At 47.7% G+C, this 70,542-nt stretch overlaps 2 protein-coding genes across 3 annotated transcripts in view; one reads left to right on the plus strand and one right to left on the minus strand.

Annotated features, from left to right (window-relative positions):
• Positions 1-25,206: 25,206 nt before the first annotated feature.
• On the minus strand, positions 25,207-34,224 carry MARCO (macrophage receptor with collagenous structure). Its single transcript, XM_030952639.1, has 15 exons — positions 34,110-34,224; positions 33,025-33,126; positions 32,411-32,647; positions 32,004-32,039; positions 31,067-31,102; positions 30,592-30,699; positions 29,192-29,299; positions 29,060-29,104; positions 28,417-28,515; positions 28,269-28,322; positions 27,727-27,771; positions 27,467-27,574; positions 26,131-26,172; positions 25,636-25,812; positions 25,207-25,337 (listed from the first exon to the last, which is right to left on the minus strand). Exons 1-15 carry the CDS (start codon positions 34,222-34,224, stop codon positions 25,207-25,209), a joined length of 1,443 nt encoding a protein of 480 aa, XP_030808499.1.
• Positions 34,225-68,515: 34,291 nt separating this feature from the next.
• The window catches only part of EN1 (engrailed homeobox 1), a 4,400-nt gene continuing 2,373 nt past the window's right edge, over positions 68,516-70,542 (plus strand). For both annotated transcript variants that reach the window (XR_004060880.1, XM_030952401.1), the window contains exon 1: positions 68,516-69,477. Coding sequence is in view for 1 of the 2 variants with exons in the window: in XM_030952401.1 (XP_030808261.1) it covers positions 68,799-69,477 (679 nt within the window). In the remaining variant the exon portion in view is untranslated. The remainder of the gene's footprint in view (positions 69,478-70,542) is intronic.

Below are 70,542 nucleotides of genomic sequence, written 5' to 3' on the forward strand. Positions count from 1 at the left end.
CAAAGCCTTCCCTAAAGAGCAGGACTAAGCATCCACATTATTTTTTGATTTGGTCATTGAGTTATGAAAATCAATTTAAAAGAAGATTAAGATGAAGACTTCTAGAAAGCATGTTGAACTGGGGTCTGGAAATGGCACTAATACTTACTGTGCTCCTGAGAGTGTGCTGCTGTTAAAAAAAACCCACTAGTGGTATGGCAGAGGTTGTTCACATGCTAGTTTCAGCCAAAATTCAGCTCAGTGGCGTGATCACTAATGTCCTGCTTCAGCCTCCACAGGCTACTGCCATCAGCCTCTTCCCTGAAGCATCCTCTGGCATTACACAGATGGTCAGGGACTAAGTGAGGGCTGGAGGTGATCTTCATATCTCTTTTCCCTGCGTGAGAAAATTGCTGTTTGCAGAATGATTTGAGACCCTGGGGTACAGGAGAGCCCCGTCTCCATTTCCCTGTGTGGAATCATCGATGGAAGTGCAGCTTTCCCCACTGTACCCTGCCATTTAAACAGGCTGGAAACAATGGGCTGCTGTACTAAGTGCTATTTGCCACACTGGCAAATGGCAGCTATGGGTGGCTTCTAAACTGTTTCTACCTTTATTGCAACCCCCCGCACAAATCAAACTGCCCAGCCTTGCGAACAAACCCAGACCTATCCCCCTCCAGCACGTGGCAGGCTGAGGTGTTGCTCGCCTCCAGCCTTCCTGCAGATCATAGTTTTTTTTTGCCCCCTCATCTCTTATAATTCTGGTGTGCAACTGAGAAAATTATACCTCATTTCTTCCTTGGTGTAAATTGATGCAGCTGCCTGGGAGTCGGAGGGGCTGTGCCAGATTGTACCAGCCGCGAGCTTGGCCGGGAGCCAGCGCTTGGCACAAACTTGCTGAAAGCTGTGTACAAACAAGGCTTGTCACTATGTATGTTATTGCCCTTTTGTTTAGGATATAAATATGTCCCATATATGCCAGCAAGCCTCTCATTTGCTATTTCAATGGAGAATCCTGTAAAACAGCTGTCATGCTGTCTCCTGTCAAATCAGTTACAGATGCCTGTGTCCTTCCCCATAATAAACAGGTATGAAATTGTCTTTATGCACTGCGCCAGCCCTTGTCACCAGGAATGCAAACGAGGGAAGCTTGGAAAAAAGAATAGCCCTGAAACCTGGTGCTCTGATGGAGCACCATGAAAGTTACTTAGACCTCTTCAAAGAGAGTTACAAGCAGAAAATTTTGGGGCGTGAAGTAATGAACTAATGCTGATGAGTGTAGAAAAATGGGGTGAAGTCCTTGCTAGTCCACAAGGTTGCCTTTCTGCACTAGTTGTAGGTGCACAGTGACAAAGCAGCCTTTGTCCTGGCCCAGGCTGCAGTGGAGCACTGGGAATGCTCCTTCCTGCATCCATCAAGATGCAGCATGCTTTGAGAATGACTGCCTGTGCAAGAATGTTCCACTCTATAGAGGAAGAAAAGGACATGGGCAGGATTTCAGCAGTGTTATGTCTATTATGACTCCTGGACTCATAACATAAGTTGTTATTGTGAGGAGTAGCTGCTAATTTTTGACTGGTTTTGTCACTGGATGACTTTGTGTGAGAACCACCAGACCGCCAGCTCTGTGGAACATCAACTGTGTTGGTATTCAAGGACCCAAAACATGCTGGGGTCCTTGACAGAAAATTGTGGCCCATAGGCCAGCATCAGTTTGGGAAGATCTGAGCAAGCCTGGGTCGTGTGTCTGAGTGCCCAGCTTTTCCCTCACCAGAGTTTAATAAAAAACCCCAACATGACACATGTCAAAAGCCACTCAAGCACTCCCTTGCTCTTACACTCAGTGCTACCCATGGGAGAGTTGGTCTTCAACATGAATGGGAAATTAAGCTCAGTTTACAATTTCTGAACCCTTTTGCCTCTCCACTTAAATCCTCCCTGGTACACCAAGTGTTTTGTGGCAAACCTTCTGTTTTTGATGAAGTGCTTCTTTCCCAGTGGCTGACATTGGTCCTTCACATGAATTAAGTGTCAGACTGTGAAAATCTTCCGTGCACAAATAGAGCTAATGAGGCAGATTTGCAGAGATGAGGATCTGGCCATACATTTTATTCACGTTTTCTTAGGCCATGTCTCTGAGGTGGATAATCATGAAGCTGACAGCACCAAATAAATTGCCTATTAGCTATTAGTATCTTGTTTCATGCAATAACAGTCAAATCTGCTTACATCTGACAGCAGTGTCTGAAGGTTTGGGAAGTTTGGGGTATCCATCAGGGATAATTTTTTGCAAAGACTCAGTAGGTCAAAAACAAGTAGTTGGGGTCACACACTGACAGCTGGGGTGAGAAGCCTCTCAAGACAAGGCTGGAATGCTGACATTGTTCTTCACACTGAGTATGAGGAGAGCAATGTCTTACAGCTTGGAGATTCTGCAGCTGATGAATTACCCCTCTCCTCCCCACTGCAGCAATGTGCTGTTAAAATCAAAAGACTCTTATGAAATTGTGTTTGCACCTGAGCCAAGGATGTTGAAACTGTGATCTACTACCAGGACCATTGGTCATGCAGCAATTAATGAGGTGCTCCTGGGCATGGCTTACCACATGCAAGTCAGACCTCTGAGACAGGATTTTAAACAGGGATGCTGAAAACACAAGTCCAAGGAGAAGCCAGGGCAAGAATGACTGTTCTGGAGAGTATTTCTAGGATTTGTTACAGGAAAAAATAGGTTTGAAGACATTTTATTGAGGACTGAAGTGTCATTGGGAATCATAGAGTCACAGAATGGTTTGGGTTGGAAGGGACCTTAAGGATCATCCAGTTCCAACTCCCTGCCGTGGGCAGGGACATTTTCCACTAGACCAGGTTGTTCAAAGACGCATCCAACCTTGCCTTGAACATTTTCAGGGACGGGGCATCCCCAGCTTCTCTGGGAAATGTGATCCAGTGCCTCATCACCATCATGGAGAAGAATTTCTCCCTGATATCTAACCTAAACCTGCCCCCTTTCAGTTTAAAGCCATGGCCTCCTGTCCTATCACTACAAGGCCTTATAAAGAGCCCCCTTATCAGTTTTCTTGTAGCCTATTTAAGTACTGAAAGTTGCTCTGAGTTCTCCCTTAAACCTTCTCTTCTGCAGCCTGAACAACCCCAACTCTCTCAGCCTGTCTCTCTAGCAGAGATGCTCCAGCTCTCTGAGCATCTTTGGGGTCTTCTCTGGACTCACTCCAGCAGGTCCACATCCCTTCTGTGCTGAACAAGAGGTGTTTTGTTTAGGACTCCAGTGAATGATGGTTTTAAAGGAGTTGTTACAAGTCTTTAGTGAGGTGTATGGTGGGTTAGATGTTGCCTCACAAAATCAGTGGGTGTTGATTTATTGGTGTGGCTGACCAGAAGGGCTGAACAGACCAGAGGCTTAAGCTGTACAGGGAGGAGAAACTACTGTGCGTGCATTTTTGACATTCCTAGTGGATGTCTGGTTGCCAGCTCAGGCCCTTTGCATCCAGGCTGTGCCTGTGCCCTACGTGCAGTTTCTGTGCAGCAGCTACAAGCAACCACCTCTCCATCACCCTCTGGTGTTACATTATTCCTCCAGCTTCCTCTGTACCCACCTTTCCTCCTCACCTGACAAACGCAGCTTGATGAGCCACCATGGAATTTCCTTTTTCAGTTGCTGGTGGCCATCTCTTGCCCTCTGTAAATCTCCCTGTGCCTTCATGTTCTTCAGTACCTCCTTCTTCAGATGGTCCCACTCCAAAATAATCACTTGATGGTGACCCAAGGTCGTGGAATCATTGAATCATTAAATTTGAAAAGGCCTCTAAATCCCCAAGTCCAGCCATTAACCTCACCCTGCCATCACTGAGTGCTTCAGCCCTTGCTCTCACCCTGCTTGTCTGTAGCTGTCTCTGCTCTTGTGCTGGAAATCTCTTTTTAGTCAGTGCTTGCTGAGAGCCTGGCATGGGAGGCTCCTCATTTCTGAGCTCAAACTAACACATCAAACTACAGCTTTGATTGCAAGTGTAAAAACACCCCTCCTCTGCCCCAAGAGCAAAGGGTTGGTCTGCACGTTTCCCAGCAGGTGAAAGGGGGTAAAATAATCCTTTTTTTGCGCAATTTGGGGTGTGTGAGTGCAGGAGAGGAGCTGCTGAGCACCAGGATGTCCCTCCTGACTGCTGCCAGGTTTGCTCTGAGGCTTGGGAAGCTCCAGCAGGGCAGGTCCACACCTGCACCTCACCCCCCGAGTGAACAGAGGGCATTTAATCCATCACTGGCTGGGCTGAGGAAAGAAGAGGAATTCAGGGAAGGAATCAGAAAGCAAAACAGCTCCTAAAACATGTTTTGGAAATTTTCAGGAGTTTGATGCTCCTTTAAGAGTATTTTCATTTTGTGCAGACTGCTAGGATAGGATAATTAGCTAATTAGCTAAACATAATGTCTAAGCCTTTTTTTCATCTTTATGCCAACTTTATTTTTAAACTACCTCCCCTCTAGCCAAAAATCCAGCTGTTTCTCAAAATCATGTTGTGATTAATCTTGGTCCTCATTGTAATCAAGAACAAAAATCCCCTTCATTACACTGTGGCCAAGGTTTCTGCTAAGAGGATTTTGGTCAATGTTTTTTCAAATTGCACATTTAAATAAACATGAGTTTTTATTTTAAAAAGCAATTTGGGCAAAAAGTAATCCTATTAAAGATATTATTTCTGTAGATGTACCATTTACAAAATCTTTTGTGGAAGGATCATTCTTGATTAAAAAAAAAAATCATTCTGATTTAAACAAAAGAGCCTGGAGAGAAACTGGAATTTTGCTGCAAATGTTTTATAAAAAAACAAAGACTTGCCCTCACCAAATGCTTCCAAAGTTAAACAAAGCAAGCTCAAAATTCAGCACAAAAATAGGTTTTTGCTCCTGTTTGGTTTGACTCTCTTTCTGGTTGATTTATTACCCTTGGCACCCCGCAGCACCATCTGAGCAGTCTTTCATTACTCTCCTCTTTTCTTTCGGACATGATGAAACTTTCTGGCTCCTTGCTGTCCTCCCAGCAGTGATGAACATGGAGCAGGCTCCCAGCTCTGCTGCCAAACACCCACCTTCAACGCTTCTGCTTGCTCTCATCCTGCCTCTGCCAGCAATTTGGGTTGCACTGGTGTGTGCCTGGGAGGATGGGAGATGGCCAGGAGGGAAAAAAAATAATGAAAGGCAATCAATTAAGTCAATTAAACAATTAAAAATTAGTCCATGCACCAGGCCTTTCCTTCTGCTTACACACCAGTTTATTTAAAAATAAAAAAGGAAAGGGCTTCTAGGTGCAGTGGCCACTGAAGCATGGAGTTGTTTGGGTCCTGCGTGAGCCCAGCCTGCTTTTAATCATGTATCTATGTTGTATTCACCCCAGCTGGTGATTTCCATCTTCATTTTTTGCCTCTTACCCAGGAGTTGCAGACTCAGAGCCCAAGGTGATCTATTATGTCATTCTGGAACACCAAACCTCATGGTTTTTCGTTTTCTGTCCCGCTTCATGGTGATTGTTTTGTCCCACCTTGTCAGTTCAAAGCTGCTGGGTCTGGCACCAGGGTGACCTGCTGCAGCACCAGAGGTGTGCCCACACAGGGCAGATATGTTTGCTGAGCCTTGGGGGTGAGCTCTGGGTGGGGGACAGCTGGGGGTGGCAGCACCTACTGCCAATTACCATGTGTGGAAAATGACAAATGCAGGTTCAGGGATATTTGTGTAAGCACACTCCTGATGTGTGGATGGGTCCATCATGAGAACTGCCACAGATGTTCCAGCCTGGAAGCGCCACAGGTCATGAAATCCAAGGCATTTCTCAGTTTTTCCTTTGTGGCAGCCTGGTTTTGCCAATGGCTCAGTACAGTCAGTTCTCCCATTAATGAGGCTGTAATTAGGCAGGGCTAGTTGGGAAATGCATCTTCCAGTCCATCAGACATACTGAGATGTTAAGCCTTGCCCCATCCAGCAGTGGCTTAGAACAGGGGAGGTTACAAATTTGGTTTAATTTGCATTTTTTGGGATGTTTTAAAAAGAAATTTATGGTGGCAGTTCTGCCTCAGACACCAGAAAATGCCCACAGCTTGATGTCTGCCAAAGGAGACCCTGGGCAAGGCAGAGGCAGACACGGAGGAGCAGCTGCAGAGAAGATTCTGCAGCAAAACCCTCATCATAGGCTGAGTCACCATGAGGTGCTGAGACACTGGCAAAGAGAGCAGCTAATCCAAAAAGCCTGGAAACGTGAGCTCAGCACAGGTTCAGAAACCACAGATTAAAAATCTCTCTCCCAGAACATTCCCCGCGTACGTGTTTTCTGGAGGCAGGATGACATCTAACCTGATTTTGGAATGCTTTGTTTTGGCAATATGAGGTCTCATTTCCACCATCAGCAGCCAACATTTGAATATGTAAATTACAGGGTATAAATTAAATTAGTATTGTGAAGTTCAAAGGCATGTATTGGCTATTGCATCATCTAATACTGAGATCCTGCAAGTGATCCAGAGTGATCCAGATAACAGAGTCCATGCAAAGGCTGTGTTTTTGTAGCCTGTAGTGACCCAACCAGCACTTTTTCTAATCCAGCCCAGTGTCACTGAAATTATGAGAGTGCATGTGGCTTGAAAAAATTAAAACCCAGACATGAAACCAGCAAACTTTTAACTGCAATCCCAACTTCACGCTTCTACTGATTCCAGTGAAGCCAACAGCGTGGTTTATCCATCAGGAGAGACACAGAGAAGGGTAAGGGATGACCAAGGGCATGCAAGAGTTTCCAAATGACAAACACTAAACAGACTGGGACTTTTCCTCTTGGGAAATAAATGACTCTGAGGAAGATGAGCTAGAAGCTGTGATATCTTGAAGGTGATGGATGGAGTGACCAGGGATTATTCACCATGTTGTTGAACACAAGTATTCACTGGTGAGCAGCAGGTTCAAAAGAAACACAAAAAATGCTTCCTAGTGCTTCCTCACCTGATACCCAATTACACCAAGCCCCCTGTCTGCCTCCATGGAAACTTTTGTGTCTCAAGTGGTCAGTCAAGTATTTTTTCTGTTGTTTTCAGAGTGAGTAGAGGGAGCTGCTCTGTAACAGGAGAGGTCGACAAGAACACGTTGCATAATGGGTACTAAAAAATATTTAAGGCACCAAAATCTTCATCTTCTGGCTGTGCCCCTCACTGATCTGTAAGCCCCAAAAGAAGGTGGGCAGCTCTAGCACACCAGAAAGCAGCAACACCTGGTACCTTTCACTGTCTCACTTGCCAGTCTGGAGCAATCAGTCAACTGCTTAATAAGCAAAACACTGGGAACCTTTGGAGGTATTTTTCTTTGCTGCTATGAAAAGGTGACACACACAGCTAAGCAGCACTGACTGGCTCCGTGCTGCTTTATATGAATGCACATAACCACCTGCGACCTGCCAGCCCCTCGTTTGTCAATGGGGAGCAATCATTCAGCCACTTAGCAATTGCCAGCAGAAAGGCTCTGAAGCTTTCCAACTGAAAATTAAAGAACAGCACTTTGGTGAGTGATTGCAATCCCCTGACAAAGCATCCTGGAATCTTAAAAAAAGCTGTGAATTTTTGTATATATCTGTAAATAATTGTCGGTTGGTTTCTTCCATTTCTCAGCAAGCCGGGTTAATTCTTTAATTAACGGTCATTAGGGATTTAGAAGACAAATGAGTCATTCATTAGCTCGGTGTCCAAACTAATGAGCAATAAATGCTTATGAAAGACATGATTTATTTAGCATTCAGAATCTGTGTCATTTTGTGGTACCTGATGAAGATGCTAAGAAGCAAGGCTGACCCGTGCCTCACAGCCTGCTCTGTGGGACCACACAGATGCCGAGTCTGGGGAGCTCCCAGGAAGGCTCTGCAGCCTTCCTATTACTAACAAGGTTTAGCTTAGACAGCTGGGGCTAGGTTTTCTCCTAATGTGGGGTGTTTTCCTGGAGGCTGAGTCCAGGAGGATGATTCCTGCCTATGTCAGGTCACATATCTGAGATCTTCAATGCACATATGGCACTACCATGGGCTGTGTGACCTTGTCCCAAAACCATTTTTGGACTTTTCTTTGGTACTGTCCAGACAAGCAGCCCAACATCTGAGGAGAGAGCCTGGCTGTGCTGCTGCCCCCATTGCCATTCTGTTTTGTCTGTGATCTTTCAAGAAGGCTTTCCACCCACCCAGCCTTTCTTTCCCACAGCTGAGAGGAGGAGTTGCAATAGCACAGAACAAAGCTAACACACTAAAATGTCAGAAGTAGCGAGGAAAAAGAATCACAGGAGTGCACAAGTTACAGCTGGTCCTGAGAAAAGTTTACTCTGCATCCTTTGTGGTGCAAACCAGGAGACACAAGCTGGGTGGCTGCTGCACACGCCACAGGGGCAGGAGTTGTAACACTAGCAGGTTGTGAAGGTAGGTAAAGCTGGATTGCAGATGGCCCTAGTCACCAGTCCAGGCTTATAAAACCAGTAGGAGAGGATTTGTGGTCAGGGAGCAGTACATGTCATGGGCGCTTATTTTGGAAAAGAAGCTCCTGCCTTGGTGTGTGTTGGTGCTTACTAATGAACTTGTGGAGTTGCTCTCAGGTGGCTCCTCTGGTCTCAAGAAGACATTTTGTGGACCAGACAGCTCAACTTTTTTTCTTAAAAAAGATCATCATCCCCCTTGGTGTCTGGTGGGCTAAGAGTCTGTGCATCTGCCCTGTGACACTTCCACTGCTATCCCTCAACGTTCTGAAAGCTGGGCTTTTAATTAAGGCATTTTTAAAATATAGACATCATTGAAGTGCTGGAGGAGACAATTAAAATATCTGAAAGTGAATTCAAAATAAAAGGAACTCTTCAGATATATGATTTTTGGCCCAGGGGTCATCTGGGGCACAACTAATTACTGCAGAGACCAGGGGCAAGACCAAGGTGAGTTCATTTTGCTCCCCAACAAGCTCCACTGTGTCCCTGATGAGAACAGGGAGTTCTCAGGCATGTGCTGCACATCGCTGGTGCTGCCCAGGGCTGGGAATGGAGATGGGAAACAGCCTCACCTCATCTTTGTAGCGCTACCACACCTGTGAGGGGTTTGGAGTTGTTGCCAGCAGAAACAAGGTTGGCAGGTGACATCTGTGTCACCTCTGTGAGGCAGATGTCTCACATCTCACAAGCAGGGTTTGGGGGATCTGGTGTGGACAGGAATTTGTGGCTGCCCATTTGCCTTCATTTGCTTGGGCACAGCAGGCACGCAGTGGCTTCTCTAAGCTCCAGTGTCTCAAGAAGGATCATTGGAGAGGCCAGAGGTCCTTCTGGCTTGGCCACATCAAATCTCAGCTTCTGGAGACTCACATCATTGGGTCATAAGTGGCAGAGTACTGTGTGTGTGGGATAGAGTGATGTGTCCCCCCAGACATGCTTTAACCACCCCATGAGCTGCGCTGGCCTCTCTGAGCTGGCCCTTCCCTCTTCAGAGATGTTGAGTTAATCTTGTCTGTCATGGTGGAGTGGCTCAGATCCCATCCAGGAGCAAACAGCCTGACATTTAAATAAGATAACCAATTTGTGCCATTGTGAAACATCAGCACAGCTCAATTTATGCCATTTAAGAAAGGCATTTATTGTTTCCTTGAATAAGCAGCAGCAGCAGCAGAGGTAATGCATTCTCCCTTGCTGTTTTTTGAAGGAGGTTGTAGCCCTCCTTAATGTGTGACCTTCAAGCTCCACAGAAAACTTACAAATGAAAAGTTCCTGTGAGTAATCCTGTTTGTAGTCAATATAGCTGCATTCTGCAGAGGTTGGGTATAAGTTTCTCAACTCAGAATAGCAGGTAATAAACTAAGGGTGGGTTTTTAAACTTTTAATTAATGGATTATTTGGCATTCAAAAATCCTCCCTTAAGCCTAGACTCTGAATTACACTATTGCAAGAAATGTTTTTAATTTAATTGGAGCATGGTTCTCAAAGACTTGGCTCTGGCCATGGTGGGTGCCTTTTGTCACAAAGCCAGACCTTGGTGATGCTGTTTACCTGTGAGGCTACGTGGGAGGGGGAAACCTGGTGTGCAGCGTGGGCAGCAATGCCTGTGTCCTTTGCAAATTCTTCTCATTAATTTACCAATGAATGAGAAAGTGGGGGGAGAATGAGCATTTTTCACGTCTTCCTGCTGCTTCAGTCAACTCTCCCTGTAAGAAAATCTCTTTCCTGGCAGCTTGTAGAAGTTCATAAAAAATAAGTGTCAGAAAAGCAAGTTTTATGGCAGAGAGAGGCTGCAGCTGCTCAGTCTTGGCAGGTGACCTCCAAGGGCTCAGCAGGACATTTGCCCCCCTCAGCCCTGGGTGAGCACCCAGACAAGGCCAGGCTGCTGGGGTGATCAGCACAGATAATTAAAGAGGTGTCCAGGTCTCTTGGTGATTAAAGATGACTTCTCTATTTGCCTGCCAGAGCATTGTTTCCAAACCTTGGCCTCTCTCTGGACAAAAGGGTTAGCAGATCTATCACTTTTCGTATGGTTTTTTTTTTAATATGAGTGGGGGAATTGTGGCCTCCTCACTCTGCAATATCAGAGTACAAAAAATGTCTTTATTTCCTCTAGCACACAGTCATTGCAACTTTATCTTTAGCATCTGCACAGTCAAAGGAGCTGGGGCCAGATAGATGAGTCCTGGCAGGGGAATGGGTCTCCTTGATGAGTGTATCTGAGTGCTCCACTGCAAACTGGGACTGATTTGGCTGAGTGATGAGCCTTGGAGAGCTACAGTTTATTCACGTGTTGAGTATGACTGCACAGCCACCCAGAGGAGAGGCTGGCTGTCCTATGCCCACGTAGGGGCTGAGGGAGATTCCTACAGGGACATGACTCATCACTCACAGGGCTTCCAAAATCTCTGTGTCAGTCAAGCAGTGACTGCAGCCTGGTGCACTGATCTGCCTGTAAAGGGATGAAACAAATTCAGCCTTCCTTTTGTTTTGGAGAGACCAGGCTTCAATTGCAAAGAAATAACTCTTTCCCATTAAACCACAGATCCAAATAATTTTCATCCTTCTATTTATGTTTATATATTGGGAATAGTCTTCATCTCTCACCTGATCGCTAGACCAGCTGTCCCTGGTGTACAGTCATAAAATAGGAGCAAACCCTGAGCCCTTGGCAGAAAACAGGAGTGCTGAAACAGCCCGAGCCATGAAGCAGCTCTTAAAGGCTGAGGTTGCCTCAGTTGTGTTCAGCATTTCAGGCTAAGCTGCAGAACATTTTGAAGAATGGTTTCCAGGATGCTTTCTTCAGGCTCTGGAGCACAAAGAACAAAATGTGCTTCTGCAATGTGGCCCAGAGTGAGATCTCTGTCTACTGCATATTTCTTGGGCCAGGAGTGATTTCAGAGTCCTTTAATGCTTGTTCTAGTTCAGTGGTGAGGAGGTAGGAGGACAGGACACAGGCAAGAACAGGTTGAGTTATTGATCTGTGATGGGCAAGATGTGATAGATCATTTTGATCTATCCTTAAAACCAACCCAACAATCAATGAAGCAAACAAAAGCAAACATGGAAAATGGTGCCCATCAGCAGTGGCTAAACCAGCAGTCTCTCCGCTCAGGGTGTGCTGTACCAGTTTTGCATCAGAAAAAAAGTGATTGGTATATTTTTGTTGTTTTCAGAATGTTTGGTTTGATTAAAATCACACTGCAGTTGGGATTGTTTCACCTGTCCTATAACAGTCAGGTCAATCTTGAAGTGAACAGCAGGGCTCCAGAGTGCAAAGTCATCCCCATTTTGAAAAGGGAGATGAGAACAGAAAATTACCAGACTGATTCTTGGCAGCATTGAAATCTTTTAATAGCTTAAATTTAAGCAAACACTTGCTTTAATATTTCTATAGTTGAATGTATAAACCCCTATGTAACAAATCTTTCGAATTGCTAGGACAAAAAAAAAACCCACCACATTGCCCAAAAATTAATTTTTCCTGGAGCTGCCATTTCTGTCAGCATTTTCCACCCTGACAACAAGAAAACAAGTATTCTCCCCTCTAGACAAGGACAGTAAGATGCCTCAAAGGTTTTTATTAAAACTTTGAATCAAAGTAGTTTTCAAAGTTCCAGAGGGTCTTTATTTATGGAAAAATCAAGTCAAGAGAAAACTCAAGTTTTTGGAGGATGAGAGGAAATATGGCAATTTGGAAAAAGATCATTCAAGTTTCAAAAGTGGTCTCTTTTTTATAAACACCAGTTAAAGAGCCACCAAAAAAAAAAATCAAAACCAAAAGAAAACAAAAGAAACCAGTACAAAGCAAGGGCTGCATTTCAAGGCCTGCCAAGGCAGATATAGCTTCAAGGCTTTGTCTTTGCTTCCTGAAGGATTTTCCCACCTGCTCTGCTTTTTGCGGAAGCTGCTTCAGTGGGCTTTGGCCAGCCCAAAAGACAGTTTGTGGAGGAAGATCAGACTTAGGTGCTTGTATTCCCACCATGGCTCCAGAATCACCTCCCTCCTTTAAATGGAGTCTCCTGGAACCTGGGAGGTCCCACCTGTGGGTGAGTTTTGAGCCTCATGCTGGCTTTTTTGGGGAAAGATTCCCCGGGAAGCAAATTTCCTGGAAAAGCCAGTTCCCCCTCTTTCAGTGTCTGTTAACTTCAGGAATCCAGGCTTCCTCCTGCCTCAGATAGGTGAATAGCTGGTTTTCATTTTGTTTGTATCTCATATTAACAAGTGTGCCATGGATGGGTGAGAAGTGATGAACCCAGCACTTTCAGAGGAGGAATCGGGACCATATTCCTGTGCCAAGAGGACCACCCCAGCAGTAAGGATATTTTAATTGTGTCACAGGCATCCAGGGCCAATCACAAAGCTTGGGGCAGGTCTTCTCTCTTATTTGGGGTGAAATAGCCCAGCTTCTGTCTGTGGGATCAACAGGGCTCTGGGGGTGCTGAGGTCATGTGAATACCCCACAGTGCATTGCAATCACTGCAATGGCACCAGGAGGATGCCAGTGCTAAATAAATACGACATATTTCAAAGACACAGAGGATTTGTGCCTTTATGCTGGGTATTTCTAACATGCCTGCAGTGAAATTGGTCATGGGTCCCAAGGCAAGGGGAGCATCTCACAAAATCCCAGCCTTGTGGGCAGAGGATTTGGCCCTGAGTTTGGAAGCAGTGTCAAGGCTCATTAATGTCAGTGGTACTGGATCAGTGTGTCCTGGGGCACTCTCCCACTGAGGGCAGGAATACCTCCCAGAGCAGCACTGCTTACAGCCATCAGTGGAGGTGAAAGTCTTCTCTGTGTTAAGATGTCAGGCCAGATGGAAGCTCACTGTTGGTCAAAGTTCAGCCAAAATATTCTTGGTACAGGTAAAACTTAAGTAAAAATAAATTTAGGCATTACCCGCTTAAAACTTGCACAAGGCAACAACCCGGTCAATACTAATCAATGGGTAGGTGTTAATTAGTGTCTTGTTTCTCAAGCCAAACACCATCAAGTTGGTAAACCACTTTTAACCTCACTTGCAGGTAAATGATGTTTGGTTGCCCTTTTACCCGCAGTGCTTTGGGTATAAATGAGCAGCAGCTCCCGGCAGACTCCAGCGAAAGGTTAGAGCTGCACACAGCATCCGGGATGAGCGCTCGGCAGCAAGGAACACTGCCTCTGATTAATTGGGACAAATCCTACTTTGATGGGAGCCCAAAAGGCACAGGGGCAAAAACAGTTGTTAATCACTGTGTCTGCAGCTCGGTGTTGTGGAGTCCGGCGTGGGAAATATTGTTATGACATCAATATGCATCTCTGGGATGGATGAGGCGGAATCCGTGTGATGCTTAAAGATACCCAGGAGAAAGTGGGAGAGTAACAAGGGGCCAGACCCTCATTTAAAATCTTTTCAGGCTGTGGATTGTCAAAATATCTCGGTAGGATTTTGGCAGTTTTGTCACTTCCCCTCCCCTGGTGCTCAGCTGTTATTTAATTATTAACGTGTGTGGCTCAGGGTTGTCTCGGCAGGTGGAAGAAAAGTCTCTGTTAAAAGTGATGGGAGTAGACTTGAAAATCTCAGCCTCATGGTTGTTGTGTAGGACCTTTTGGAATAGTATGAGAAGATAAAATGTCATGAAAAGCTGGATCCAAAGTCTGTCAAAGTTGGTGAAGTATTTCCATCACTTTGGTTAACTCCAGGCTGATCCCCAAGAGTAGTGATGAAAGAGGGGAGTGGAGAGACGTGGGAGCAATCCCAGCCAGCCTCCACTCCTGTGGATCATGTTCATTGCCCAACACTAATTGCAGATTTGCCTTCATGCTTTTTGCCCCACTCTGGGGGACTCGCTGGCCCCTGTATCTGCTTCAGCAATGCTACAGACCCTTCCCAAGCCACAGCCTCCAGCCAAAGGCTGCCCCTTGCCAGGGACTTCTCCTGCTGCAGTAATGCCTCTCAGGCTGTGGTTTTTAATGACGTTTTGATGCTAGCAGGAGCAGCAGTATATGGCTTCACACCAGCCAAGGAGTGTGTCTTCCTTCACCGAGGGAATGGGAAAGACTTTTTTCAGCAGAAGATACATCTGCCTTTAGAAGTGCCAGCAAATTCTTATTAGTGGAGACAAGATCTGGGGAGAGGTTCCCTCCCTGGATGACATTTTTGGCAGTTCTCTGAATGTTTTCCCCTTCTACAATGAACATGGCATTGGAGATGTCTCGGCCATCAGCATTTCAAACAGGAATCTCTCTCGTTGTGATTGGCGCACTTTAAAATCTTCTCATCTGTAAAACATTTTCCCCTCTAATTTTGGAAACAAAACTGCTGAGGCAATTAAGTCTCCCCATTTAGCTTTTCTTGGTGGTTTCTGTGCTCTTTCTGTTTTATCTTAGTCTCAGCAGAAGGTGCAATGTTCCAACAAACAAGGCAGAAGGAGCTCGTTAGGTGTGTTTGAGCACCGGGCAATGTATTTGTTAGAAAAAGCAGTTTGTGCTTCTAAGGATAACAGAGGTGCATCTGTGCATTCATTCAGCAGCAGCATAAGCATGCACCTCACGTGCAGTAATGGTGGCAATTGAGCAGTAAGGGAGGGATAGCAGAGTCCAGGGGAAACTCCCCAAAATTTTACATTTATGCCCTATTATTAGTCTTTTCACTTGCCAGCCTTTTTTTCACACTGATGTGGCAAGGGTAAAAAAAAAATCCCCAACAAACCAACTGAGGAGAACACTGCAAAATTTCCTGCTCTTCCTTTAATTTCAGAACAATATCCTCATTGTGTTTACATCTGTACTCAGTGAAATATCTTGCCAGTTTTCCAGTATTCCCTGCCAGTCTGTTACTAATCTCCCTTATAGTGTTTTCCCAATGACAGATGGTTACCAATGACAAAGTTTCTAGAAATTAGCTGGGATGCTCAGAAGTGCTTATTGGCAGGGTGGGTACGGGGACATTAGGATTAAATTGGTTTCAGTGTGGCACACAGAGCTGGGTAAGCTGAACTCCTTTTTTTGGCCACTTCTGCCTGGGATAGATAAGGCTGCTTTCCTCACTGTTGAGACCACCTCGAAATTACTGTGGATTGATTGTATGCAAACTTGGTAAAATCTTTAACACTCACTTTCCCTAGAAGTGGTAATATTTTTGCTTTTAGTTTTGGTAAGAAAACAGAAAAAAAAAGCGTTTTGGCTCAATCTCAAGTTTTTGGTTTTTCTTTTAAGCTTGTAAAAAGAGTCTCTTACTACTCCAGTTCTCATATCTGCTGTGCCAAGATTTTTTAGACTTGATATTGTTGGAAAAGATACCAAGTTTAAAATTTTTTATATAACTTTAGTCAGGGGTTTTGTTTGCCTTTGCCCTGGGGCAAAAGGAATTTTACATTTCTTTTCAAAGGACCGTTTCATCACTCAAGGTTGATGAGTGATGAACATCTCAACAGACTGAGCGTAGCACAGAAGATACACAAAGATAATGACCATCAGCTCCAAACTTCACCCCTGGCATGGTCAGAGACACCTGGGAAAGAGAGATGAGAGAACTAAGAATGAGAACCTAATTAACATCGAAGATCGATAACCAACAGGAAACCAAATACTAAGAGCTGTGTAACTTGGGACCAATGAACACGGAACCAATGAGTTTCTGGGGGTTTTGACTACAAGTATCTGAAAAATCTGGTCAAATTCGTGTGTCATTTAATGATTTTCTCTGCACAACCCAGGCTGTGTGTGGGTGAAATGATTTCTGTTGCACATCCTGGACAGAATAAAGTAATGCCTTGATTCTCTAACACTAAAAATGTTGTTGGACAGTTTTTGCTTTTCCTATAGTTTCAGTGACATTATGAACTTTCTTTTTTCCTCAAATTTGACTTGATTGTAATTACAAATACTTCTGAAGCCCAAACTCTAATTTCTAATCTCTAACTCCCTGAAAATACCACTGTTTTCATAATAATGTGGGATTTTGTTGTTCTGTTGGAGGTTCCCTGCATTTCTTCTCTTTCTTATGGGGACAGTTTAGACTTTCTTTTCCTCTGGCCATTTTGAAAGTTGGATGTTCCTCTCATCTCTGAACTTGTCTACTTTCCATCCAGGTACTGATCATATCACCTGCCAAGTAACTCTCTCAGCAACCCTCAAAGGACAGATGGGATGGCTCAGACCAGTATTTACATACTTGACTTATTCCAGTGTACCTGAAATGCTGCTGCCAGGACAAACACTCTTCTGCTGCATCAAGAACACGAAGGAAGAAAAGTGTCTGAGCTCCTTTCAGATATATCCACTTAATCTGTACTTTTAATGGAGAAGAACTTAATATTCTTTGATTTGCAGCCTTTTTTCCCTTGACAGCTACTGATAACCTGCAATAACTTGGGTGGTCCTCTTTCAGACTACTCATTGCTCCTGATTTTTGAGAGAATTGTAGTGCTCAAGCTTGCTGAAAGTTACTCAGTAAGGGATTTTACATGTTCACCTCATTCAGGAAAATAACTGTGGGTATAAATGGTTTTGACCTCACAGAGGTCAAACAGAGTTGAGTTTATTTACACCAGCTGAGCCTATCCAAACCTGACAGTGATCTCTTCCTTTCTCAGCTGTGATTAAAATATTTTCTGTCTTAACCAGCCTTAAAGGCCTTAGAGGCCTGCTCTCTGCTCCATGCCTCAATGTGTCAACATTGCATTAGTTGTTTGTCTTGCAAGACAAGTTTGGGTTTCTTCCAATTCAACAGGACTTCTGCTGATTAACAGCATCAGTGTTTTCAGATACTGCCAGCTACCGTGGTCTTGCTTGAAAAAGGTTGAGTATTTGGAAACTAAATGGCAGAAATATGAACAGAGCAATGCATACGGGTCTGAAAACAGATTAAGAGTTAAAGCCTTTGAAACAGTACATGATTTTTCCTCCTTAATGTGAAAATGATGGCTATCATCTGGTTTGTAAATTCATATCAGATGAACATCTTGGAACAGTTAGAGCTAAAGAACAGAAGATGTACAACTGAATAGAAGGGAAAAACTAAAACTACCCTCTAAAGATAAGGGAAGGGACTCACAAATACTTCATTAGATAAGGAAGGGATCCACAAAGACTTCATTAGATAGGCTGTGGTACTTGATGTTAGCTGGGGAGCAAGCCCTTCTACATTGGAGGAGTTTCTTCCCTCCAAATGGGGGCACCACAATATAAGAAAGATATTAAACTGTTAGAGAATATCCAAAGGAGGGCAACAAGGATGGTGAAGGGCCTTGAGGGGAAGCCATATGAGGAGCAGCTGAGGTCACTTGGTCTGTTCAGGCTGGAGAGGAGGAGGCTGAGGGGAGATCTCATCACAGTCTACAAGAGGGCATTGTGAGGGAAAGAGGAGGGGCAGACATTGATTTCTGCTTTGTGGTGACCAGTGACAGAACCCGAGGGAATGACATGAAACTGTGTCAGAGGGGCTTAGGCTGGATATTAGGAAAAGGCTCTTCTCCAGAGGGTGCTTGGGTTCTGGCAGCACCAAGCCTGTCAGAGCTCAAGAAGCACTTGGATGATGCTCTCAGGCACATGGTATGATCCCTGGGGTTGTCCTGTACAGGGCCAGCAGCTGCACTGTGATGAGCCCTGTGGGTCTCTTCCAACTTCAGGATATTCTATGATTCTATGAAATATGTCTCTTTAAAGTAATTTGGATGAAAGCTCTACACAACTCACTTCTGTGCTTATCCTTCAACAAAATTTTAGCTTTCTGACTTTGCATCTCTGTTGCCAGAACCCATTTCATCACTTCACATTAAGTGGAGGAATCAGGATACTTGAGAGCTTAATGGCACAGAGAAGAAGGATGGCTTGGGACTACATCCATCATAACAGGGCAAGCAGCAATAATTAGGGTTAAACTGCAGAAGTGTCAAGGTGGGAGAAAGCTGGAACCAGAGGCGTTGATGAAATGCTGTTGTTGGCAGTTTTATAATGCCTTTGTGGCATGTGATTGAAAATTACTGTGCTTTCTAATAATCAGTCCAGCTCAATTTAAAATGCCTTGTTTAAATAACCATTTTGGAAAGAGTCCCTACTGTTTTCTGCACTAGAAAACTTCAGGATTCCTAGCCTTAGGCATGCTTTTCCTGGCTGCCCAGGCATTTGAGGAAGGACTCACAATTGCTGCCAGGTCTCTCACCTCCCTCCCAGGCTGCTGGGCAGCACACACAACTCACCATCAAGCCCAAGAATACATTCACCAGGAGCTTAGCAGTGTTTTAGAGAGCTGGGCAAAAAAAAAAAAAAAAAAAAAAAAATAGGGCTGAATTATCAGCAGGAACAAATCCATGTATTTCCCCAGTTATCAACAGAGCAATGTTGATTTATACCAGCTGCAGATGTGACCTAGGTCACAACTCTCTGCTTCATCTCCCGTGCTGGGTGATGCTGGGAGGCCTTTTGCTGAAGTCTCATGGCTCAGGACCCCTCACTGAGCTGGGCCCCACATGTTCACTGAGGACTGTACATTTTACCCTCACATGCTCAGTGTGCTGAGCCTGTCCCACGGGGTCACAGCACGTCACAGCTGACATGCTGGCCAGTAATGGGAAGTGGCACTGTGCATCCGGGAGCAACAAAAGGAAAATGTTGAAAAAGTGAGTTTTTTCACATTTCCCAGTCTGTGATGTGTAAAGTCAGAGTGTGCCAGAATGCTGTGTCCAGAAAAGAGCTTCTTCTGCCCTCTTCATGCCAGCTTGCACTGGGGGAATCAAAAAGGCTTCTAAAGCAAATAAACTGGGAGCAGGGGACTTCCCCACTCTTAATCTTACTGTTTAGAAGTAAAAACAAAGGAGAAGCAAAGGGTGTTCTTCCTTCTCTCATCTACCCCTCAACCGCAGCCAGATCCATTTATAGTCTTGTGCAGCTCTTTCAGTCTGGTTGAAATAAGTGGATTTTCAGAGACAGGGTATTTCCCTTCCCTGCAGCATTGCTGGAGGAGTCTGTCCCTGCTTGTTACTGGAGAAATTTTATAGCCCTGCAAGTTGAGTCAACAGTCTTTACCCAAGTGTGGAAAAAAACACCCTTGTTCTTTTAGCCCTGGGATCCTCATCTCTCAGCCCTGGGTAATTTGGATTAGTTGTTACTCATGCAAACAGTGCCACTTTAGTTTAGTTTGATCTCATTTCCACCCAGAAAATAGTCTGGGGGCCTCAGAAGTGTGCTGAGAGCCTTCTACTCCCAACGAGCTCCTTCTATCACTACTCTGTAAAGTCAAACATCTCCTTTAAAATCAGAGCAAAAGCAGAGTCCCAGTGTTCCTGTGAGCCACAGTTATTGTGGCAAAAGCCTTCCAGAAATACGCTTTCAGATGCTGAGCAGAAGTAAAACTACCAAGGTCACCTCTGGCTTGATCTTGTCATGTGCTGCACATTCCTCATTTCTCTAAACTCTGGCAAGGGCATTAGCATCCCTTTAGGGGTGTGCTCTTGCTTGGAACAGTAAGCAGCTCTTCCAAAACCTGGTTGTGGGCTTGTCCCTGCCAGGTGAAGTTAATTGTGCTAAGGAAAACTTATTTTATCTCTTAAGCCTTGTCTGAACACACTTCAGGCAACAGCACTTGCTGGCTCCAGGACCTCAGGTGGCTCCTGGTGTCCCAGCACAGGCTGGGAGTGGAGTCACTGGGAGAGAGCTGGCACATTAATTAATAAGGCAAGGATGTGGTGCTTTATCAAGGAATACAGAGCTTTCTCTGCTTTCAGAAAACTTTCAACCAAGGTAAGGCACCTTCCTAGAAAACAAGCTGTGTTTTCCAAATGATGTAGAAATCCCTGGGGGAGTTTTTCCACCCTGCACCATGCAGAAGATCAGGTGGGATTATTACAGTGATCCCGCTGGCCTCAACATCTGTGAAAGTTTGCTGCAGCTCCTTTGAATAGTTACTCAGCTTAGTAAGGAGGTGACTTATTTTTTTTCCTGTTGGCATGTTATCAGAGGAGATCACATTAATTGTGTATTTATCTGGAATTATAGTTATGAATCTGCTCTAATAAGGCAGTAATTCATATCTTGAGTGATTTATGGCCTCAGCCTGCAAGCCCTCAGAATCCTTTGACTCCACTGGGATTTCCTAAGGCAAGGTCATTGCAGAATTGTGCTTCTTTTTGCTGCTGATACCCTGATGGTGTGGAACCAGCACCTTCATAGAGCCGCTTATTTGTTAGCATTTATACAAAACAAGCAGACCCAGAATAAATGCAATTTGTATACTATTTTCTTATTCACCTCATTTAACAGCTCCCAAAGTCCTCTACTACCATCCTCTGCTGGGGTACTTAGGTGGTTTGGGAGGAGTTTTAGGAGGCAATTCTTCTTCACTCTGGAACTTCTGCGGTTAAAATTCATTTAGCTCCAACAAAGGAGAGCAAAAAGGAGTGTTTATAGTCCCTGTGAAGTAATTTTAACCTAGGACTCAAAAGACAAAGACTGCTGTTGAATAGCAATGTTTATTTAGCATTTTAGCATTTAAATCTTTCTCTGTTTGGATGTGTCTTTCCTTTTGAACTGGAAGCATAAGTTTCACTGTTTGCCTGCAAAACTCTTTTTTTTTCATCTCACACCGAATCCCTAGAAAATCCTCAAATATTCTTGTAAATCTCAAAGATACTAAGGAGTTAGCCCCCCTTCCTCCCCATTTAGACCTTTGAAGGCTGGTGTGACTAGAATGATTTTGGAGTTATAGTTCAGAGTCGGAATAAAAAATGAAGGGAAGCGTTTTGCAATACCGTAGCTTGTACAATAACTAATTACTTATAGATTTTAGGTCACATTTGAAAAAGACAAATACTGAAATAAATGGATAATCACTTGGAGCTACCATTAACAGTTTGTTTAAGCACTTTGGGTTAAAATCAGCTCAGTGTCACAGCAGAGCAGCTGCTTGCATCAGTGCCTGGTTGTGCCAGTGCCTGTGAGAGCCAAACTGGATCCTCTGCAGGACCAGAAACACTTGGAGCTTGGGCTTGTGCACTGCACTGGGGGCTTGGTTGGGCCTTTGCTGGACCATGCTGGTGGGAAGAGTTAACCAAGCAAAACCTGACCAGTTCTGACATCAAGTGAGACAGAAAAAAGTCTTGGGGTTTTGAGGCCAGATGCTGCCCTCCACTGTGATGTTTAACAGAAAAAATGAGGAAATGTGCTGGCAGATTTGTGGTGATGTGATCTAAAACATCAGAAGACTTCAGAAGAGAGGGATGAAAATACAATTAGTGACCTATATATGATGGGATGAGTTTAAACTTTAGATGTAGCCTGCATGTGTATTAAAATTGTTACCTGTCTTTCATACGAATGTAATGCAGAAAACGAATTCCTTTATTGAATATTTTAATATGATGTCTTAAACTCATTAATTGCCTTTTTTACCTCTGCAGCTGGAATCATCAATAATTTTGCTAAGGAGGTGTGTTATGATGCATTCAGCATAAACTTCAGGCTTTGGAAACCTGGAGAGCTGGCTTTTAGCTGCTAAACATTTTGCTCCTCAGCTTCTCTCCCTTCCCATGGGGCTTGAGATGGGAAATCTCACTTCAGTTGCTTCTCTGTGAATTTTAGAAAATCCTTCTGGCCACACACATATCCCACAGTGTCTGGCTGTTCCCCATTCCTGCAGAGATGACATAAGGCTCAGTTTTCTTCCCAAAAGGAGAAAACTCTCAGCTTGGCACCAGATAGCCTCTCTGAAATGTTCATCTTCTTAGAAAGGTAGTGTCAGATACCTTGGAAGTGCTGGTTTAGGGCTCCAGAAAAGATTTGTGTCCTCAAGGGTCATTGCTAACTTACCTCATAAGTACCTGTGAGCCAGCAAGATGGGACAAAACTACCCAAAAGACCTCAATTCATCCCAAACATCTTCAGATCACGAGGAACAGTCAGGGACAGGGATGGGAGCATCTGGAAATAACATAATTCCTAAGGGAAAGTGTTCCATTTTAATTAATTGTATCCCTTTTATCCACGACAGCGTAATTGCATTTTGCTTAACTAAGTCTTTTTAATTGGTGCTGGGCATGAATGATAAGCAAAGCTGTGCCACTCCTTGTTAGCTGTCACAGGCAGCTCCTTTGGGGCAGGAAAGGATGGTTGGGGGACTTTGAAGCTTGGGTGGAACAGCTGGAGCTGGGCATTTGGGAGGGACAGGGTGTGGCCCCACAAACCAACCTACAAACCTCAGGGCCACCCTTTCTGTAGATGCAAAAGGATTTTTTGTTGCTCACCAACCATCCCGTGGTGACTTGTGGCACTCTTCCTGTCCCAGTGGACCTCCTCTTAGGCTGGAGAAGTGAACATGTGGGGCAGGAGTGCCCTCCAGACCTGCTGCACAGGGATCCCAGTGCTGAGCTTCAGGCTCCAAATGCCACTGCTGGCACTTGTGTCCTGTCCCCACAGGGGTGAGGCTGGGGATGAGCTGTGCAGCTGTCCCTCCTCTGCCCCTCCAAGGGGACACCTCTGCCATGCTGGCAAAATCTAATGGTTTGCCTTAAAAACTGTGTTTCTAGCTATTAAGGAGTGGGGAGCAAGACCTGTACAAGTGTCACAGCTGCCCAGCAGTCTCTAACAAACCATCAGGTATGAGGGGCTGCATCACAGAGACCTAAACCCACCAGCTCTTATTTTGCAAAATCTCTTTCTTGGATGACTGGTTGGCCCCTGTTGCAGTTACTGAGGACTGAAACCAGCTCAGCCTGCCTCATTCCCTCAAACCAAGCACCCCACTCTCAGGTTTTTGTCTCACTGTGTGTGCTGTCAGCTGTTCCACAGGATAAAACACGTTTTAATCCTTTCCTGTGACACAGGTGGGACATCACAGGCACCCTCTGGATGCATCTCCAGGCCTTTGTGGCCACCACTGCCCTCCCGCTCATGGGATCATAGAGTCATGGAATGTTCTGACTTGGAAAAGACCTTAAAGGTCATCTAATTTCAAATCCCTGGGCAGGGACAACTTTTACTTGACCAGGATGTTCAAAGCCCCATCCAATATGGCCTTGAACACTTCCAGGGATGGGGCATCCACGGCTGCTGTGGGCAGCCTGTGCCGGTGCCTCACCACCCTCACTATAAAGAAGTATATATATAAAGTAAAGAATATATATATATATATAATATATAAAAATATATATAATATATAAATATATAAAAAGTATATATATATATATAGATATATATAAGTATATATATATATAAAGTTAGGAATTATATATATACTATATATATAAAGTAAAGAATTTTCCCCTGACAGATTATCTACACCTAATCTCTTTCAGTTTAAGGCTATTTCCCCTTGTCCTATCACTACACGCCCTTGACAGAAATCGCTCTCCAGCTCTCCTGCAGGTATTCGGAAGGTGCTCTCAGAGCTTTCTCTTCTCCAGACTGAACAGCCCCGACTCTCTCAGCGTGTCTTAGGAGAGGTGCTCCAGCCCTCTGAGCACCTTCGCAGCCCCTCTGGCTCGCTCCAGCCGGTCGATGTCGCTCCTGTGCCGGGGTCTGAGGGCAGCGGAGCCGAGAGGGATGCGCAGGATCCCCGCTGTCCGCGGGGGAAGGCAGCGGGGGCGCGGGGCAGGGGCAGCCTCGGGGCCGATGCCGGGGCTCTCCGCGGCGGCCCTTGAGCTCCCCTTAGTGCCGGCAAGGAGCATTTGAGAGCGGCGGCTCCGCGGCGGGGACGGGCCGGGTGCCGGGAGGCGCCCGCGGCTCAGCCCGCAGGTCCCGCCGCATCCCGCCGGGATGGGCCCGGCGCTTGTCCTTGCAGGGACACCTTTATTTACCCAAATTGCATCAATCGCGTGGGATACAGGAAAGCCCAGTTCAATATTTTCTCCCTAATATCTACAGGTGTGTGTGTATAATTTTATTTCTTTATCTATTCAAGCATTTATTTATTTATTTATTTATTTATCCATTTATTTATCTATTTTTATTTATATTTAACACCAGCTGATAGCTTATTCATGCTTTGCTGTATTTTTTTATTTGTCATAATTTCGCTTTACTGGGCCATCTAACATCTAAAGGCATGGAAAGCTTAGCTTTATACACCAGGTAAGTAAGGGGTATTGCTACTGGAGCCAGGTTAGGAAATACTGACAGAGAAGGCAAGGGACTTAGCTAAGGTCAAAAACAAGTGCTAAAGCAGGGTAGTATGGCACCTAGATCCCAGGCACTTATTTTTGCTCTTTAATGTGTGACCAGCATAGTTTCTGAACAATGTTTGTATTTGCATGCCAGAGAGATCATCTGAGGATTTCTGAGCATCTGCTGTCTTGGGTGTATGCACTTCTCTGGGGGTTTTAAGCTCAGGTTTACAACTGTAGCATGATGAAGATGGACTATCCAGTTCAGCTGCAGTAAGTGCAGGCTTCTGCACACTGATCCTATTCTCTTACTGCACTAAGCTAACGTGGACCATCCCGTCCCCTGTGGACTTAGAGGTCACACACGTGTGAGCTCCTGCAGATGAGCTGATGTCAGGTAGCTGGAAAAGCTGTGAACTGGCTTACATGCCCGAGCTTCAATTGTTTTGTGACAGCTGGGATGTTTCAGGTTACCTGTGGGTCTTGCAACTGTTATTGATTTGTGAAAAATTCAACTTTCTTTGTCAATATTTCTGTGACCTGGTAAAGAGGCACAGAAGCACAGCCTGATGGAATTGGGTTTGCATCATGAAGAGGAGCTCCATGGAAAGCAGAGGCAGCAGCAGCTCCCAGGACAGACTCGATGTCCCATCAAGCACACTCCACCCCAACATCCTCGTTGTGGCTGCAGTTATTTTCACCCCAGCTGCGCTTGCTACAGTCCGTAATTGAAATTTCACTCCCTGTGCAACTCACATCATCAAGCCAAATTTGTCCGGTACCTTTGGAAGATTAAACAAACAAACAAACAAACAAACAAAAAACTGTTGGATGGGATGGGAGAGAGAGGAATATGCCTTTTTTCCTAAAGAGAGCCCTGTGGACAGTGGGTGTGTGTTGGGTTGTGTGGTTGTCTTGCTGGAAATCAAGCATTTGGGCACAGTTCAAACAGCACTTGACATGCAGCTCACCCCAAGAGAAACGAGGAGATCTCTGGCTGCTGGGGCAGGTGGCCTTGCTGTGGTGCTTTCTGTGCGTGTGTAAGCCCCATGGCAGGCCTGGGGGGGTGTGTGGACTCACCTGCTGGGGCTGTGAAGAAGGAGACGGCCCGGCTGAACCCCAGCATGCGGCAGACGACGCCGGCCTCGCGCGTGGACCAGCCGTCGTCACAGATGGTTCCCCAGGAGCCTCCGTGGAAGATTTCCACACGGCCCCTCCTGCCTCCTCCCACGATTCGCACATAATTACCAGGCCCAGCTGAGAATTCAAAGAAAATAACTCTATGGGTCATACAGGCATAAGGAAAAAGGCACTGACAGACAGAAGCAGTGACCACCAAACCAGAGGGATGTTGCCATCTCCAGGGTGGGACCAGAGGTTACTGGTGGCTCAAATCCAAACAATTCAAGAGCCCTCCTGCATTTTGGGACACCAGGCTGCAGCTCAGAGCACAGACTCCTTGGCTCTGTTAGCTGTGCTGCAGGTTAACCAGCATGAGCAGAGGGGTAGTTTGGTCCTGATCTCAGGTAGCTCTGATACCAGAAGGCAAGTGAGAGAAGAAGTAAAATCCAGTACCTTCTCCTTTTTCACCTTTGCTCCCTTTCAGTCCTGGGGAACCTGTTTCAAATTAGAAAAGCAAACATTTGACAGTTGCTTGTGGAAAAATATCTGGTTATTATCTAGTTCTGAATACTTGTCTGAGTAAGAAATGTCCAGACTCCTCCCCTTGTAGAAAATGAACACCCTGAAGTGACCAAGGGTATGTAAAAGAAACATGGCAGGAAAAGTAGGATAACATACAGCAAAATATTCCCAATGTGCGACCCAAGAAAAGGGCCACTTTCAAAATCCCATATATTCATTCACTTATGGGAAATGCATACATTCCCACTGTTACCTGTAAAATGACTCCTCTGATAGGCTTTGGGATCTCCAGAAGCAGGCATGGTATCTTGCAGGAAGTACTACAGGAAAGTAGTTGCAGGAAGTACTTGCAGGAAGACCTCCATCCTGAGATTTGATCTCCAGGGAGAGCAGAAAGGTGCTCCCAACAGCCCTCCACATTTCTGTAGACCATCTTGGTCTTGAGGGTAGGGGTGTTTGAAAAAACCCATTGGGCTCTTTCCCCAAAGCTACCTCCAGAAGGCACTCACTGCTGTCTCCTTCTGGGGACCAGGAGATGACATGCACCCAGAGCATGGAGCCAGCTCAGTTACACTCCTTCCATCTTCCAGCTGCAAAGCTCCAGAGGAGGAGTGCATGGAGGAGCCCCACACAGAACCTAGTTTATTTTATTTCTGAGGATTCTGTGTGAACAATTAAAAGACAAAAGTATCGGGAGCACTGTTTGCTTCCCATGGGCTGTTGTAACAACTGTTTGGTTTTTTTCTTTTTTTTTTTTTTACTACAAATCTTATGTTTTTTTGAAACATTCTGTGACTGGAAGGGAGGAGGGTTAAGGATGGAGAGTAGCTGTAGTGTTGGCCCTTTTGAACAACTTTTGTGTCCTACAGTTAGCAAGGTGTAGTTAAATAGCCTCGCTGTTGTGTGTTTCCAATAGCTTCACTATTGCATGTTCCTGAGTGTTTACATGGGATTTATCCCAGGCACAGGGTGTCTCTGGTGTCTCTGAACAAAGCAAAGAGGAACATAGGAACCTGGGCTGCTCCAGTTTTCTGTGAAATCAGGGATTTGAGAAAATCTAATGCCTCTGTGTACTTGCATGTACACCTCCCAGGGTGTACAGCTGACACCCTGCACATTCCTTTGCTAGGAAGGCTGATCTGTCTGTTGAGTTCCTGCAAATCCGCTCTGAAGGCACACCCCAGAGCAGCTTATGTTGGTCTGTGATCTGCAGTCCCAAACCCAAATGTGCTGCCAGCTCCACAGACCCTGTGGCAAAGAGCCTTACCAGTATATCCAGTCTCTCCCTTGGCTCCTTTTAGTCCTGGTTCTCCTTTCAGGCCCTTGGGGCCATAATCCCCCTTGGCTCCTTTTTGACCAACTGGGCCTGGGGTGCCTGGGTGGAAAGCAAAAATCATTGCCTTAGTCCCTTCCCAGGGAAAGGACATGGCAAACCTTTCACATTGATGCAGAACAGTGGAAAGTGGCACCTGAAGTTCTTTGTATCATCATCTCTGTATCAGAATAAATCATGCTGTAAGAGTTTACCTGCTGGGCCCTGGTCTCCCTTTGCTCCCTTTTGCCCTGGAGGTCCTAAGATCATAAAAAACAAACAAACAAAAAAACATTTATGAGACTGATGTTTATACATTTACAAAAGCTTATGCAAATTAGTATTTACAATTGATTTTAACTCGTGTAGTTTTGGTGTCTACACTGTAAGCATCTATTTCTGAATCAGGTGTTTTATTTCACATCATACTCAGCGCAGATCATGTCAATCAAGAAAATACAGGCAGTGGAGAAACATCTTCTCCTGAAGTTCATAAACTGCTTCTTCGTGCATTTTCAATTTATACAAAAATTCAGGCACCATCACCCCTCACACACATTACAGATGGCAGAACCAACACTCTGGTGAGCAGTCAGCCCCAGCAGCCTGGCAGGGCCCCAGGAGTGCCATGGTATCCTGGGATGCATTGGGGGTCCAAGAAGAAAACTCAAGAGGTCTGCTCTTGGTGGTGCAGTTCCCTTTGTGGTGTCTGCATGATGTGTGTTTTTGACCCAAAACCTGCTTTATTCTCCTTTACCTGCTATTCCTTGTTCTCCCTGTGCACCTTTGAGTCCAGCAATGCCTTGTGCTCCTAAAATCAAAGAGAAATCAGTAAGGATGAACCCATCAAACAAGTGAGGCCAGAGTAGGAGGGCAGTGAGTTGTAGGTTTGAGCAGGGCTGTACCTGGGCTACCCTTGGGGCCCTGATCCCCCTTCTCCCCTTTCTGCCCAGGTCTGCCTTCAGGGCCAGGACTTCCAGGAGGTCCAAGTTGTCCAGTTGCACCTTGAGGTTGAGTGAAAGTAGCACAGAATGAAATGTCACACAACACAAGAAGGAGATCAAAAGACAGCTCAATCACCAGCCCTTGCACACTGAGCTGAGCCTGTGAAGGCAAAACAAACACTGGCTGTCTCCAAATTGCAATTTCTGGCAGTGCTAATCTTAGCAATGCAGTCAGGGGTGATCTGGAGTGAAGGGCTGCATGGAATCAGGTCCTGGCTGACTGCCAGCCTTGAAATGCACAATTTCTTCCCAAAAGAGCAGCCAATTTCTGCCCTTGTGTGTGCACAGGTGTCAGGAAGGAGGCCATGGCCCTTCTTTCCCTCTCAGTCTCCTGCACAGTGAGTGGGGCCCACAAGAGACAGCCAAGGCTGCTGGATGAGTTTGGATGACATTGAAACATTGGCACGGTTTCTTCATCTAATCATCATCTTCTCTCACCCATGCTGGGATCTAGACCATCTGCAGCTTTCCTTGTCATGAAACACCACATTAAAGAGATCAGAATTATGCTTCCACAAGAAATGGCACCTTCTGCACAGCTTACCTGCCTCTCCTTTCGGCCCAGCAGGTCCAGGCTTCCCGGGGCTCCCTGCAATGACACCCTGGCATCAGTGCAGAGCAGCCCCTCAGTGGGGCAGCCCTGCACCCTCTCCCACTGCGCCCTCTGTGCACTTACCCTGGTCACCTGGCATTCCTGGGAATCCAGGCTCACCCTTAGGACCCATGGGTCCTGGGAACCCGTGGTCTCCCTTCTCGCCCATGTCACCTTTCTGTCCTTGGGGACCTATCAAACAGCACAGCACACACGTGTAAATGAAAAAAAACCCCAGATTTGTTGTCTCTGCAGCCTGTGGAGAACCTCTGTCTGGCCACACCAGCAGCAGGGTTTGGCCTCACACCTGCATTTGCCATTCAGTGATGTTGTCACCATAAAGCTGGAGGAGGATAGAGCTGGCCTGTCTGATCCACCTCTGGCTCTGTCAGCCTCCCTGGCCAGATGTTTGTCTGGCCTGCTGTTAAAGGCTTGCAGTGGTGCCATGACAACTCTCCAATCTATTCCCCAAACTATCCCTCCTACTGGAATGTTTTCTCCTCTAGTTAAATGTCCCTAACTGCATCTGAGTGCTTCCCTTCTGCTAGATACAGTGGAGATACAGAGCAGCACATTCCACTCCTGTTCTTCTAGAGAGTTCTGTCATCTCCCCTTAACATTGTCTTCTCTGAACGGGTGATCAGCATGCTCCAAAAGAGCTGAATTACTTGAAAGTGCCTCATTTGAAGACTTCTCCTTCATCTTTCTACTCTAGAATTATCCCAAAGTCCTTGCCTTTTGGTATTCCTCCTACAACCACCCTTCTCCTGAAGCATCTTGTGCTAATGAGAGCATTGGGGGCATTCAGGAGCTGATGGAAGATCTGAGGAAGCTCTTATCAACCTGTCCAGCTGTCCTCCCTGCTCTGCACCACACACATCACCTGCTTTCTTTTCCTCTCCTGCTTTCAGCCCATGTGAGACCGCTGAGGAACAGCTATCCATAATTCATGCTACATGGGAGAAACACATTGCATAGCTCTGCTCCTTCAGGTGTACAAAACCAGGCTTATGTAACACGCTCATAAAGCTCTCAGAAAGAGGTTCCACTAAAATGAGGATTAACATCCACATGCTTGTGCATTTAAATTATATTGTATTATTTTATACCATATAAATCCTACTGCAAACATCACTGCTTTAATCTAGGGTAGGCTGATAATTGAATATCTGTGGCTTTCATTAGACAAAGGTCACTCTGTAAAGAGACTTCTGTGGTGCAGAATCAACATTTTGCATGGCCTCTTCCCCCAGCCCTCCTTTGGGAGATTTGCTGAAGCCTGACATGAAATTAAACCCCTTCAGATCAGGTCAAGTGTCCTGTTTATCCAGCTCCCTCACTGACTGGCAAACCACGCTCAGGGCTGCTTGGATTTTTATGAATACTGACCAATGAAAACTTCTTCTGGTGTTTTATGTAGAATGAGTTTAATAAGAAATATGTGTGAGAACATTAAAAATATTAAGACAGTGGAGAAGTCTTACCTGCAATCCCCATCTCTCCTTTTTCTCCTTTCATTCCTGGATGACCACTTGGGCCAGCAGGACCAGGAGCTCCTTTGCTCCCCTTCTCCCCCTGGGGTCCATCTGTGCCTGCAAGGACAACACCACTTTTCTGATGCTTCCTGGGGTGCCACTGTAGTCAGTGCCAGCAGCAGGACACCCACCACAGCTGTGAGCCTGAGCCAAACTCCACTCTCTGTGCACTTGAGAGTGGTGCTGGTGACAGTGGGAAATTGGCCCACAGTGACTGTTGCACACTGACTTTTAAAATAAGATTTTTTTCCCAGCTAAGTTTTGTTTTTGCTCACATTAGCTTTCCATAGGCTTATTTCCTTCAGCTCCAATGACATTCTTACTCACTTACACCTTGGCTGAGGACAAGATTGCTCATAAAATCATCCATAAAGCCACTTTATGCTCATCCACAGAAGTAATTCAGGTGTCAAAAAAGCCTTACCTCGGTCTCCCTTTGTCCCTGGTGGTCCCCGTAACCCTGGGATGTAAAATACATATCTCAGCTGACACACATCATCTATTCACAGTAATGGCTAAGAAGAAGAGACAAATTTTTTAATCATCCTTTGCTCACATGATTTCAGTCACCAGTGAGGCCAATCTTCAGCTAGCAGGGACCAGAACAATCACTTGAGTAAAGTCCTTGGAGCTCAGCTGAGTGCTCAGCTGGGCAGGGGCCAGCTTGTCTTCCTGCCAAGCCCAGCTCATGGGGATCACTGGGGAGATCTTTCACAAAAATGCACTGAGCAATTGGGCTCTGATGTGTAATAACACTGCTTGGCAGGAGGTGCTCTTTCAACGTCCTAAGTGCAGCCAGGAACATATGAAAACACAATTTTTAACTTTTTTTTTTCCTTCAGTAAATCTCATCAGTGTAGCCAAGAAGTAGGGATGGATATGTTACAGACCCAAACTAACAAGGGTTGCATCTTAGATCATCATCACAGGATCATGGAAACTGTTGCCTGGCCCAACCTCTGCTCAAAGGGGAGCCAGCATTAGATCAGGACCTGCTGCATCCTCACAGTCTGGAGATATTTACCTCCTCTGGCAGGGGTGGTTCTACCCAAACCCCCAGGCACCCAGGGCAGCAGCTTGTGCATGGCTGTAGAGGGCAGAACTTGCACCCAGCTCGTTCCTGAGTCTGTGACGATGCTTTCCTAGGGACAGGGTGGACATTGACCTCTGTGGGAGCACTTGGGCTAGCCCAGGCTCCTGGAGGATCAGTGAAAAGGTACAGCAGGTCCCCTCATGACCATTGGGTATCTGCACACTGGGTAGGGTCTGGGGACTGAAATCCCAAATCCCCACTTAAGGTCTCTTAGATGAAATAAAGAAGAGGGAAAAGAGGAGAAGTTGTGGCTCAGTTACCAACATACCTGGTACACCAGGATCTCCTTTGCGTCCAGGAGGCCCTGAAATAAATATTTAATGGGTATTTTTCAGTAGTCAGCAGTCAGTGAGGAATGGCAGAGTCAGCAGAATGGCATTGAGGTGTGGGCTGGAGACACAACCCTTCTGGAGGGCACCTAGAGTCCAAACCTACAAGTCACAGGAGGGAAGAGGAGCCCAGAGCTGCATGTGCAGCTGCAAGGGGATCTGGGGGCTTGCACAGGGCATTGCTCCAGCTCCCTGGTCTGGAGTGACTCCCATCCTGGGCATGGGGACATCACCAACTGACAGGGAGATTGAATCTTACCCTAGTTAAACTAAACTGGGTTTTCAGCCCTGCTAGTGATGCAGAGGAGCCAGGTCCCCACTGCAGGGTCAGCACGGAAAGCCATACCTGCAACCAGGGTGATGTTGCTCATCCTCATCATCAGGTTTGCATTGTTGCTTTTAATTATGGTGATTTCCTCCTCTAAGGTTCTCCTCCAGTTTTCTTCTCGTCCCATGAGAAAGTCCTTCCAGGTGGAGCTTCTCGACAAGGCCAGATGGCTGGCAGGGTAGCGCTGCAGAATCTCTTCTGTATAGGAGGCATTTTGTTCTTGAAGTTCCAATATCTCTCTCTGCATCTTAAACACTGAGGAAACAAAAAGCCCATGCAGTGAATATTCGCTGCCCGCTCTGGCTGGAAAATGGGTGTTTGGCAGAGCAGCTCCCCAGCACCTGGGGGGGACAGGGGGGGATAAAGACCACCCCTGTTTGACCCGGGGAGGTGGCGTTCATGTGCCAGCCCCTGCTGCAGCCAGGGGTGCAGCTGGGAGTGCTTTTGCAAATGCAAAGCGCACACACGGGCGGGGGAATCGCTCCTGCAGCCGCTGCTCTGCCCGGCCGTGTTGGAGGAGCCTCTCGCTCCCTCGCAGGTTTCAGACCTGTGTGCTCATTCCTGCTTGCTCCCAGGATCACCCAGCAGAGCTCTCCTTTGATGCCTAGCCCATGGAGAGGCTGTGGTGTTACCTTTGTACATCAGCAGCCCCTGGCCGGCCGTCAGCAGCAGCAGGTAGATGCTCAGGGCTGTCCGAGTGCAGCATGTGGATGCCTTTTTCTGGCTCCGAGGCTCTGAAACCAAGAGAGGAAGGGTAGACACTCTCCCACATTTCTGCCCTACAGGCTCTGCATGCTTGCAGCCTCTCCAGGCCTGGCCACAGCACTTTCCAGAGGTGTGGAGCTGCAAGGTCCCAGTGTGGGATCAGGACACGCTGCCTTCCTCTGCCCCAGGCTTTGCACTGCAATCCGCTTGGCCATCCTTTCCTTTGCTAATTTAACCAGCTCAGCTTCATCAAGACTTAATCCAGCCTATATCAGAGTCAGTGTGGTGGTTTCCCCCTTTCTGCACTAATAAACTCCCTATTTCCATCAAAGCAATCCCTTCTCCATCCTGAGCACTGCATACGTGTGATTCCAACAGTGATGCACGTATGCATCAAAACAAATGAAAAATCAATAATAAACTGAACTGCAGAACAAATTGAAACAAGTCATAAGATGTAAAATCAATCATTACCAGCAAGTGTAAAGGAAATAAATGGCTTTGTTGAATTTTGGCCTTCAGGGAGAAAAAAAGAATTTCAGAAGCATTGGTAACTACGTCAGACATTCAGTAAGTTACCCTCAATTGAGGTCTTTATTTTTTTTCAAAGTAATGTAATCAGGAGTTTAAAGTCTTAGTATTAAAATAGTACAATATTTTAATTGGTTTTACAATAGAATGGCTTAGTCAGCAATGAAGCTTTTATATTCAGCTGAAAATTCATAAACTTGCATTTTTTTATTGAGTTTGGTGATTTTAGTATCTTAACTATTACACATGAAAGTCTTACTCAAAAAAATTATACATTTTCTAAGACAGGAAAAGAACTGATTTTTTTTTGGATGCTCAGCATCAGCTTTTTGCTAGAAAGGATAGCTTGACATACTTCTACTTTTAAATGAGTTAATTTACTAGCAAAATCACTGCAAAAAGCATTTAATATTTCATTTTTATATGTTGTTTTAGACCAGATAAAATCCATATAAATCCATTGAACAGAAAGAAATCTTACCACTTATCTGAAAGGTTGTGATAGCAGGTGAGGCAAACCCAATCTTTTCTGAAATACTGAAAGAGTTCATATCACTCGAATTTCTGTCTTCCCCGTATTTGTCTGTAATTCTCATGACAAATTTCTTGTGGCTATCCTAAAGCCATGGACAATAAAGAACTGGAGGTACTTCCTTTCTTCCTCCTGATTTGATATGCTTTCTGATATGCATTTCCTATCTGCTCAGCTTTTATAGACTGCTGAGAACTCTGATGTGGTAATTTGAACAGTTCCTCAAAAAATCCCACAGCTGAGATGCTGAGCTGCTCTCATGTGCTCAATTGGAGTCCAGAGAGCCTTGGGAAGGATCCTGAAAGATCTTCAACCTGGAGCTATTCAGCATCTCTGCATTGTGGCAGAGTTAGGCATGAGATGGACATTTTGTTTCTAACACAAGTAAACCTCCTCAGGTAGCCAAAAAGATTCCATGTTCAATGTTGGCTTGGCCATCACTCTCCTGGGAGGGGAGGCTGAGGACTTGGTCACAGTGAAACTCACAGTAATGTGCACCACGGTGACCCCTCAGCGGCTGTGTGTGACTCAAGTGCAAGGAGGGAAAGGATTCAGGAGGATCCTAAAGACAAGTGAATGATGGTGGGATGGGGGATGCTGAAACCCAAAGGGATTTGGGATGATATGGAGAAGAGGCACTTGCAGCCTCCTTGAAAAGATCTCTCCAGCTCCTGCTTCTTCCCTGATGAGCTTTTCACACCCACAGACACAATTCCTACTTCTTCACCATTTCATTGCCCTCATCGTGCCAAACTCCCCCTGGCATTTGGCATTCTGCCATGTCCACTTGTGCTGGGTTTGACTTTTGCAAAGCAAAGTGACTCACCCAGGCCCACAGGCAGGAGCTGTTGGTAGGAGCTGGGCAAAGCCCTCCTCATCCACGCTGCCAGCACCACGTCCTGCCCTCTCTGAGGAGCAAGGCAGTCACTGTCACACCTCCTGGTCCTGGGCTGCAGCTCTGGGTCCATCCCGGGGGCTGGGTCCATCCCTGGGGCTGTGTCTGCCCCTGGCTCCTCACGGCTCTGCTTGGCCATGGAATGAAGTGTGGTAGAACTTCAGGTAGGGCTGAGCTGGAGATCCACACCCTGACAGTGCAGAGTGAAGCCCTCTGTTCTGCACCTGAGGTACAAATCTCTGAAAGACTTAAACCACAAATACTTGGGGATTTTTGAATCAGCTTCTGTGTTCTCCTTTCAAATGTGCTTGTGCAGCTGTGACCTGGTTTGTCCCCAAGAGGGAGGAAGAGGAATCCTCCATTTTTAAACGTCCTGCTACACTCTGTGTAGGAATTGGGATAATTTGCTTCCTTGTGAAGGTCTCAGATATCCCCTTGAGTTAGGGAGGCTCTAGAGGTTACCACCAATCAACTGAGCCACAGTAAATGCCTGTGCATCCTCTCCCATCATGGCATCACCTCCTCGTGGGAGTAAGAACTCATATCCAGCCCATTTCTGGTGGTTCTGGTGGTTCAGCTGACCACTCTGCACAAGCCTGGAGCCATCTACTCTTGCTGGATGATGAGCTGGGAATGACTGTGCTTGTGCTGCCAAGTGGATGTTTATAGGGATGGATGTGATTCAGGTGCATGCAGAGAGCAGATTTACAGTAGAGAGGCTTTTAATAATACTTCTAGTGGAACCCATTTTATTTCAAAGTATTAAAAATAAGCTGGCAGATGTAGTTCTCAAAAGCCTGCCTAAAGACAAAAGGTGCAATGAGATCTTTGTGCCCTCCTTCCCTGAGAAAGGAGCTCAGGGATAAGTTTGCACATGATTCATGGTCATGCTGTGGCCATGCCACTCTCAGTGGCCCAGTTGGCATGGGTGTAAAAACAGGGGTACATTCCATTAATTTGACAGCCCTGAACTGCAGTGTTTGGGGTTTTGAAGTCCAACCCTCCACTTTTGGGGGAAAGTCATGAGCTGCATTTGCCTACCCAGCTGGCCAAACCTTCCTATCTATTTGATGCAGCCTCATGCAGCTCTGCAAGCTGCCACATTCTCATTGCTCAGCTGGGCATTTAGCTGCCTGGGAGGTTGTGGTGCCTTCCTATCTGGATGTCAGCCTCTGCAAACAGGCAGCAGATTTCCCATGAGGTGCTGAGGGTCTGGGCCACGCCCTGGTGCCAGAGATGTGTCCCAACATGCTGGCTCAGCCTCTGTGTGTGCTCCCGTCCTGCTTTCTGCTGCCTTTCATTTCTCACTGCACCATCACTAACTGCAGAAATAGGTCGACTCTGATTTTGCAATCAGGAAAGGAAAAAAGAAAAGAAACTGCTGATTCAGTGCAGTGTCCCTATGTTGATGTTTTGCTGAAGCAATGGGGTTATTTATAGAATAACAGATTATGGGACATTATGGGACACGTATGCTGGGCCCCCAGCTTACCCTTCAGGCTGTCTGTGAGAAAGCCCTGGTCCCTCTCCTCCTGCTGCTCATCCTGCCTCCCCTGACACTCAAGGAAGAGCTTGTAGTCCTCCAGCTCATCCCTTTCCTTCCTACATTCATACAGGAGGTGCTCCTCATGTTCTCACTCTAAGCGTGCACCAACATGTGAACCAAGTTTTATAAACTGACCACAGCTGCCTCAAAGTCACAGGCCTGGGGGAGCTGCTGGTGCTGGGAAAAGGAAGTGGCCTGGAAGTGGCTGATGGAGCAAAAAAGTCCCTGGCCATGCCCACCACCTTTCTCATCTTCCATCACTGTTGTCCTCTGCAGGCATTTGCCACCACCAAGAGCTCATGGCAAAGCAAAAGGATGCAACAGCAAACTCCAGCCTGGCAATAGCTGAACACATCAACAGCCTCCCAGCAGTGATTCTGCCAGGGAGCTTGGGCAGACTTCAGCCTCCTCAGGATAGCCATTTATCCTGAAAAAACTGAAGTTGTGGTTCTTTAGAGACTTTTTTTTTTGATCTGCGTGAGAAGATATCCTAGCTCAGAGGTGTTTCTCCATTTACCCACAAGATGGTAATTTTTCCAAACTCATCTATTTGATTGCAGACTGCCTTAGGCATAAAGATGCAGCATTCAGGAGGCTTTCACTCCTCTCCAAGGAAGTGTATGGATAAACAGGCCCAGCATTCAGTAGGTTGGTGCAGGAACCTTCAGAATTTCTGCTGTTGCCTCTACACTGAAGTGAGGGCTGCAGCCAGGAAAGGTGACAGTCTGCCTCTTATCTTGATACCTGCACCCACGTTTCTGCAGATGAGTTTCAAAACATCACAAAGTAATCCTGCCACAGACCACATTGTTCTCCCACAGAAAAAAGCAAGTAACTGTGGTTTGACCTGTGACACATCCCATGCATGTCCACCACAAAGCCAGCAATGACCAGAGCTGTACAACTGCCTCATCACACCTTGCTAGTAGACTAGCTTGGTTCTTTTTTTCCTATTTTACCTGTTTTTTCAGTCTTTTGTCTTTTTGCAATGAACAAGGTCGATGAATTTTGACATACCAGTTCTTGTGGTGGATTTACTCCAGCCATCAGCCAAACAGCCACCCAAATCTTGTCTCAGTCCTCTTTTGCAAAGGATGGGGAGAAAATGGAAGGTGAGAAGACTTGTGAGTTGATATAATGACAGTGTAACAGGGAAAGCAAAAGATGCATTTGCAAGCAAAGCAGAAAGAGGAACTCATTCTCTACTTCCAATGAGCAGGCAGATTGGCAACTGCTTTTGGGAATCGGGGCCTCAGCATGCATGATGGCTTTTTGGGCTGACAAATACACAAACCACAAACCTCTGCCCTTCCTCCTTCCTCCCTGAACTTCTAATCTCTGAGGTTGACATCATACAGTGCAGAACATCCCTGGGCTTGGGTTGGGTCACAACCCTGGCTGTGTCCCTTCCCAATCTCTTGCCCAACCCCAGCCTGCTCCCAGGCTCAGTTTTGTACAAGCTCTGCCCACCAATAGCCAAAAAACATCCATGTTAGCAACAAAACATCTGTGTTAGCAACACTGGCTTAGCCCCAGACCTGAGCCACAACACCACACTGTGTTAGGCTGCTGAGGAGAGTGATTCCTCCATCCCTGTCAGACCCAGCAGAGCTCTCACTGTGACGGTGTTTATGCTAAAATGCCTTGTTCTCCCCGAGGAAGGAGCAAGGACTCTGATGCCCATGAACATCAGGAGGCACTGCTGAATCCAGGGGATGCCAAGGCAGCTTGTGGGTGATCTGCCCACCAGTAGATCACAGAGGTGCCAGATCTGGGATCTCCCTTGTGAGTGTCCCACGGACTGAAAAACTTCCCCTGAAAAAAAGTGTATACAGCTCTAAGGGCAAGAAATGGTGCATTAAATGGAGATTTTCTGTGCAGAGGAGAGGCTGAGGCCAGCACACAAGTTCCAATTCCAGGGCATTAAAACAAACCTTGAGTCTGGACCCACATGGAAGCAGAGGCCTCGTTGTGAAGCTCCCCACATCCCTGCACAGCCAGACCTGTGCTCGGGGGGTCTGGCTGCTGCAGTAGCACCTGGGTTCTTCTGGGACTGTGGAGAAGCACTTGTGCTAAAGCAATAAAACCCCCAGCACTGCCTGGCTGACATTTCTCCTTTCTAGCTTGATGTGTTGCTTGGCTTTGTTGTAGAGATTGAAAACAGATTTTCTTTCCCTTCTGTGAGTTATGTTAATTTGTGTTTCATCAGAACTTGCCTCTTCTCCTCCTTTCCTTTTTTTCCCTCCTTTAGGCTGGATCCAGCTGCACCATGAATTCAAGGAACCACCTGCAAAATATTTTAATGACTTCAACCTGCTCTTTGAGGTGAATTAATACCAGGGCAGCCTCTGCAGCACAGTGAAATAGTCAGGCTTGGCTAAGCAGGCCACCCTCAAAGCTGAAAAATATGTTTTGCAAGGTTGATATGCCTGACAGAAAAGTTTGTTTTCAAGGTCCTTGTGCATCGTCTTCCTCCTCAGCTCAAAGGCAGCTGTCCCTTATTCAGGTAAGAGCTGATCCCAAGGACTGGATGAGACAGGCTAAGAAACAGGGGGGGAATGAGACATCACAAAACCAGTCACATGGAGGGTGGGTTAGATCTGTTAATGGTGTGCCACAAGCAGCACAATTATGCTGAAGGGAGGCATCTCCCAGGGCTGCTCTGCATTTAGCAGCTCAGTTCTGTAGGGAGCTCCCTAAGGCTCCTCTTTTCTGGAATGCTTTGGTTCATCACATGCTTTCCACAAGGCCGAAAAGATTTCTCTAAGCACAGCTCAGAGTGTAGCCACATTCCCACTTTCCTCCATCTCCTGGGCTTTTAAAATTCAAGGTTCATTTTTAATTTGCTAAGCAGCTATTAACCATATCAAATGATGCTGCAGGTGCTGCTGTGGTCCTTTCTGCCCCACAACCAACCCAACCAGGCAGGGAGGTCGTTAACTTGCCCTGATGTTTTTTTCAGGAAAGTCTCTGGGATTATGTGAGGCTCAGGGTCATGGTATTTTTAGATATTAAACTAGTCAGGTAGTCAGCACATTGTTCAGAAGGACATTCTTAAAGAGGTTTATTATTGAGTATTGTCCTTGCACTGGGGCACCTCCCAGTTAATTGCCTGCACATCAATGTGTTACTCTGGATTTATCTCAGGGTAAACATATTAAGGAGCTGATACTTGGGCTTCCACTAAAGGACACCACGGGATGGTTTGTCTCTGATAAGCTTTCTGGCACAAATTCCCATGTCCTGAATGCTACTGGCAAACACTCCAGCTTGAAAATCCATTAACCTGTAACCACCCCATGCCCCTCATTCAGTGGATGTGGAGAGCAAACATGTGTGTGAGCAGCTTTATACACAGACTTGAGACCATCCCTGACAGCATATTTCCATACAGAATTAACTCAAAGCAACTGTCCTGTAAAACATGTGTGCAGTGCTAAGCATTAAAGCTCAGACCCTGAAAATGCTCCAGCCTCCTCTCTCTCCAGCCTCCTTCCCTGCCTCTCAGTTTTGTGCTGTCCCTAGAGAGCAGCAGCCATCTCTGCTGTTCAAATCATCTCCTGTAGTTGCTCTGGTGACACTGGGTGCTTCAGAGACCTGAAGTCATGATTTTTCCCCTTGAATTTCCTTCCTTCATCTCTTGCCCTCTGTTCTGTCATCCCTTTGCTGTCCTTTTGTACATTTTCCCTGGGTACTGATGTGACAGCACAGCTCCTGTCTGCTCAGCACAGCTCTGCAAAAATCCTCCATTCCCTTTGGTAACTCTCCTGCTTGCCTGTGACAGCCACGTGTGCCTGAGCTTGCTCAATCTCCTGCTAGGAAGTGATAAACTTGGGTTTTTGATGGTGAAACTTCCACCATCAGCACATGGGGGGAGAGCAACAGAAAAGGAAAAGGTGCCTTTGTTGGGAGCTTCCTTGCCAGCCTCCAAGGCACAGCACCCACCAGAAACCACAGCCAGTTTGCAGCCACTGCACTGCTCCCCACAGATCCCATCTTTAGACCAGCAGGGGTTGTTTCCCCTTACCTAGAGCCAATAACTGATTGCTGCTTCTCCATTATGGCCTTTAGCAATGGTAACTAATTCTTAATTAATTCTTTTCATTCTCCACTATTTCTCAGCGTGAAGGTGTTTGTCTCAGGAGGTGTCTCAGGGAAAGGGAGCAAGAAACTGGTGAAAATTGGCAGGAAGTGGTTTGAAGCCCCCATCAGGGTGGAGCAGAGTCCCTCATCAAAGGGGTGAGGGGCTGGGAATGGGTTGGTGTCCCTGGGGCCAGGTGTGAGGCTGGATCCTGTCCAGTCCCACTACAGCACCCATGTGTTAGGGCTGGAGTGAAGCCTTTGGACTCACCCTGTGCTTGGAAAGCAAGAGTCATTGCTGCTTCCTCTCATGCAGAAACAAAAGCAAAGCCCTGGGTCAATGCTCTCCTCAGAGCATCTCCCAAAGTGGGATAGTGCCAGTAGCAGGAGTGGCTTAAGGTGGTATAAAAAGAGCAAAAATAATTGCTTTTTGTTTTCATGCTTTCAGATGTTTTATTTCTTTTTAAGAAACTGAGTGCAAGTGTCCAAATGCCTGGAGAGCTCCACGATGCTCAGATCTTGCCAGTGGCTAAATTGCCTGAGGTGTGGGCAGGTTTTACTGGGGCAAAAAGTTATTTTGTACTGACCTTCGGGCTCTCTGCCTCTTTCCATAACCAACACACACCTTATTTTGGGAGCTAGCTGGGAATTCCCTTCCTTCTGCTACACTGGCAATGACAGATCAAGCACAGCTGAATTGCTTTGATCCCTTTGATGAATAAAACTTGAATTTGCCCCACAGCCTTGACTCTTGCCTAATTCCAACCTCTTGTATTGAACTGGGGTTTTTTTATTTTATTTTTTATTTTTTTCTTTCTTTTTCTTCACCAAAATAACTGGAAGCAGTGGGCCTCTAGGATTCTCACATTTGAGTTAGGCTGGAGCCTTCAACACCATTAATTCAGGAGTATTGCTATTCTCACGTGCCCATGAGTGTTTGAGCAGAGTTTTGACAGGAAGCTGACAGAAACCAGGCTCTTCTCAGTGATGCCAAGCAACAGGACAAGAGGCAGTGGGCAGAAACTGATGCACAGGAAGCTTCACCTGAAGGTGAGGAAGATCTTAACTGGGCAGGTGACCGTGCACTGGAACAGGTTTAGAGGAGGTGTGGAATCTCCCTCTTGGAGATATTCCAGAACCATCTGGATGCAATCCTGTGCCATGTGCTCTGGGATGAATGACCCTCCTTGAGAAAGGAGGCTGGAGCAGATGAGTTGCTGTGGTGCCTTCCAGCCTGCCCCATTCTGTGATGCTGTGAGAAGGGGTTTGCATGGCACAGCCCCTGGTTGAATACAGAGATGGTAATCACCAAAAAAAAAAGTATGGTTCTTAATAAATTCCCTCTGCTCTAACCACCAGGCAATCTGGCAGAAGGCACAATTTGAGTCAAACCAAACATTGAAACCACACATGTATATGTACTTTAAAATAAACAGGAGAGGAAAGTTAGAATTAGGCTTTCATTTTGGTCAAATATTTAACTCTAGCTCAATAAAACAGTAATATTGGCTTGCTGTTATTTGACTTTATTAATGAGTTGGTTATCTTTAGTTCAATAGAGCATTCTTGATGGCATTGAGAAATTCTACATGGAAACCCCTGATTTACATTCAGTGTGGTGTTCAGATGGGCTGAGCTGGTGAAAATGTCCACACTAAAGGCTGATTAACCTTCCCAAGGTGTATGCAGATTTAGGGCCTCACTCAGAAGGTGTTGGTTTAAACCAGCTGCTTTTGGGATGTCATCTGGCTTCAGGTCAGGCAGGAAAGTCATGAGAGGATCTTCAGTCATGGTGATGGGCAGAGCATTTCTGTGCCTGCTTGGTGAGGCAGGGGAGCTGGAGAACACTGGCCAGCACAGCCCTGGAGCTGTGATGGCCCCCAAAGCCTCCCTCAAAGCCACCTCCTCAACAGTGCTGGGGCCACTGAAGGACAGGACTGGTGCCTCAGACACCCTTTCACTCTCAGTGAGGCTCTGGCAGAAGCCCTGGCTGACTCCCACCACGTTCTGGGGCTGAAACCACCAAATAGTGTGCAAGGGGCTTGCTGAAATCAGGCCTGGTGTGCAAGGTTGGTTGAAATCCAGGGGCCATGAGTGTGCAAGGGGCTTGGGCTGAAATCCAGGGGCCATGAGTGTGCAAGGGGCTTGGGCTGAAATCCAGGGCCATGAGTGTACATGGGGCTCCGGTGTTTGCCAGCACTGGACTGGCAAAGGTGGATAAGAGAGCTCAGCCCTACCCAGAGGGATGCTAAGCCAGGCAGGCTGTCCCCTGCTCCTCTCTCAGCCCCACCTGAAGAGCTTTTGCGGAGCTTGTGGTTGAGGCTTCAACACTCTCTTCTAAAATATTACTCTTTCTAAAATATTAGAAAGGCATGGTAAGAAATTAGAGCTGCAGGTGTCAATAAACTATGTGACAATTGCAGTGGATTTCTGGCTTTCCTAATTTCTTTAATCAAGTTGCACCAAGCAAGCGAGCAAGCTGGCAAACAGCTTTCCACTGACAGCTTCACTGTCAGTGCATAGCTGAGTGAATTGGACCAAGGTGCCACATGTTAATCATTATGGGGTTTTGTCTGCACAACATCAGTCTTGCACAGATCTTATGAAATCATACCTTTCCCATTAAGTGCAGTTTGAATTGAGAGGGGATTCAGATTGACTTGGCATGAGCCTTTGTACAGGGCTGAGGAAACCTGGGAGAGATGGCCCTGCTTTAGGTAATGAAAAAAAAATTGCCCTGACTTCTCTTCTGTGGTGCATTGAAAAGCCTCTGCCTAAGGAGTGTGGATTGATGGAGAGGTCTGAGGTGGGAAGAATATTAAAAAAGATGTCAACATGCCAATAAATGTGTGTGCCAGAAATAAATGCATTATATGTTAGTCCATCAGAGCAAGCTAAAGAAAGGTGTTATTTTAGGGAGAGACACAGTCTGGTAGCTCACATCATTAAGAAAAAAAAATGATCAAAGCAAAAATGAGCTCAAATTTCCAACTGTCATCTCACCTTCAGAGTTCATTCCCTCAAGCAGTCAAGGGATATTTGATGAATAAGATCCAGAGGGGATCTCAAAGCTACAGGGACTCTGGGGTGTACATTTTTCTTTAACTGTCCATTGCTTTCCCTCCATAGGTTACCTGAAGCTCGGGATCAGAAGTGGCCTTTGAGGATTTGTCTCAAAACACTTCCCCAGACCAAAAAGACCAGCAAAATCCTAAAGCAAAATGAAAAGAAAGTGGATCAAGGTCACAGATTTCATTCTCCAGCTTGAGCATGTGATAGATCCAGACTAATGACAAGCAGATGGGAACTTAGGCACTGGTCTAAGTTGGCTGCCTTTTGCAATAGCAGTAGGGCTTAGTCTACAGTGCAGCATGTTTCTGGTGGAGGCAAGCTGGCTGGGGAGAGAAAATCATTGCACCTCCTCACAGAAAGCTGAGCCAAGAAAACTTTTGTTTTAGGCAGTGTTTTGTTAGCCTAGCAACGTTGTTGGTAGAGATGATCCAGCTCTGCTGGCAAGAAACCATCAACTGGTCCATGCAAAGGCCTGGTGAGGTCTGCAGTGGCATGGCCTTACCAGGAGGGCATTTATCATGCCAACAAGCTCTTCCTTGGTGCTCTGCATGGGGACTCTGGTGCTGGGAGTCAGCCTGAGCAGCTGGAGGCAGGAGGAGAAGAAAACCCACCGTGTCCTTGTCCCTCAGCTCTGACCCCTGGAACCAGCACAGGCAGTGGGGCAGGAGATGGGCTCTTTTGTCTGGTCTGTCATAGATAAAGCCCTCAGCAAGGATAAGTCCTAATGCTTTTTGGCATGTGAATAATATCCCTGGAAAGCTCTCTAGAAGGGACCCATCAAGGGAAGGGGACAACAATCAGCAGCTCACGGTCAGTGTTGCATTGTGTAGCCTCCACTCAAAGTTCAGGTTCTCAGCGTACCAATAAGGGCCTTTGACATTCATTTGTCACACAGAAAAAAAAAATTAAAAGGAGAAATATTTTAAAAAGCCCATGTGGAGATATCTCCTGTCCCAAGAAATAAAAACATCCCTGTCCTGTGGCAGTGCCCCAGGCTGGCAGCAAGCTCACATTACTTAATTATGATATGTTGCATATACCAAATAGCAGGGGACAAGCCCCCTCCTTTATTCTCACAGTCTGGAGTGGCTGTGTCTGCCTTGCAGCTGTTCAGAGCACATATATCAACACGCCTCAGCATCCCAGCACGAGAAGAGGTGCTGGAGGTGCAGCCCTGCAGAGAGAAGCTGCAGTGGGGAGGACCTAATTTTACCCTTAACAGTGCAGAAATTGTCTTCTTCCTTTCACAAGCTGATTTCCTTCTCTTTAAATCCAAATTTGGTTATAGTTCTCTGTAAGGTGTTTCCCCTAGAAGCACCAGCTGCCCTTTTTTCTCCACTCCAGCTCTTCCCTGTAGCCATCCTGCAGCAGTGCAGGGAGCACCAGCTGCTGTGTTGCCAGCAGCAGGACTCTGTGGGCATTGAGGGGAAAAATGCTGGGAAACGTCAACACCTCTGAGAAATCTGGTCTTGTGCATCCCAGGCACACAAACCTGCTCTCCTGCATTTATTTTTCCCAGTGACAGACCCAGTTATATCTCCCATCTCTGTCCTGGGCTCCAAATACAAAATAATATTTAAAAATATAATTATTTTTATAAAATACAGAGTATTTGGGGAAGAAAAAGAAGTGTCTTGTACAGACTGCTGAATCACCAAGTGCTGCAGGGAAGAGCCCAGGAATATGCCTCCCAAGGCTGTGGCACCCAGGCAGACCTAGGGAAGATGCAGGTCTGGAGCATCTGGATAAAAACCCAACTGGGGAGCCCAGAAATGAGAGTTTGCCAGTGTTCCTCCTGGCTTTGATTAAGCTGATTGTCATTTTGGTCAACTCCCACTCCCCTTCCCTCCCTCTCTCTGTCTTTTTGCCCTGCAAGTCTGTTTAGCAGATTGTTCCCAGTTCTCAAAGATCAAATTTTAATTAAAGTCATTCAGTGGTTTTGAATGACTAATGACCTCTTATCAGGTATTGTGCTACAAATAACAGGAGAACGACCTTCCCTCCCACTCTTCATTAATACACTTTATTTTTTATACTGCCTGCCCTGCCAAGACTCTTCTTGTCTCAAAATAACATGAGAAATGAAAACCTCATTGAAATACATTTCAGTTCAGTGCAAAGGGCACAAAGAAGCCCATGGATGAAAATGCACCTTTACAGGCCATCTTGAAAAATCTGCCTATGGAGTGATACAGCTTCTAACCCAATTTGCTGCAAAGAAAATGCAAGTCCTGTTGGATTTCTAACACCAAGATCTGTCTCATGGGAGTTTCTGTCCATCATTGGTGACAAGTGTCAGGTGCTGCCCAGGTAAGTGGGGCTCAATTTTGGGTATCCCTCAGTCCTCCATGGATAATAGTAAGGCAATAGGAGAAAAACATTTCTACTAGAGCTTCAGGAAGCACAAAGATTTAGGATGAAAATAAATCAGTAAAAATTCCAATTTGTTTATATTCCTAGGTTTCTCCTTGTTTAGCTGCTAAAGGTTTTGCTAGAGGACAGAGCCTCTGTGATCACTGTCCTGGGCCCCTGAGCCCCACGTGAGGAAGGAAAAGAGCTGAGATGAGCAGAGGCCATTGCTGTGGCCTTTGCTAAAGTGTTGGGATCTGTCAGTAAAATGATTCTGAGAAGTAAGAAGAAGAAGAAAACTCCAGAGAACACAGTTTCTTTTCCCAGTGTCAGTTCTGTTTTTGAGGTGTGGGGTGGGTGTGCTACCCCCGGCTAAGCGGCTCCGAGCTGCTTGGCAGCACTTTGCTGCTGGGAGCAATTAAACCTTGTATTCCTTCTGTGCTCCTTGGCTCCTTCTCATCCAGAAGTGCTGCAGATGAAAGTTTTCTGAAGTTTTGGTGACTATCAGAGCTGAGAGCACAGGACACCTTTGGGAGCGAGGCTCCCAGGGCAGCAGCTGCTCTGCAATGACGTTTCCCTGGGGAAGCCCATCACACATGAAGACCCCCCTACTACAAATTTGCAGTGTTTTGATGATAAGAAATTAAAACAAACTAGTACGATTGTTGAACAATTATTTTTTGTCTTTTTGAAACTCTCTTATAAACGAAAAACCAAACCAAACCCAGGTGAGTTCATTGCATAACTCCTCCTCTACAAATGACTCTCTATAAACACCAGTGGCAGCTTTTGGCCGTAGGTGACAACTTGGGCTTGTTTTTGGATATTTGCTTTGATGCAAAGTCTTCAGACTTGCCATTTTGCATCCTTTTTGTCAAACTCAGACACAGGCACATGTTAAAACCAGACATTTTCCAAAGAGCAGTCTCTAACTGTGGCCTAGCTCTGTCCCACTCTGTCTGAGCTGAAAGAGAGCTGAACTTGCTGTTTTTCACCAGCTTTTTACCTCTTTCTCAATGAAATGCTCAGCCTGCTCGTGTACACACAGCAGCTATGCTGTAATTTGCTCTGGGTTTGTGGCTTTTTCCTGATGCACCTCCAGCCCAGAGTGGGACACCTCAACACAGAGGATGGAAACATCCAGGGATGGATTTTCCCTGCTTGAAGCCACGAAGACAAGGTGGGCCTGCCCATGTTTGACGCAGGGGTATGGTGGACATTTTAGTGAAAATGACGATTTTTTGAGCAGTGTTTTTGCTGTAGGGGTTGTGCTTGCACCCACCCACCTGCTGGTGCTGCCTGCACACAGCGAGGAAGCTCAGCAAAGCCACCTCTGGTTTTTTGGTCAGCCCAGCTGCAAGGAAGGTCCACCAATTCCTGTTCTGCTTTGTGACAGTGGGCTGTGCTGACACGTTTCCATTATTGATTCTCTGTACATTTGACAGTAAAACATCCACATGGCAGCTCTAAGCAAGGCAGCAATAACTGAGCTTCTATGATAATGACAAGGTCACTGCAGTGGCCACGACACAGGCAGGTTTATTCTGCCCTCAGCATCTGATGAAGCCAGAGGCAAAGTCCTACCTCTCCTATCAGGTTTCCTCAGAGATTTGCTCGCAGTGGGATAGTCCCAGAGCTGGTGGAAAACAAACTGTTTGGGTCTGCACAAGCCCCAGGTCCCTGGAGTGGTGAGCTGCAGCACTGTGGCCACTCATGGCAATACCTGACCTTGGGGAGGACAAGACCTCCCATGCATGGGAATCCTTTCAGGCAGGTGGAGCTGGGTCTGCCAGAACCCAGCAGGACTGAGGATGTCCTTCTTTAGATGAGTTCATGGGATCCCCTCCTAAGCAGAAATTGCAGCTGAAAAAGCACCAATGATTTTTCTGATCTATATGAATTGCCTGGGATAGCTTTACAGCAGCATAGCAAAGACATTCCAGCTCCTGCCAATGCCACTAATTCCATCCCTGACTGTAGGGTTTCATACCATACAAGTGAGAGAAAGAATACAGAGATAAAGAATAAAATGCAGCACACAATGCTTCATCTGGGGATGGGCAGCCCAAAGAGAAAGCAGCCACAGATGAGCACCTCCATCTCCTCAGCTATGTGGAAATAAAACTGCATGTAGAACTGAATTTCTCCCTTTCTGTTTGAGTGTAACTTTTCTGTTATGTCCTGAAAATAAAACCCCCAAACTGTGGACACTTTGTCCCTGTGAAAGTATTCATGACCTTTCCTCATTCATCCAATTCACTTGCTCTTGCTGTGGCCAAGCTGGAACTCCACTTGCTTCCTCTAAGCAGAGCACTGTCTTCCTCTTCTGTCAAATATCAGCTGCCAGCTCTTCATTTGAGTTAAAAACGGCCAGAGACAGTAGTAAATTATTGCAGAGCTCCTCCACTTTCTTTTCTTGAGGGCTTCAGCCTGTGAATCTGTAGACTATGTCCTAGAGTCCCTGAAAGACAATTAAACAAAGATAGTGAGTGGTCAGAAGGTTGAAACACCCATCTCTCAGCAGAAGCCGTGGGAAGAAAACCTACTTATTTAGAAGAACAAATCCTGTAATACGCCCCATTCAGTCCAGTTCAGCCCCTCCTTTGGCTGCAGTGTGTGAGTGAACACATTGGCTTAAATGGTCTAAAGCCCTACTCAGCCCACTGCCCTACTTGAGGATTGCCAAAAAAGTGAATGCCCAGGAAAGAGCAGAAAAAAGAGATGTAAGAATATATTTATGATGTTTCCCAACAATTTTCTGAGCCTACAGTCATTCTCAGGGATTCCCTGAAATCACTGGATGTTATTTCCAGGTATTTGCTGTTTCTTGGTGTATTTATTTTTTTCAATGAACCCGTGCTGGCATTTGCCATTTACTTTCTCTAGCAGTCCCAGCTAGTTGCCCCTGCTAGTGCTGCTGTCCCCATGACTCTGGGGTGCCCAGCTGCTCCATGAAGCCTGATTTGAGGGGCTGCTTTCACTGCTCCTGACCTTGCTTTAATACTGAAATTGAATCAGTTGGTTAAGCAGAGCTGTGGGTTCATGTTTACCCACATATCTTTTCTGAGGTGTCCAAGGTTGCTGCTGAACTGGGGCTTTAGGAAAGGCCGCGCCCCATGTTGTGCAAAGTCCCTGCAAGCCTCACTAAGACATAAGCAAGACTTAGGGCTTTCCCCCACCCACTCCTAGCCCAGCAAGAGGCAGCTCTGCACAGAGATAAAACACCCAGAAAAAACTGAGACTGCTCCTGCAGGCAGAGGGATGAGTAGCTGGGATGCCCAGAGCAGGGTGGCTCCTGGGAATCAAAATGGGAAAGGGTTAGGGCAATGTAGGAACTAATAGAATTCAATGAAGAGGCTGAGACACCTCTAATGGTGTCAGAAAATCTCCAAGAACCACATCTAGATGGGTGGTGACTGGGGGAAACTCTCCCCAGACACAGAGAATCTCTCTGCCAAGCTTCATCCCTGGGGATATAAAACAAGATTTCCAGGAGGGAAATGTTGAAAGCACAAAGGGAAAATGTATTGGTCTGGGAGGGTCTGAAGATTATTCCTGATGTATGTTAATGCTATTAGCTCTTAAAACTCAGAGAGTGCCAGCCCTCCATGGATAACCTGTCCTAATGTGTGATTACCTTCACAGTCAGAAAGGATATGTTTTTCTCCCAAATGCCTATGAAGCTCTGTTGCTAAATGTTCAGAAGCTCTGTTGCTAAATGTTCACCTCATTTCTTTTTGTCCTCCCCTGGATAGCCATGGAGAGCCACAGAGACCTGCCCTCTTCATAATAACATCTTGCATATTTGATACTATAATCAAGATCCCAGTTCTCTTTTCTAGTCAGTCAAATCCTTTGTTAACTCCAAGAAGAATCACAGCTATTGTTTGCCCATATTCATTGTGCCAGATGCCCCATTCCCAGCTGGTGAGAAGGATCCCTCTTGCCCAGCCTGGAATCTTCAGGAGCCTGTGGGATGCAGGCAGAGCAGGATGGCAGGTGCTGTCAGCAGAGCTCACAGGCACAGCCCTGAGCCTGCCACACTTTTGCTGGCACCCCTGGCAGGGGGAGTTTTGGGGCAGGAAGAGGTGGTCAATGTGCAGGAGGGAAATGCATCTGTGCCGCCCTCTGACTGCGCTCTGAAACTTGTCTTTTAACGTTTTTCAGGAGCCATCATCCACTGCCTCTGTGCAGGAGTTGCTCTCACTGTGGCATCTGCCTCAGGAAAACAAGTAATACTGAGTGGGAGCACAGAGTTTTCCAGCCCAGCTCAGTCTCTAGAGGAAGAGGCTCCCTTAATTACTTGAAATCCATCACCGCTATTTGCCGGTGGTGTCACCTTGCTCTTGCATGAAATAAAAACGAGGCACATCAGATTTCCCCTCTCTGCACAGCGCTGCTGTGTCACCCCAGCCTCAGGAGCAGCCTCGGTGCTGGCTCTCCAGGTGATAGAAAAGACTCTGGGGACCCCACAACCAAACCATACTTGCACCAACATTTTCTAAAACATTTAATGCTGGAGATACAATGGGGAAGTAACTTGCTGGCACATGAAGCAAGCTCTGCAGTGCTAAGTACACCTCACTTAGTATACCTTACCTTGCTTAATATTGGCTTTTGGCTGTTAGAAACTTCATCTTAGACAGAGATGGATGTGAGTAGCCCGGCCCGGAGCCGCTGCCATTCAGCATTGCAGCATCCCCACCTTGTGGTGCGCGCCGGAGCCTCTCCAGGGCTGCGGGGACACCCGGGCCCGGCTGCGCTGCGAGCACTCACTGCGAGAGACACAGGCGTGTGCTCTGCCTCTTCGTCTACAGGGGCGCTAAAAGGTATGGTAAAGTCCTGGATAGATGGGGAAAGGCTGCTTCGAGTTTCTTTTTTCTTTTCCTCAGTGTGTGTTGCTTAAATCTTTCCTTCTGGAAATATGAAACCTTTTGTTCAGATACCTAAATATCTACCATGAAAATTCAAAATATCACTACAGATTTCACAGAGGTGTTACACAGCTAGCCAGCACCTTCTCCTTGGCTGCTTATGCAAGAAAGGGTCTCAGAGGTGATGTGGGCTTTACTGAGAGTGTATTTGGCAAGCAAAAGAAATGTAGCCATTTGTGAATCCTCAGTTAGTGCTGTGAGTAGATACTGGTCTTCAGAAAAAAAAAAAAGATATTTCTAAATCACAGTGATTACCAATTGGCTCTGTGAAATCATCCATCATCTGTAGTAAGGTGAAAGTGTTCCTGGAGAGGTGGTGGATGTCCTGTGCCGGGAAACATTCAAGGTCAAGTTGGATTGGGCTCTGAGCAACCTGATCTAGTTGAAGATGCCCCTGCTCATTGCAGAGGTGTTGGACTAGATGGCCTTTAAAAGGTCCTTTCCAACTCAAATAGTTCTATGATCTCTTTTTTGGGGTAACAGCTCAGAGTAAACCTGACTTTTTTGTCAAAGACCCAGATATTCTTCAGTCTCTGAGAGCATCTGTACAAGGATAACTTGAACCCAACCTCTTCATTCCCAGGTCCAGCGCTGTGACTTCCCTGGCACATGCCCCATCACCAATGGGACAGAAAATGCTCAGCGCCTCCTTCAGAGGGGGAAATGGGGCAAGGTGGGAACATGGGTGGGAACACAGCATCCTCCTGCCCTGTGTTATGGTGAACCAACTTCAGCCCTTTTTTCTTTGAGGAAAGGTCACACAATATTGTATCTTGTAGAAATAAAGTATTTCTGCACACACTGTCTATAACAGACCCAGGTGGATGCCTGGTACCCCCAGGGCTGCATTTTCTACAGTGCTCTGCAGCCCTCTCCAAGCAAGAAGAACAATTTGTAAAAGTATAAAGCCATGGGTGACTTTGACTAGCTCAGAGTCTCTTTTCTCCTGTGCTTCTTCCTCGTGTGCCAAGGAGTGAACACTATTCACATCTGCTGAACGGAAGAGCTGATGGCTGGAAGGAGCAGGAGGCGACCTCCTCCCTCCCGGCTCCGTTCTGCGGCAAAGGGATGATGATCCGCAGGGTCTCTCTTAAAAAGCTTTTCTCCAGGCTCGCTAACTTTGCAACCTGCTGATGAGTTAATGTGAAACAGAGCCCTGGAAAATGCCGGGAGCGAGAGCAGCAAAGCGTCCCGGGGGTGTGGGGCGGATAAATCACGGCCGGGAGGGCAGAGCCGGGCTGCGGAGCCACAAAGGCTGAGCCCGCTCCGAGCGCCCGGCCCGGCTGCTCGGGGCTGCCTGACACAGCTCTGCCTTACGAGCCCGCTCTTCAAAGCATTCCTGTCTTTACTGTCGAACGCACCAAATGTCTCCCACAGCTGTTTAGTTGGTTTGTGAGCCTTGTTAAGTGCCGGGTTTATCATAGCTTTCCCAAGGAATGCGCGCTCCCAACAAGTAGCTGAAAGATATTATCTGGTTCAGCCAGCTGAGGAGCTCAGGCTCCTTGGAGACTGGCTGAGAGTGTCCAGCTAATTTCTTTACTGGACGGTTGACATGTTTAATTGAACCTGAGTGTTCTTTGGTCTATATTCTGCTGAGAAGAGAGTTTGGGGAGAGGGTCTCAGCATCATCACCCTCAGAATGGTGGAAAAGCACCAAGTATTGCTTGGGAAGCTCTTCAGGTAGTCATAGCTTTTCAAACATGCAGCCTTTAATCAGTATGTTTATACTTTTACTACTGTAAAGAAATAGGCACCACCTACGTCTTGTCCACCTGCAGCTGGCAGAGCCTCTGCCCAGCCTGACCTAATGTTACCTGCACCTTGCATCCTCCCCATAGTATAAGCCAGAAAAATATTCCTTCAGTGGCCAAGGCTGCATCCATACTCGGATTGGTTTTCCCATCAGAGCAGTATCCAGCCATGCTCACCCTTGCAGGTCAAGGCAAATGGCTTGCAGCCCTGGGATTTGTACCCTAGCACGCTTCCCTGTGGATTAAACCTTGCCCAAGCTACTGGATATTAAAGTTCCCTCAACAGCATTAAGCAACTCTAAGCTTTCTTTGAAGTTCACTTTAAACATCTCTCAAAGCCATAATGGGTGATGTGAAGGTGAGATATATAATGGCCACAATAACCTTATAAAGCACGCAGAGGGACGGCCAAAGCACTCTAGTTCTGTGGAGCACCAAGCTCTGAGTAAATGGGCTTAAGGGCCTGCCTCTCTCATTTGCTTGTTCAGCTGATTGATGCCACCATAAGCTCCCCATCTGCAAGCTCTCCGGGCTCCTCATAAGCTGGTTCTGTCCATGACATCCAGTTAATATTATTAATTATTGTCTCTCTCTCTCCGTGGAGAGCAGTGCTTTCTGAGTCACACCGAGGAGAGCCCTTCCCTCACTGGCAGCACATGGGCAGAAGCAGAGAAAAGCAGGGAAGGGAACTGTTAGGGAGAAATGTGCCAACATGGGCTTTCCCATACTTTTTCAACTGATAGGAAGAGGCTTGCAGAAAAGTGCAGTGTGCCATTGGATAGAGGATTCAGGGCAGAAACTAAGCAGTGGTTTAAAATCCTTCACTGGAGGATGACAAAATTACAGTATGTAATGAAGATGTGGAGAAGTAGCAACTATAAGCTAGGAAATCCTACAAAACAGATTGTGAGACAATAAATAATTCTGCTTGGAAAGTGATGATGCAAAGTGTAGATTGTACAGCACACTGCAAATTGCAGTGCTGCCTTCATGTTTCTGACATGAAATTCAGATTCAGACACATAGATTTGCATAAACTACATAAACTGAAGCAAACTTTTAGAAGACAGCCTGAAGAACTGAATGGCAATCCAAACTAAGACCATACTGAACTCCAGCTGAAAGGAGGGTGTTCAAGGGACAGGGACACACACTTGATTTTCAGCAAAATTAAAAGAGAAAAAATGCTCTAAATATGTAGATATTGCAAAGTATATTCTCTGATCGTGCTTTTTCTCATTTCTCCTTGGCGTGAGTGTTGGTGGATGGCAAAGAGCCACCAGTTCAGGGAAGATGCTGTTTTGGTGGCAGTGTGGTGGCAGCCAGAACCTGTGCCCAGCCCTGCCAACCCAGAGGGACATCTTCCTGAAAGAGTGGTTGTGGAGCTGGAGGCATTATGGTTTGCCCTGGGATGGCATCATGGGCACCAAAAGTTTCTTGTGGGTTTACAATTAATCTTTTAAGTCACAGCATGGACCACCATAAAGGAATGAGAGTTGTTGCTAGGATTTTTTTTAATGTATGGATCAAAATAAGAGGAATTGAACTGGTTTTGATAACTATTGCACTTTTCACATCATCCTAAAGTTTGCTGGAGTTACAGAAATATTTAGCCATCCTTTCAGTGGTCCTAGCAAACAATTCCATTGACATTAAAAGGGAGCTACATTCACTGAGTCCCCTCTGCTGGCCATGTCCCACAGAGATCCTGTCTCTGAAACCCATGGACCAAATTCTTCCTTGGCATAAGAATTACAGAAAGAATCATTTTGATTTGATGAGTCAAAAGTTTACCCAGCATCAGACTGGGTTGACAGTTTCATTTCAGCAAACCAAGATTATTTTGGGTATCTGTTAAAATGGACTGACTGGTATTCCTGCTCCCATGTATATACACACATACCAGACAATAATCTCCTTAACAACCCACAGATGAATTCCTCAGCTTATGAATCTGCCAGAAAACACATAATTTTCCCCATCAAGGAATGTTGCTTGGCACATCTTTAATATATCACTTACACAGCCCTCAATCAACCTAAATGATTCATCTAGCAACATGTCTGAGGCGATGCTCTCCGTGATTGAATGGTTTATCCTCACTGAAAAAGCACACAGCATTCAGTCCCACGTATCAGCTATAAAAGTTATTAATAACCAGGAATTACATAGATAAGAGTCATGAGACTGGCTTTAGCCTGGGTGACAGCAGCTGGCCCACTTGGAGCTCCATCAGGAAAATCAGCCAGAATTTGCACCCGTGGGAAGAGATCAGAGGCTTGGACTCTCAACACCAACCCATGCATCATATTTTATGTTGTGTTTTACAGTTTATCTGCCTTCAGATTAAGATTTATTAGTGTTGCCTTGCTGTTCAGTAGTTGTAACTCATGACATGCTTGGTGCCTAGCAGTGTCTGTGACAGAGGGGCTGCTTCTCGCTGTGGACATTGCACCAAGCTACAAACCCATGCAGGAAAACCACCTCAAGAGTAAAGCAGGGACAGCAGCTCTCTCTCTGTGTCCTTTTCTTACATCTGTGAGAGGCCAGGAGACATTATCCTATCTGGTGTGGACCCGTGGGTGAAGGGATCTGTGTCCTGGCCTCTCGTGGGTGTGCGAGGCTGTGTTATGGGCTTGGCCACCTCTTGGATGGAGACACTGACGATTAGCTCAAGGACAGAGCACAGCAAGCTGTCTGAGTCAGCACAGCCAACACATTGTCCTGGGCACTTGGGAAGTCATTTTTCATCTGTGGTATCTTCTCTGCTCCAGGGCTGGATGAATTACACAAGGTTCCTTGGACACCAGACAGGCAAAGTGGGGTTAGAGCCCCATGTGATCTCAGCTACATTTCCCAGCCCAGTCTCCTGACGTTGTGCACACACTGGTAACTTGGCTCCTTTCCTGCTTGAAAACATTTGTTTGGATGTTCTGAGACTTTCTCAACATTGTGGCCCCCCGCCATAGGGTGTTACATGGCTTTAGATAAGAAATCTCCATAAAACTGTAAGCAATGTGTCTTCTGCAGTAAATCTTTCTTCTTAGTCAAGAGTGAAGCAGACACATTATGTTTCCTTATTTTGCAGTCCACCTGTTGCATGGAAAGCGCCAAGAAAATTATACACCAGTGGGAAAGTATAGATAGCATAGATGGCTTGGACCCAACGAGAGTCAGTGTGACTATGGGATACACATTTAAAATCACCCTCATTTCTGAAGCTTTCTTTGTGCAATAGGAAGGGAATCCCTGGCTGGCTGGAGACAAGCAATCTGCTGGCTCAGACACCATAGCTGAAGCTGCTATCTCCCCACAGAAAGGGGGGAGGATTAACTGGGTGTTGGACAGACAGATCCTGTGCAGCGTGGCACCACAGCAATCCTTGTGTGCCTGAGGCGTGAGGAACAGCCTTCATCTCCCTGCCTGAACCTGGCTGCTCCCTCCTGTACTCTGTGGCCATGAGTGAGGAGTTGGCTGGCAGCACGGCATGTGCTCAGGGGCTCGGGGCTGCCCATGCTTGCTGGAACAAGCCACCCTGGCAGACAAAATGATGGGCTTGTTGTCTAAACAAGAGGTTTACAAGAAGAGATCTGCTGACACTGGGTGGCTTTCTTTATCTTCTGAATAATTACTGCTAATTCATTACATTTGAAAATATTTTAAAAGGCAGCAGTCCTTGTTCACTGCAGTCTGGGAGGACTGTGCTTTCATATCACTGTCTGTGCAGTCAGCATGTGGATGGATGGGACCTACACGGCCATGGGATTCAATCCTCATATTTGTTTCCTACCTCCCTTTTCCAAAAAAGATTGTCTTTCACACCCCAGTGGGGTTCATCTCTCCGACTTCACCTGAGAAACTGCTCCCGGAAATCTTTGCTGCAAGGGCTGGAGAGGGCTGAGTGCCTGCAGGACACAGGGATCCAAACCATCCCCCAGCCATGTGCCAGCACTGCCCTTCCCTGCTTCTCACAAAAGTGCTTTTGCTTTATATTTCTCTTTGTAGCATTGCCATCAAATGAAATAATGGAAAAAAAAATCCAAACCAACAACAACAACAAACCCTAAACCCAGCAGCCAAACAACCCTGGGCTTCATTAGCTGCTGAGGTACCAGTTCTGGGTGCTGCCCTGGGAGCAAACACTGATCTCCTGTGGCAACACCAGGCTGGGAGGGCTCTCACACCAGTGGCACCTCTGCAGGGATCTTCTCACCTGCAACTCTGGTGCTTACACCCATAGCCTAACCTGAGCTCTGTGTGAGAGGCAGTCACACAATGCTGAAAATACACATTGAGGGCTGAAAAAACCACCAAACCTCACTCAGGGTGCAAACAGCAAGCAGCCTGGGAAGCAGCTTTCAGCTGTCCAGCCCTGCAGGAAGAGCAGCGTGCTGGGATGTGGAGCAGCTCAGCTGTGATAGCTGGTGAGAGCCACAAGATGTCTCTGGAAACCAGCATTTGGACAAAAAAAAGGCATTAATAACCCCAGAAAAGGGGCCGGGCTGTTTCCATCTGCAGTGAGCCCTGAGCCCTGGGACATGTGCTGCTCTGAGCCTGTACAGAGGGACAGCCCCCTTTGCTAAAGGTCCCTCTCCACAGCAGTTTGCTCCAGGTGACAATTTAGCCCATGAGGTTGCACACATGGCACTTCCTTAATGCATGGATGAGAGCTGTGGATCTGTAAATCACTGTTGGATCAAAAACTGTATTGACTTCTGAAGTCGTGGGACAAGCAGCAAAGAGTGCATATTGGAAACCAGATTAAAGAATTATCACAGCACAGCAGAAAACAGGAAAAATGGGGGCAGTCCTCTCTGGGAGCCCTTCTGCCACCTGTTTCTTCCACACCAGAGCAGTGACTGCACAGCTTTGGATCCCTTGCAGAGGAGCCTGCAGCTGATGGGATCTCAGCATTGGCTGTCTCAGCCCAGAGCAGCGATGAATAATCCCTTCCTCCCTTAGGGTCCTGCTTCTGCTGCAGGTCACTCCCCAGAGAGCTAAAGCAACACTTTCAGCTCCTGAGATGTTTCCTGTAGGCAGCACTGGCCTGGGTTTACAGCCTCCAAACTTGCCAGCTCCTGTGGGGTTTCACTACCTGCACCGTCAGCCCCAGGGATTGATGAGCACAGACAAAATCCCACTGTGGCACACCCACAGACAGACGTTATGGGAATGAACTCCCTGTCTCTGACACAGGGAAAAATCCTGTTGAACGTGACTCAGAGCTCAGCAGAATGCCTGCAGGTTCTGATCCTGCATCCCTGTCAGTCACTCAGGGAACTCCTCTCCCTTTCACCAGCTCCTCTTGGCTTCCTAGTAAACAGCTATAGAATTGCAGGGTGGAAAAAGCCCATATAAGTGTAAAGTTGTTATTAAGAAATAGGCAAAGCACAGTAACCAGTGACTCACAAAGTTTAATGTGAGAAAACAAAGCTATCCTTCAATGGACCACATAGAGAGACAGCAATTATTGTAAACTGGAAAACCTTTTTAACATCCAACTAAAAATGTGTGGCAAATAAAATCCATTGCCCACCAGGCTCAGTGATTATAAGTATCATTTGTTTTAGGATTTGTTTTCCCTCTTACAAATCATAAGACAGTCATTTAAACTAATAACAAGTGAGTTATAGGGATAATGGGATTTTTAATGAGCTATTTCTGGTTGGGGGTTGCCTTTGCAGAAACTCATCCACTGCATTGCAAATGTCAGTATTTAGCACTGAGGGATGTGGTGAAAAGTCCATTAGTCTAAATCTGCTTTAACTGGAGGACCAAACTTTGTTCTTGCAGCATGTTTAGAAAAACTCTCCCAGGACTGTGCTATCATTATATCACTTTATTCGAGGCACACACATTTGGATAGAGCAGAATGAGAAAAAAAAGATGTAGTCAATATCTCTGGCATGATTAGATGAAGAAGAAAAAAAAATTAAAGATGATGCTGACAAAGCCTTCCCCTTCATTGTACAGAACAGGAACTTGGAGTTGTCCTTACTGATACACTTGTGTAGTATTTAGACAATTTAAATCTGTTATTGTGGAAGTTCTCTAAGCTTTAATGGGACATTTCTTGATGACATTTAGCTTGCCTTCTACCTCCTGGTTTGTCTGAGATGACTGCTTTTTTTGGTCAGAAAGTACCAGTTTCCCTCCAAAGCATGCTGTAACTCAGAAGCAGAAGACCTGCTCCTGAATTGCTACCCGTGCAAAAAAAATGCTTGCCCCAAAGGACCAAAATCCCACAGCACATTTAATTTCCTGCATTAAAAAAAAAAGCTGTGGTCCTTCATTTGAGATCTGTGTCTCCCATGATGTCTGGGCTGAGGCCTCAGGCGACTGAAGGATGTTGTGTATCCAGCTGAAAGAACCCACCCCAGCCCACAACCACCCTTCCCAGAGCCACGGCTTTGTGCAAAATGACAGAGAGGGTAAAACGGCGAACGCCAAATCTCCTGAGTGAAAAGGAATTAGTAAAACCCCATATTCATGAAATATTGAGAGCTAATTATATGTGCATCGGAAACCTCTGGGGGAAGGGAGATGGAGGCCTTTCATTAGACGGTAACTGGAACTTTTTCATCATTTGTCTAGCTCAGGAATGTGAGGCTGCTGTCTGGAGAGGGATGTGGGATTTGACTGCAGGGCTGGGTGTGCAGGTGAAGTGCCATGCTATCGAGTATTTCTATTGTACTCTGGCACATCCTGGAAAAGGCTCTTGGCTGTAGCAGGTCGGCAGGGCTGGGTGCTCCAACATCTCCCTGCTCCCACACAGCCCCTTCACTCCGATGACTGTAAGGAGTCGTTCCCAAATATATTTTCTTCCTCTCACACAGCCCCCAAAGGGGTCCAAAGTCTCATCCCTCACTTGAAATCTGGTCACGGTTTCTCCTAGAGGGTGGAAACCCCAGTCTACACCAGGCTGTCTCCAGAAAGTTCAATTTCCTTGCTTTTGACTTGCTCTCTGCTTTTGCAACCGACACGAATGGCTGCTTATTGCCACTGCACCATCGGCCAAATTCAAGACCAAGATCAGAAGCGGTGAAGACGAGGGCAGGTTTTGGTGCTGGAGCCAGAGGGAGGCTCGCAAAGGCAATCCCGCTGCGTGCCCGGCAGCGCGGGCGGGGGATGCAAGGTGAAGCGGGGAAATTTCCCTCTCCAAGGATGCTCGGGGAAATTCATCCCGGATCTCTGCTTTCTGCCCCGTCTCCCCGCTGCCAGACCCCCTGGCCGCACTCGCGGCCCTTCTCCTGCAGCCGAATTTATTTTCCCCTCGTGGTGCCCTGGCGATCCCCACGCAGGGCAGCAGTCTCCGTCCCGGGGAGTGCCGGGACCCGCCGCTGCTCCGGGCCGGGCCCGGGGCCCCGCAGAGCCCCGCCGCCCCCGCGGAGCCCCCGCACCCGCGGAGCCCCCGCACCCGCGGAGCTGCTCGCGTTAGCCGGCAGCGCGCCCCGGCCCTGGGCACATAAATCAGCATTAAACCCATTCCCCCCTCTGATCCCCAGTGCCACCATCTATTACTCCCCCAGTGCGTTTTCTATCACCTTTTGTTAGAATTACACAGCCGGAAACTTAATTTACCCCGAGCTTTAGAGACAAACAAACCCCGCAGGCCGGTGGCCCAGCGATATGCCTGTTTACTCGCGCGACCCGTAGATTATTATGAATTGTTGTGATTTTCAAGCTGCTGGTGGTTAAAATACCTTCTCGGCTACTCTTCTTGGCTGGGGGAAAAAAAGAAATCCACCCACTCTTCCCGAGCAAGGGCCAAGGAGCAGGAGACCATCTCACTTGCGCTGGGATTTATTTACTTTTGCTATTATTGTTATTATTATTATTATTGAAATTTGGAGCGAGCGAGGTTTTCAATTGCTGAAATAATTGCTTGGGAGAAAGGTTGCTTAATCTGTTCATACATTATTGACTCGGGCTCCAATATTTGGCTTGCTGCTTTTTATCGCAAGAAGATCACGTACGAGAGTCTTTTGCATAACAATTTTTAAAGAGGACACATCCTTATATCAAAAGTGGACGTGACTTGAATTTTGCCTGCGTTTGTCCCTAAAATGACCCAATTCCGGTTACTGCCACTGGGCAGCAGTAACATCATTTCTCCAGGCAACAGACTTATTCTGCTTTTCTCTCTGCCCCTTTCCCTGTCCCCATCCCCAAGGCCAACACGTACTTTTAAAGCTGATTATTTTGTCTTGCTGCATTTTAGCACTACACACGCTGTTTTCTCTCCCTGGGAACGGATGAGCAGAGAGGAGCAAGCCCAGCTCGTAGGAGCCACACGGATAATTAAAGCCGAAAGTTCCCAGGCAAGGCAGAAATAGTGCCTTCAACGAAATTTCGCTGCGAGCCGCCGCAGAGAGAGCCCAGCGCCGGTGTCAGCGCCTCCAACCACCTCCTCGAACATCATTTCCCCGATGAGGATCAAAAGAGCCCCCTCTCCCCCGCTTTTTCCAATCGAAATGGTGCTGCTTCCCAGCCACACTGGTCAAGTTAGTTCCGGAACAAAGGATGACAAAAACACAAAGGATTCTCTTCCCCCCCACCCTTTCTCCCCTTCTCAACTTCCCCGGTGCCTGCACACCGGCCCGGGGCAGGCCGGGACCCTCCCTCCGGTGTCGCCTCCAGGGTCTGGGGCCCGTCCCGCAGCCCCGGCCCGGCCCTGGGGGTGCGAAGTGACAGAACGGGGAGAGAAATATTGTGGAGAGGGGCACGGGACTCGGTTCCTCCCCAAAGCACCGACAGGGAGAGAGCCCTGAGCTGCCTGCCGACCGGAAGGGGAGAATTGGTGACATTCATGTCCCCCGACACCAGCGCTGTCGTTGGGACCCCGGGGTAAAAAACCTAAAGAACACCAGATCTTTGCGGGAGAACCCCGGCTATCCCTGCAGGCAGGCGCTTGGGGAGGGGTGTGCACCTGAGAGCCGAGGAGGGGACTCCGTACGGGACCATTGCTCCACACCAGGAGTTGAGCAAACTTTCCACGGCGGCGAACCCTTTGCTCCCGGGCAGGGGACAGGAGCGGGGCTGGCAGGAGGAGCCCCTCGGGGCGGCCCTCGGGCAGAAGGGGAAGCCGGGGAGTAGTAATGGAGGGAGGAGGTGCCCGTGTGCGATCTCCGAGCTAACAGCTACAGCCATTTGCACACGCGTGTGTGCAGGGCGATATTCCCCCACACGCCCGCTGCACACGCGTTCGGCTGCACAAATGCACCCGCAAACCCTCGCAGGCAAATACAGAGAGTGCAGAAGGGCTGGGAGACACGGCGGGGCTGCGTGGAGCTGAAGGCAGACAGCCCCTGCCCCTACAGCCATGGGTGGGCGCCAGTCCCGCCTGTGCCCCTTTGTCACCCAAATCTCCCGAATTCCGTGAAGGGAAAAGCTTTACTCCCACCAAGAGGCAGCCCTGCACCCACTAGAGCTGGGAAAAGTCTCGGGGGTGTCGTTCCCAGCGCAGGGACACGGCACCCTAGTCGGGCAGGGCAGGGAGCCCCCCTGACCGGACGAGCCCCGCGGAGCCGCCGCGGGCTCGGGCGGCGAAAGTTTTTCCGTCTCTTCCCGGGGCTCCACGGCTCCCGGAGCCGAGAGGGAAGCAGGGCGAGACATAGGTGGGAAGAGCTGGAGGAAATTGAAAACATATTTTAAAATGTAAACGGGTCTGAGCCAGCCCGAGCGGGCGTGCCGGTGACTAAGAGCGCGGCGGGACCGGGACCAGGACCGGCCCGGCGCAGCAGAGGCGGGTGCGGACCCCGAACCCACCGCGGAACTTTCAGCCCCTATGGGTAACGTCTTTAGCGAAGGGACGGGGGTATCTGTCCCGAAGTGGAGCAAAGCAGCGCTCAGAAACATCCACAGTAACTTAAACCAGATTGTCAGGGAGCAGCCGGGGCCGGAGGCAGCCGCCGGAGCTGCTCGCCGGGCAGAGGATGCCGCTGCCCTCCGCGGGTCCTCCCCCGGGCAGCTAGCGAGGAACATCTCCGGCAGCTGGGACCTTGTAAGACAGCCGATCCAGGTGACTTGTGCAGCTCGCAGCGAGGTAGGGTGGGCTGCAGATGTGGGTGGGAGGCGGGAGGGGGCTGGGGAAGCAAATGGGAAGGGGTTTGCAGCCAGGCCACTGGAAAGCAGCGAGTCTCTCTTTTCTTTTCTTTTCTTTTCTTTTCTTTTCTTTTCTTTTCTTTTCTTTTCTTTTCTTTTCTTTTCTTTTCTTTTCTTTTCTTTTCTTTTCTTTTCTTTTCTTTTCTTTTCTTTTCTTTTCTTTTCTTTTCTTTTCTTTTCTTTTCTTTTCTTTTTTCTTTTCTTTTTTCTTTCTATCGTTTCCTTTCAATTTCTTTCCTTTTCCTTTTTCTTTTCTTTTATTTCCTTTTCTTTTCTCTTCCCTTTCCTCGTCTTTTCTCCTTTTCTCTTTTTTCTCTTCTCTTATTTTCTTTCTTTCCCCTCTTATTTTATCTCTTCCCCCTTTTGTTTCCTTTCCTTTTTCCCTCTCTTGCTTCTTTTCTTCACTTTCCTGTTTGTCTCGTTTTTATGCACCCTCTTATTTTTTCTACCTTTTCAGGTTTCTTGTTTCTTTTCTTTTCTTTTCTTTTCTTTTCTTTTCTTTTCTTTTCTTTTCTTTTCTTTTCTTTTCTTTTCTTTTCTTTTTCTTTTCTTTTCTTTTCTTTTCTTTTCTTTTCTTTTCTTTTCTTTTCTTTTCTTTTCTTTTCTTTTCTTTTCCTTTCCTTGCCTTTCCTTGCCTTTCCTTGCCTTTCCTTGCCTTTCCTTGCCTTTCCTTGCCTTTCCTTTCCTTGCCTTTCCTTTCCTTGCCTTTGCCTTTGCCTTTGCCTTTTCTTTTGCCTTTTCTGTATTTTTGTTTGATTTTTTCCCTTTTCCTGATAATTTTTTCTTTATTTTCCTTTTTCTTTTCACTTTCATTTCTTTTGTCTTATCTTTCCGTTTTTTATTTTTTTCCTTTTTTTTTGTTTTCTTGTAGGAAAAGAAACAAACCAATAATATCGCTAAGAATAACAAAGATAGTTTTCTCCCCTCAGAAACTTCTGCTGGGTGTTTTCGCCTCCATCACACTTGGGAAGGGAGGACAGACAATGAAGAAAATAAAATTAAATCTTTACTACAGTTCCCCGTGACTCGAGAGCGGGGCTGCATTGCTGGGGTGGGGGTGGTCCTGGATGGTAATTGATTCATAACTCCACACCAGGACACCAGGGTACAACATCCGCGGCTCCCCGGGAGCATCTCGGGGGAGCGGGGCGGCCGCGCTGCCCGCCTGGGCCGGGTGCGGGGCTGCGGCTCCGGCCGCCCGCGCCGAGCGCTCCCCGCAGCCCGGCCCTCCTTCTCACAAAAAACATCCCTTCCTCTCTCCCCACTCCCCGCCTTGCTGCCAGGAGAGATTTTGACTCTCAGAGACGTAAACCTGTGCCCCGAAAAAAGTTTCGAGCGGAGCTGCCTGCAATACCTATTTACCAACGAATTACACCGCTATTATTGCTTTCAATGAAGACTGAATCCCCAAGCGATAATTGAATTAGTCTATTGAAGAGACTGTCAGGTACAATGACGTGGTATATCCCGCGCCTTTCCCAGGGTCTATAGGCTTTGGGGACCCGGAATGTATAGTCTGACCTTACAGCTCATAATAATAATGCTGCACTTGTAGCAGAAATCTATTCGTATTCACTTTTAACAAAACCTCTGGTCAGCCAGTCCCTGTAGGAAGGATGAAATCTATTGTATTAGAACAACTCATTTATGTCCTTCAGCAAAGGCCCCAATGAGATCTGATCTAGACGTAGAAATAGGATTACCACAGCGTATATTAACCACGTTTCTATACTTCCTCCTTCCTATAAGGGCGCCGAGAAAACAAAAATGCAAAGGATTTTTGATCTAATTTTAACTTTATTTTTATTTTCAATTTTAACACTTCCTTCCTTTGGCGACCTTCCTCAAAAAGAAGAAAAAGAGAAGAAAAGAAAAGAAAAAAAACCCTAACAAAATAAAAGCAAATAAAACGAAATCGGAGAAATTATTCCGCCCGGTTTGCGAAGAGGCTGCGGGCGCCGCGGGCTGGCATCGTGCGCGGAGCAGCGCGGCCGCCTCCGCACAGCCCGACGGCGGGCACCGGGTGTCCCGGCCCCGCTCCCGGCTCCGCCACCCTCGGCCGCACTCCGCCTCCCGGAACGGATCCTCTCCTCCCGCCCCAAGCCGGGACGGCCGACCCCAGCCCAGCGCCGAGAGCCGCTGGGGACACCAACCTGCAAGAGACTCAGACGGCACCGCGGCACTTCCGAGGGGCAGCAGAGCACGGCCCCGGGCCCGCAGCACGTCCGGGGAGCCCTCGGTGCCCCGGCCCCTCTGGACGAGCCGACGGCAACGCGGGAGCGGCCCCCCCGCGACCGCAGCGTGAACGGGGCTCCCCGGGACCGAGCCCCCCGACGGGCGCCCCGAAACGCAGCGGCACCCACAAGTTACAGAGGGAACTTTTTCCTAAAAAGGGATTTTTTTAAAGCTCCCGTCCTTAAGCCACCGTGTATAGACATATTACCCCGATTACTGTAACTACCTGCGAGCCGGGGAGTAATATTTATCTATTTAGATAGGAAGGGTCGCGATAGAAAAAATATCCAGCCTGGAAATATACATCGTCTTTTCCTTTAACCCCTCCTCATTCATCCAGCCGATCCCCCACCCCCTCCGTACACAAACCTACTCAATTTATAGAGAAACCTTTACTATCCAGAACAGTTTCTGGAAGAAGGGAGGACTCAGATGAAATAATCCCCCTCCCTACACACGCATGTACACACACACACACACACACACACATGCACATAGACACACTTCCCCTCCGGGCGTGCTCAGGAAGGCAAATTAAATAGTTAAAGGCTTCGATTTCTCTCTCTCTCCCTTTTGTTACCCAATTTTGGAACATTTAAGGATGGGTGTGTGTATTGTATTCAATAATAAAAGCTATAGGGCCGCCAGGACATTTATCATCCTATTACTGTAACAAATCCGGGCTCCCAATACATGAAAGGTAAAATGAATTACCGACGTTAAGCCGTCAATAAAGTCATTTCTGTAAATGGTGTCTCCGAAGGACTGCAGCATTATTCAACTAGCTTTATCAGCAGCTGGGAAATTACGTGAAGAAGCTCGCAGCGTGTAATATGGCCCTGCTTACTTTGATTAAGCGTCTTGCCAGGGAATAGTGACAGTGCTTTTGACCAGGTTTTATTCGCCGTCCTGTGATGAACGCCAAGCTGATCAGGCGGAATGAAGAGTAATTAAAACCTATAAATTATCTTTTGCAGCCCTTCTCAAGGCGTCTCTTGCAGGAGAGATAAGGCAGCGAGCCCCCATTTACAGCTCTGAAAGGGACCGCGGCTCACAAAGGCTACGTGGCTAAATGGGATATTGATAGTGTCCTAATTAGAATTTAATTAAGTACCCACGCTCGCTTTTGGGATAAAGATTTCAATTTTGCTAACTTAAATATAAATAAACCCAATTTCGGTGCGAGTAAATGATATGATATTGTGAATGCAGGGGGGGTTTAACATTCATTTAATTGCGGATGAAGCTCTTGATTCCAGGGCTGATTGTGTTCTGCCAGCTATTATTTTAGGGGATTATTGTATGGCTGGAGGTAACAATTCGGTAATGTTTCTCCGGTACGGAAAATAACCGAACGTGCCTCGGAGCTGCGGGCACACACACGCCTCCCGGGCACCCAGGGAGCAGCTGACGGACACCCGGAGATGTCTCCTTCGATTCCCGGCGCCGGTCGCCTCCTGAAAGCGGAGCCACGGGCCGGGCCGCTTCCCCGGGGCTGCTCCCGGGGAGAGCAGAGCACCCAGCCGGCGCAGCACGGCGGGGCGAGGCGGAGGAGCCGGCACCGCAGCTCGGTCCGCCGAGGCGCGGACACGCACAGACACAGAGCTATAGGTGTATTTTGAGCCCGGGCACATATAGGATCCATAGGCGGCGGCACGTGACGCGGCCCGGCCCGGCGGAGAGGCGCGGAGCGGTGCGCGGAGCCCCTCGGACCCACCGCCACCCGGCCGCCGCTTTGGGGAGGGGGTAAACGGGGGGGGGTTCGGTTACGTCAGAATGGGAAAAGGCCCGGAATTGCCCTTCCCGCAGCTCTGGGACTCGGCCGCGGGCAGGAGAGCGGCTCCAGCCCGAGCAGGTGCCTGCGGCCGGCCGGGAAGCGCCGCTGCTCCGCCAGGAGCTCCTCCGCTGTGTAAAATGTGGGGTGTCGTGGGACCCCCATCTGCAGTGCTCCTCCGTGTGAGCACCAACACTGCTCTTACCGCAGCCACTCGGCTCCCGCGGCCGGGAGCGCCCGGGGCCGGGCAGGAGACACCGGCGGCGGCAGAGCCGCTCTCAGTGCGCTTGGCTGCGGCCCCAGCAGTCCAGCAAAACCAGAACTGGGACCACGGTATTTTTATTTATTTTCTGTAAATTCATTTTTAGACAGGTGCATCAATCCTGAAAAAATGGGTTTTTCTTCCCATCCCTAAAAATCCTTAAATTTTCCCCAACACACGTCCCGAAGTGCTCATTCCCTGCCGAACAGAAAAAACCAAACCAAAACCAAACAAGAATACCAGGGGAAAAAAAAGCAACAAACCGAAACCAACCAACCAAACAAGCAAACATCAAAAAGCAGACGAAGAAACATTATACGAGTTCAGCTGCGAGCTGGAGCTGATCTGCTTCGTATTCCGAAAAAAACCCCAAACCCAGTAAAGGAACAAACCAGAGAGAGGCTTCAGCCGTAAGACCAGCTCGTCCCGGCAGTGCCTCCTGCCTTTATTGCTATTTATTGTTGTTATTATTATTACCATTATTACTGTAATTTTTAAAAAAGGTAAAAAGGTTCGATTCAACGGAGTCTCTACCCGGCTCGCCATCTCCCCGCGCTGCCCAACGCCGCCGCGGGAGAATAGAAAAAAAAAAAAAAAGAAGATGGGGAAACGCACAGATTTGGAAGAGGGGGTGTTTATTATTGCTGGGACAACAGCAAAGCGGCCGATGACCGAATCCCCGCCACCCGTGGAGGACACGGCGTGGCTGGAAGTTGTTGTTTACGGGGCTCGCAGGGGGCTGTGGAGGAGGGGGGGTCCCGGTTCCCGCGCGTGGGCGCGGCGCGCTGCTCCCGCCCCGTCGCGGCGCTGCTGCTGCCGCCGCCCGCCCCGTCCCGCCCGGTGCCGTCCGCCCCGTCCGGTCCCCACGCGGTATTTATGGCGGCGGCCCGGCGGGCGCCCATTGGGCGCGGCGCGGGGTGTCAGCGGCGGCGGCGCCGCGCCATTGGCCGCCCCCACGTGCGGGGCCACCTCACGTGCTTCCGGTGCGAGTGAAAAAAGTGTGGCTGAGGGATTTTTTAGGGAGAGTTTGGTGCACGGACCGGCGCTGTCAGAGATTTGGCTTTTTTTTTTTTTAAAAAGGACAAGGGAGGAAAAAAAAAAAAAAAAAGAATTAAAAAAGGAACCCTAAGCGGGCGCGGGCGGCGCAGCACCGGGCTGGCGGGGACGGGCTCCGGCAGCCCGCGGCGTGGGCAGAGCGGAGCGTGACAGCGGGGCAGCGCGGAGCCGCCGCGGCGGCGGCGGCAGGGAGATGGGCAGATCGTGACGGGTTTTCGGGGGGCGGGTTTTTTGGGGGGGCCGTGGTGCAGCCGCACACCTTTTTGGTTTTTTTTTTTTTGGTTTTTGGTCTTTTTTTTTTTTTTTTTTGTGGTGGAAATATAAGCTGATCGGGAGAAGGGGGAGAGGAGCCCTTCAGTATCTCCCAGGTTTTGGATCCATCCGTGAGAGGGAGAGAAAAAAAATCTCAGCTCCAGCCCAACAAGTGGATTTTAATTTTTTTTTCTTTTTCTTTTTTTCTTTTTTTTCTAAATTTTTCCTCCCCCTTTTCCACCCCGCCACCCACCGTCAAAGTGGGGTGGGCGTAAAGTGGGTGGGTGGGGGGGAAAAGAGGCAGCGATCTCCGTGGCGGGGACTGAGCATGGAAGAGCCGCCGGAGGGGCACGGCCACCGAGACGCGGCGCCCGGCCCGGCGAGCAGCGGCAGCGGCAGCGATGGCGAGCGTGCCCGTGTCCCCCAGCCCCGCGCCCGCCTCCCCCCGCCGCGCCCCTGCCCCCTGCCCCTGCCCCGCCGCCGCCACCCGCCGCCACCGCCGCCGCCCCCGCCGCCGCCGCCCCACCGCACCACCAACTTTTTCATCGACAACATCCTGAGGCCGGACTTCGGCTGCAAGAAGGAACCGCCCGCGCCGCCGGCCGGCGGCGGAGGAGGAGGCAGCCGGGAGCGAGACGGAGATCGGGGGCAGAGCTCAGGTAGAGAAAACGTCAACCCGCTGCTGGCCCGGCCGCCCAACCCGCCCGCCCTCCTGTGCCCGGACTCGAACTGCCGTCCCGACGGCTCCGCGCCGCCGCCGCCGCCCGCCGCCGCCGCCAAAGCCGGTCCCGCCGCGGCAGCAGCGGCGGCGGCGGCGTCGGGGGCGGCCAAGGCCCCCGCCGACGGGGGCGAGACTCACCCGGCGAAGTACGGGGAGCACGGCAGCCCCGCCATCCTCCTCATGGGCTCTAATAATGGAGGACCTGTTATAAAGCCCGACTCGCAACAGCCGCTGGTGTGGCCTGCCTGGGTCTACTGCACTAGGTATTCAGACAGACCGTCCTCGGGTAAGGAACCGCGGCGCATCTGGGAGCTGTTAAATCGTGACAAGGTCGCCCCCCCTCCCCCCTTTCCCTCTTCCCCCCTTGGCTTTGGCTCCCGGCTTGTTGAGGACCTCGCGTGGGGGGGAGGGCGGCCTGGGTCACCCGGGGCGAGAGGAAACGCGTCCCCCCACCGCCACCACCCCGCCTTCCTCCTCCGAGTCTCCCAAATTTGAATGTGACGCCGGGCCCCGATTCGGCAGCGGTTCGATGCGGAGAGCCGGCGGGAGCGACCCCTTCCCGCGCCCCCGCCCGCCCCGCCTGCCGCAGCCCCGGGTGTTCCGCGGCGCGGCCGCGCAGGGTGAGAGCGTTGCGAGAAAAAGGCAGCGGGGTCGGCCGTTCCCTTGTTCTGAGGCTTTTTCTCTCCTTACTTTTTTTTTTTTCCTGGGTGCTGCTGGAGGCACATGTTTAGGGGCTGCTGGCGGTGCCGGGGGAGGAGGTAGTGTTTTCTTGGAGGCGAAGGAAAAAGGGCTTTATCGAAGGCGGCGGAGGGGCTATTTAGCCGGGCCTCTGCAGCGAGCCAGGCAGGCCCTTAGGCCGCTCATTGCCGCCGGAGCCGGTGCTCCGTGCTGCGTTCGGGGCCCAGCTCCAGGGTGGGGATATGCCTCTGCCCGAGGTCGTCCCCGTGGGAGCCGCCGCCTCGGCCCTCCCGGCCCTGTTTTGCCGCCCCTTCTACGACTTTGCATTCCCCAGGTGCCCTCAGGCACCCCTTTATTTATCACCGTTACTTTTTGGTTTTCATTGCCATTTTTTTTTTTTAAAGAAGCCGAGGATGAGATGGGGTTCCCCCATGACACTTCCAGCCAGCAGCCAGGGATCGGCCAGCGCGGCGCGGAGCCGGGCTGGGCTCCCCTGTGCCGGCCCGGGGCTGCTCCAGAGCGCGGGGAAGGCGGCGCTGCCTGGCCCCGGCCCCGCGCCGCACTGCCTGGCCTGGTGCTCCGAGCCGGCCGTCAGTGCGGCCGAGCCGTCTCCATCCCCCGTTATTGACACGTCCAGCGACTTCAAACTCAGAAAAGCCTCTTTGACTGACTG

Source organism: Camarhynchus parvulus, chromosome 7 (genome assembly GCF_901933205.1).
Source record: "Camarhynchus parvulus chromosome 7, STF_HiC, whole genome shotgun sequence".
NCBI lineage: Eukaryota > Metazoa > Chordata > Aves > Passeriformes > Thraupidae > Camarhynchus > Camarhynchus parvulus.

What these genes read in the sequence shown, in the direction of transcription:
- MARCO (XM_030952639.1), bottom strand. Translation starts at nt 34,224, where the DNA reads ATGAGAATTACAGACAAATACGGGGAAGACAGAAATTCGAGTGATATG. An exon ending in TGGGCCGAAAGGAGAGGCAG is followed by an intron (nt 28,516 to 29,059) that starts GTAAGCTGTGCA and finishes CTCAACCTCAAG; the next exon opens with GTGCAACTGGACAACTTGGA. An exon ending in GGGAGAACAAGGAATAGCAG is followed by an intron (nt 27,772 to 28,268) that starts GTAAAGGAGAAT and finishes TTATGATCTTAG; the next exon opens with GACCTCCAGGGCAAAAGGGA.